The 70,908-nt window shown below is 49.7% G+C and overlaps 1 protein-coding gene across 1 annotated transcript; it reads left to right on the top strand.

Annotated features, from left to right (window-relative positions):
• Nucleotides 1-33,302: 33,302 nt before the first annotated feature.
• Nucleotides 33,303-56,776, top strand: Loxl1 (lysyl oxidase like 1). Its single transcript, XM_021647696.2, has 7 exons — nt 33,303-34,818; nt 48,383-48,491; nt 51,476-51,613; nt 52,041-52,197; nt 52,921-53,016; nt 54,624-54,739; nt 56,455-56,776. The coding sequence occupies exons 1-7, from the start codon at nt 33,639-33,641 to the stop codon at nt 56,459-56,461; spliced, it is 1,803 nt and encodes a 600-aa protein (XP_021503371.1). The 5' UTR covers nt 33,303-33,638; the 3' UTR covers nt 56,462-56,776.
• The last annotated feature ends 14,132 nt before the right edge of the window (nt 56,777-70,908 follow it).

Below are 70,908 nucleotides of genomic sequence, written 5' to 3'. Positions count from 1 at the left end.
GGGAACCAATATGCTGGCTCTAGGCCCCTAGGTCACAGCGGGGTATAGTCCTGCAGCAGCTTCATCTTAAATTCTGTCCAAGCTCAGTCCTAAGTGCCATCTAAGATGCTAATCTGAAGCCCCAGAGCTCTTGTCCTGCACCACACCCCTCCTGACTGGCAGAGAAGTCCTCAGACCCTATAAGAGGCTAAAAGGAAGTTAGGCGATACCAGGAAGAAGGTAAGAAAGAGATTGAGAGCAGGACCATATGGCAAAGGTATAGATGTGGGATGTAGGAAACAGGAGACGACAGAGGGACAGAGGCGAGCCTGGAAAGAGAAAAGAAGGAACCATTGGGTGTGTGTATGCGCACAATTCCCAACAACCACATGGTGGCTCACAACAATCTGGAATGGAATCTGATCCTCACTTCTGCTGTATGTGAGAACAGTGTTCATATACATAAAAATAAATAAATCTTTTTTAAAAAAAAATGTGGGCAGCAACCTTCTGAAGATGAGGGAGCTCATCTTTTTTTAATTTTTATTTTTTTAATATTAGTTACAGTTTGTTAACTTTATATCCCTGCTGTATCCCACTCCCTCTTTCCCTCCCAATCCCACCCTCCCACCCTCATCTCTTCCCTGTCCCTTTCCAAGTCCACTGATAAGGGAGAACCTCTTCCCCTTACATCTGATACTGGTTTATCAGGTGTCTTCAGGACAGGCTGCAAAGTCCTCCTCTATGGCCTAGCAGGGCTGCTCCTCCCTGGGGGGGGGGGGGAGTCAAGTCAAAGAGCCCACCATTGAGTTCATGTCAGAAACAGTCCCTGTTCCCCTTATTAGGGTACCCACTTGGATACTGAGCTACCAAGGGCTACATCTGAGCAGGGGCTCTAGGTTGCATCCATACACGGTCCTTGTTTGGAGAAATAAAAGACCCCCGTGCCCAGATATCCCCTGAGGGAGCTCATCTTAAGACCTCTGTGTCAGAGATCTACGAAGAGAAGAGAGCCAAGGACTCTAAGGAGGAACATCTAGAAGGCACAGAACCCCTCTGTGCAGGGATGCCCAGGCAGCTTCCCTGGAAAGATTTGCTCAGTTAGTTGCTTCTGGATGGACTCAAGTCAGATGAGGACCTGCTTGTTGTGCCCATACACTCTTTACTGTCCTTCTGTGCTTGGTGTGACAAGGTCTGAGGGGCGAGCTGTAAGCCCTTGACTCCTGCAAAGACAGCTTGGAATTCACACACCCCTGTGAACCAACACAAGGCTTGTGCAAGAACTAAACCAGGCTGCCCCCCTCTGGGCACAAGCAGCCCTTGGCAGGCAGTGTCTTGTGCCAAGCAGAAAGTGCCCAGTGTGGACCAGATGTCCACCGTCACTTCCTCTCAGGGGCAGCTGCTCCGTCTACCAGGGTTGAGGGAGACTGTACACTGGGTACAAGTCAAAGCCACAAGCCATCTGCATTTCTTCCTGTTTCTCCCTCTTCTCCCGTACCCAAGGCCCAGAGCTGTGGAGCCAAATGAGATGAGGCACGGGTGGGAGAGCACAGGTGCTGAGCCAAGGGGTACCTCTTCCTGCCATTCTCATACCTCTTGAGTTCTCGATCCACCTACTTGCCAACTTCTGGTGAGAATTCCTGTGATTACATTCAGAACCCACTTAACTCACCCAAGATTTTCCACTACCCCTCTCTAAGATCTTTAACAACTGAATCTGAGGAGTCCTTTTGCCATGTAAGAGAACAAGTTCTGGGATAAGAAAAGATTTGAGATCCTACGATGGCCTTTCTCATCACCTGCTAACCATCCTGTTAATACTGCCCCTCCAGGGTGATCTCATCCTATCCAAGGACAGAGGGAAGGGTTTGGCCGTGAATGCCTGCCTCAATACCCGATAATGCCTGAGTCCCGATGGCATGTGGCTGCCTTCTACTAGGAAGGAATAAGCAGCCTGTCTCCTTTTTTTTCTCTGCCTCTAAATATAGTGGCTTTTCAAGACCTTGCTGCTTCAGGAAACCTTCCCCAACACAGGCAAAACAGCTGCCTTCCCTCTGGCATTGCTCGCTGGTACCTCTGCTGGGCACACCCACAGCCTGCCGCGTTCATGCATCTATCAGCCTTTGCAGGCCATCGTCTCCTCTCTGCTTTAGGTTAGGTCTTTCTCGTCCTTCCCCCCACCCCCTCCTTCTTTCCACCTCTGCAGCGGCGATGCCTAGTACGGGGTCTGCTTCCCTGGAGAGCAGGGACCTTGTCTGTGTCCAATCAATCAAATAAATGTTTACAGAACTGGGTCATGCTGAGCCATTCCAAGATTCCCAAGGAAGAGGACAAAAGTGCAAGGTGGCAGCTGAGCGCTTTGACTGCTCGGTCTGACTCGGCGGAGGCTGTGGTACTCTGGGGGCCAGCGATCCAGGCTGGTAGCTGGTCGCAGGTAGCTGGTAACGGGTGGAGTGGCATGAGGTTGCTCCTGCAAGGCCACCTACTCACACCCCCTGGCTCAAAGCTCCCAGCTCCCAGCTCCCTCCCAGCTCATTTTTTTCAATACCAGGTTGCTTCAAGAAGTTTTCTGTTTTTTACATTCTTCATAATGGCACACAGTCTCTGGGTAGCCTTCCCTCTTATCCTCTTGATATCACATTGCTTTCTGCCTTTGTCCTTTTTCCCAGATCACCAAACAACAACTCCGTGATGCTCAGTCCAAGAGACTCCACTGGGTCCTAATGGTAACAGGCTCTCTGCTGTTCCCACCTCTGCACACTGTACTTTCCCGCCAGCCTCCCAGCCTCCCTTTTGGAGGGCATTCTCTGGTCTCAGCCTGAACCTGGCCCACAGGTAAGGTTGACTGGAAAGTCAGGGAGATGTCTATGCCGGGAGCATTACCTGGATGGATGATAGGAACTGGGGGGAGGGGGAGGACACTCCCAGCTGCTCCTCCCCGGGTGCTATGGTTCTCAGGCCTGTTCTCACTGAAACTGAGTCCCAGAAGCCCTCAGTGTGGCCTGCTCATCAGCACACCCCATCCACCTTTCTCCTGCCTCACTTCCTTGCTCCCTCATGTTTCCTGGGACCATCTCCCAAGCCTATGTGGTCACCTCTGAGCTCTGGGATTGCGGGAATGAGCTATGACACCCACCTTACAGTCCTTTCATAAGACAACCTGGGAAAGGAGCCCAGGCTGTTCGGGTCCTGCTTGGCAGTTCTGCCTCCTGACCTCATTAAATACTTGAGGGGATCTGAGGTTGAGGCACCTCCCCATTGTGTAAGGTGTGCACATACCAGTTTGTCTTGGCTTGAAAAGAAATGAAATGTGTGCATCTTTTCCCAATTCAACACTCAGCTGTGTCATGGTGAGAGGCTGAGGTTCATTGTGGTGGGACTATCATGCCACAGGAATCGGCAATAGCTACAACCTCTCTTGACGGTGTGCTACCACAGCCTTTACTTACCTTCCACATGCTAAAACCTTTGGTCCCTCCACCTTTTTGAGGCTTTCTAACATTTGCTCCAGGTCCTACCTGTGAGGATGCTTCAAGGGACAGAGCAGAATGATGTGCCTGGGGGAAATGGATGTCCCAGGAGTCCCGTGCCTTGCCACCCAGGCAGTATGACTGGAAAGCAGCACACCTGCCCAAATGCCAGGGCGGAGTCAGACATCCTGGACTCAGGGAGGGAACTGACTGGTTCCTGGGTTCTAGCACTGCAGATCTGTGATCTGGGCAGCCTCCTGCCCTCTGATGCTGCGGCTTCATGGCTTAGGTGGCCTCCTGGCCTCTAATGTTGTGGATTGGCGGTCTATGCAGCCTCCCAGGATCTGGCCCGGCCTTTCTCTCATGTTCCTGCAGAGCTCCAGTCTAAGCCACTCAGATGCAAAGAGCCAGGGGTTTATGGCACTGCATCTGTAGATAGGAAAATTTTATTGTAAATTTATAATTCTCCACCACTTTCTCTGGGAAGCAGAGTCCCAGCAGCCCTCAGCTCTGTCACTTTGAAGGATGACAAGGCAAAGAGAGAGTGAGGCTGGAGAATAGGGAATTAGGTGGAAGAGTTTTCACAGATTAACATTTGACAGGTGGCAACACCGACATCAAAAGACTGGAAGCTCCTAGCCCACCTGGGCTTCATTCAACCAAAGGAGCACATTCACCAACTCCAGGTACTTTCTATAAACTTGAGAGAGGCGAGTACTATGTAAATGACACATTAAAGGTTATGCTGTGCCGTTCCACATCTCTCCCTCCCTCTCTTGGAGCTGGGCCACTGCCCGGGTCTGGTGCACTTCCAAGCTTGTCTGTATTTCTCCTTTAATAAACTCTCTCCTTTGCTGCAAGTATCCGTGTGTCTCTGGGCAATTCATTGTAAAGAGACATTAGAGCTTGGCGTCTGGGAAGGGGAAGGAAGAAAAAAGGACTGGGAGATATCAGGGACATACAAATGAATGCCAGCCGCACAGGAAATTCTAGGGTGTGTGATCCCCTGGGACTCAGTGACATTGGGGAAGCTGTGTGAGCACCGCCACTTGGTCTAGTCCCCTGAGTCGCCCAGACTCAAACTGATGCATGTAACATCTTCGAAAGCCAGCCATGAGAGAATGGCAAGGTGTTCCTGGACCTGGCCCTTTTCTTTGAGTACTTGGAAATGAGAGACAGATTTCTGAAGGTGAGTTAACCATGGCCGGTGGAAATCAGATTCAGTTTCTCTCTTGTTACTTTGCTCCTCCTCACGTGATGTTACTCCATGAATGGGGCCCAAGAGAGTCCCTAGATCCTCTGAAAAATGTATGCTTTGACCGACTTAAGAGTGGGAGGCAGCTACCAGGTGATTGTCCATATAGAATCTGGGAGATGCTTGGATTCCACAGGGACTCATGCCTTGGTGGTAGACGGCTCATATTATCCTGGGGGCTGACTTCACCACAGGCTTCAGGAAGTAACCATGTGCCTTTGTCACAAAGTAACCATGTGCCTTTGGCTAGTGACATCACTAGGACGGCAATGATCATGTAAACTAGGACTGCAACCATCGTGTGACTGGACAAAATGGCAGTGCTCACACACTGCTTACGTTCCCCAATGACCCTGAATCCCAGGAGATGACCAGGCCACCCTGTGCAACTGGAATCCGTTTGCACACCCCCGCCCCCATCTTCTTCTAGTTTCTTTCTTCCTTTTACCTTCCTGGATGCCTTCCAGAATTGCAGACACAGCTGATCCAGACAGTACTCCAACACAGGCACCACAGCAGCTCTTTCCTGTTTCCTCCTCACACCCGAGACAACCTCCCCAGAGACCTGCCCCTGCCTAAAGGCTCTGGAGATGGGGAAAAGGACGTTTTTGAAGTGAATACTGATCATTCTCTGCATGACCTTGCTGGCCCCCGGCTTTGAACACTAACAGCTCCTGGTGCCCCAGGCTTGCATTTCTCTTCTTCATAGGGATAATTCCTTGTGGGACAAGGGCTTGGAATCTGCGGCCCCAGCGCAGTGGACCTAAGTGTTAACTAGTAAGACACTTCACCAGGACAGCCAAAAATCCAGACTGAGTGCTGTCCTGCTTCTCTGCCTGAAGACTAACCTCCCTCCCTGAGGAAAAAAGAGCTCAAGTCAGGCTAACCCAATAGGCTCTTTGCTGTCTCAAGTCTCATAACTACAGTCCATGATTATTTCCTTCTGTTGTTATATCCTAGCTGATCTAAATTCCTTGCTGTTTATTTACTGTACACAATCCTATTCCCATGAGGACAGAGATAATTCTTCAGGACATAAGCATTAGAGTCAAAGCCGGAACTCCCCACTTCATCTGCCTTTTTTAAAATTGAAATTTAATTTTACGTGTCTGAGTAGTTTGCCTGCATGTATTTCTGTACACTCTGTGTGTGACCGGTGCCCTTGGCAGTCAGAAGAGGGCATTCGATCCCCTGGAAGTGGAGTAACAGATGGTTGTGAGCTACCCTGTGGGTGCTGGGAACCAAACTCAAGTCCTCTGGAAGAGCAGCCAGTGCTCTTCAAAGCAAGCCCCTTTTTTAAACACGATTAATCTGTGTGGCAATTTTAAACAAAAGGGCCAAGGCAATTCATACAAGCAAGTTGTCTCCAGTCCAAAACTAACAGCCTCATAGCTCAGGATAATGGGATAATGTTTTGTTTTATGCTATTACTCTTTTGGGGTGAGGTGTTTTGTTTTGTTTTGTTCTGTTTTTTTTCTTCCCAGAGCATCTTATATAGAGATGTTATTCTACTCAGATGAAGGAAATAGTCGGAGGTTCTGAGAGCAGGAACTTTGACCCAGTGTTTCAGGACCCAGATTGGGGTGGGAGGGTGTGAACCCTGGTTTGAGGAAGAGTAAGCCCAAGAGCCTACAGAGCACAAACCAGTATGTAGAATCTGTTTGCAGCTATGCTCAGGGACAGCCTCAAGGACGTTTGCCTATAGATTCTGATGACAGGAAGGAGGGCTCTCTAGCAGTTTGGTCTTGGGCTGTCCATTTCCACTCTAGAAGCTCTGGTCCTTGTCTCATTCTCCTTAGGATCATGATGGAAAATTCCTCTTCAGTTTTCTTGGATTCTCCACTGTGTTGTGTGTTGTGTCCTCAAGAGTTGCTTCAAGTTTAATACTGGGAACCCAAAGAAAAAGAGGCTAATATTTTACTATACTACTACTCTCTGGCCTCAATACAGCTTGGATAATGGGGGAAGTGTGGCCAAAGGATGGGAGCCTTTTAAATTATAATAGCATCGTACAGCTGACTCTATCTGCAAGAATCAAGGGCAACAGCCTGGGGTGTCTTATGACCAGGCTTTCATGGCTCTCCACTGGGAAAGGAAACCATGCAAAGAAAACCCTAAGGGGAAAACCAAACTTGTGTTATCTTCGATAATCCCTGGCTATGTCTAAAAAACAAATAACAGGCAATAGGGCTGGGTGTCTCCACCCTCTCTAAAGAGCTCTATCCTCCATCCACATTCCTCCACTTACCCCAAGTCCCCAGACAAAAGGGAATCTGACCCTGTACAGCACTCTAGGCCTCCTCTCAGCCAGCCTCTCCTATGCCTGTAACACTCCTATAAGGGAATTTCCTGGTCCAATGAAGCCAACACAACCCCATGCCTCCTTTTCAGTCACAGACCTCCAACAATGTAACAAGGCCTGAGGCTTCTCTGAGGACCCATCCAGACTTATCAGTAATGTATAGGCCTTTGCTTTAGCTTGTGAACTTAAACAGAAAGATCTATACCCAGTCTTGACTTCCTGCTGTGCTCCTTAAGGGACACAGAAGTTCTGAGTGGAAGCTAAAGAGCATGCAGATGAGTTACTTATTCAAAATCCTAATGTTCCTCATCCCAGGACACAGGTCATTCTAGATCAAGAACCCACTGGTTGGAAATCAGTCATACAATGATGACAGAAAGCTTACTGCAAGAATGAAAAATTGCACTAAGGTCTGTTAATTATAATGAGATTAGGGAAGTCAATCAAAGAAGGGAACAGAATCCTGCTTTATTTCTCAACAGGGTATCCGAGGCCTTCACTAAATTGGCCAACTGAGACTCCTCACCCCACAAAGGACAAGCCCTTTGAGGTCAGCCTTTTATTAGCCAGTCAGCCTCTGACATCCACAGCTAGTTTCAGAGCTCAGCTGCTGGATGTTGCCTTCTCAATGTCAGCAGCCAACATCTTAAAGAAGACTAATGGGAAATGAGGAGAGAAGAGAAAGGGACCTAAATGATTGTGCTTATCTCTGACGGAGCTATTGGCCAGATCTGTCTGCCAAGGGATCCCCATATTAATACTCAGAGACCAGAAGGTCACACTCAGGCTTGCTTCAAGTACAAAAGCCCAGGCCACTGAGCATGTGACTGCCTGTCCTCTCCATGACCATATCCAGTGAGTAAGAACTTGGGGCCTGGCACTGGAAGGCATATCACACTCATTCAAAAAGTAAACAGGATCCAACCCCCAATGTCATGGCCACCTTACAGAACTGAGGGTTCAGGGAGCTGGCTGGCTGGTTCTGATAATTTGATCTCTGTTGAAGAACCTCAAGTTACACTAGACACGGTAGCTAAGAAAAATTAATCTGTTTATAGATACTTGGGCCACTTACTGATTTCTTGCCTTTTTCCACGGAACTCTTCCCTCCTGGTTTGTCGGTATGGTGGAGGTACAGGGAATCCCCCACAGACATGTCTTAGGGACCTAGTGTTGCCAAAAGGAGCCATTCTGAATATGTGGATGATATTTTGATATATATTGATCTATGGCTGTACCGAGGCAAATTCAGACCAAACTGCCACCAGAATCCTAGGCTTCCTATCCACTCAAGACTACCGAGTCTCCCAGAAAGCAAGGCTGAGATAAGTCATCTGCAAGTGCAATACTTGGGATATATTTTGACTCTGGGGACATGACGGTTATCCCCATCTTGAGTCATAGCTGAACTAGGTCCATAAAGATAAAACATCTTTTAACAGAAACAATCCTTTAACAGGTAAGTGGGTTCTCATGGAGGCCTCAGCACTGCATATGCCCAGTCTCCAAAAGCCTTTCTTGTTATTTGTGGCAGAAAACTAGGCCTTGCCTCGGGATGTTAACTCAATAATTAGAAGCAGAGCTGAGGCATGCAGCATATTTAAGAAAAAAGAAATTGGACGCTGTAGCATCAGAGTGATCCCTGCCTCTAAGAGTTGTGGCGGCCACAGCTCTGCTAGTTAAAAAAAAAATCTGAGCTATCTTTAAGGCAAACATTAGAAGCCTTCATACTCGATTAAGTAAAGGCCATATTAGAATTAAAGGGACAAGTATGGTTAATGGAAGTAAGCCAGCAAATTGTCAGGCCATTCTTCTAGACAACACAAAGGTAACTAACAAAATTTGTGGCACCCTAAATCCTGCCTCACTTGAGCCCATGGAAACTTCAGATCTGTCAGACTTCTGTACTGAGACCATCCTCACCCATCCCTGACATAGACAACTAGCTGCTGGATAATCTAAAGGAACTGTACTTACTGGTAGGAGCAATTATGTTCTTAAAGGACAACATAAAGCAGGATATTCAGTGGTCACGAAGAGAAGAATGCTTGAGGCTTCCCCAACCCCATTCTACCCTAGCACAAGAGAATGGACTTATTCTGGGGAAAAGGAAAAAATTCACACTGGTTTGAAGTATGCCTTTATGGTCTTACATGTCCACGCGCCATCTACAAAGAATGAGGAGTGAGTTTTAAAATTACACTTATTTATCTGTTGTGTGTGTGCACACACCATGGCGTACACACAGAGGCATGAGGCTAACCTATGGGAGAGTTGGTTCCTCCTTCCTCCATGTTAGTTCCTGAAATTGAACTCTGGTCGTAAGACTTGGCAGCAAATGCCTTTACCTGCTGAGCCATCTTTCCAGCTCTCAGAGTGAGGACTATTAACAGCCAACAGCTCACCCATAAAACCTGAACAAGAAATTCTAGATCTATTAGAAGCTACCCAGCTCTCCAAACAAGTGGCAGTCTTCATTGCAAGGGCTACCAGGAGAACATTGTCCAAGAAAATAGGCTGGCAGACAAAGAGACAAAAAAGACAGTCTTACAGATCCCCTGAGAGCTATCACTGTCCCTCCAAAGAAGTATTATATAAATCTAAACTATACTCCTGGGAGAGACAATGGGCTCTAAAACAAGGGGGCAACCAAAGGGGATCATGGATCTGTGTAGAGAATTAAACACTACTCCCCCGCCTCTCCAGTGGAAAAATAATTAAGGGAATACATGACTCAGTTCGACTGGGGAGGAGTGCCATGCTAGAAATGGTAACTCGATTGATCCTAGGCAGGGAGAAGAGGAAAGAGTGTGTGTCAAGCCTGCGCTATCTCCAGCCATTCTTGTCCTCTACATCTTAAAGAGATCCCAAGGAGGCACTAAACCAGGTGAGGCTGGGCACACAGACTTTACTCTCATGCCTTTTCCTGCCAGCTTCAAGCATGTGTTGGTGTTTGTAGACATCTTCACTTCAGAGGCTTTCCCTACTAGGTCTGAAAAATCCAGAGATGACAAAGCCTCTCCTCCCCAAAGGAAATAATCCCAAAGTTTTGTCTCTTCTCATTACACAGCAATAATGGACCATCCTTTAAATCCCAGGTGACTCAGTCTATACCTAGGGCTCTAGGGATAAAGAATTTGTCGACACTCTGCTTAGAGAACACAATCCTTAGGCAAAGTTGAAAGGACTAACTGAGCTATTAACCTAGTCCTAGCAAAACTTTGTCAGGAAACCACAGTGCCTGAAACTATTGGCCATTGCCCTCATGAGCATTAGAACAGCACCAAACTCAGACACCAAGCTCAGTTATTATAAGCTGTGGGTTATTATATGGAAGACCTTCCTTGCGGTAGATCTGGTGTTTGACTGAGCTCAACCAGAGGCCTCAATACATTAGGAACAAGGTGATTCTCAATGCAACAAATGGGATCACAAAGTCTGTACATCTGGAGATGGGATCCACCTTAAAACTGGGAGAGAAAGACCCGTAGAACAATAGGGTCCTCAGTGGAAGGAACCTTGCTAAGTGGTCTTTAGCTCCGGTGGCTGTGGGGCTTTGGGGAGTCAAAGGCTGGGTTCATAAATCTCCAAGATAAAAGCAGCGATGTCAAAATAGAAGATCCCACTGGAACATTGGGGAGAAGGCCTGCTCCTGTGAGCCAGTAGATCTCAAAGGTTTTCATCAAAATTCAAAATGAAGCAACACCTTGATGGCCATTGACTTGGATGTTCTGAAGCACTCCTTCTTGGGCTCCTCTTGCTTCCCTGTGAACCCTAACCCTAAACCACCGCATGAGAGAGAGCTTGCCTTCTTTGGACAAGATAAACTCGTTTGTCCTGGTTTTAATTTTTCTTCCTCATTCCACAAAAACAAGACATCTGCTGGTTCCTGCTTTAAACAAGATGGTTGGCTTCACTGATTCCTCTGACTGCCGGCTGTTCCCTAAGATGCCAGCGCTATACAGAGAACAACTATCTCTCGAGACCTCCTAATCAGTACGGAGGACATAGCCCGTGTCAGGCCTAATACTCATTTAAAATTCACCCTATAAAATGAAAACGTCATCCATGGAGGAGGAGGCAGCCCAAGTCCCAGGTATCCACATGGGGACGCTGCCTCTTTGGGATATATCTTTGAGCCAAAGAGACACATAAATACTCTCAAAAAAGAGCAAGCTTCTGTTTTTCTCACTCTGGTAGAACTGGCCATTCATAGGGATGCTAACTGTATCCCTGTTCAATTTCAGTGTATGCAAAGGCAAAGGACTGTACAGGAAAGCAGAGAATGATGAGCGCTCAGCCTGTGACCTAATCTTCTCTGTGTCCTGGAGCAAGAGATGCTTAGCTATTCTCTAGTAACCATGCTGAATCAGCCATGCCTCCATCAAAACAATGGGTTTTTGTTACCATCCAGTCATAGCCGGGGCTACCCAAGCTATTCTCCACCATTCAACCTTCTGACCTTTGGGACTTGGCTTGTGGCTGAAAAGTTCACCATGGGAGCACCTCTTCTCCTCCACTATGCACAAGTGACAGTTTCCTTGGAAACTATCCTTTTTTTGTTGGCCTTGGGAAGCATAAGACCCTTCTATCTCTTATCTCGTTTTAGACCTTTTCTATATCTACAGCCAGGGGACAAGTATTGCTTTAAGTTTACAGGACACTAAATGTGTCTTACGTCGAACAAGAATATTTTCTGTCCTTCCTCAGAGATGGCAAGGTTGATGTACCACTGTATTCAGTTCCCCAGAACTAATAAAATATACTAGAGAGAATTTTCTAACTTCCATATATGCTAGCAACTTCGGGTATTTTCTCAAAATATGCCTGTTATGTCCTCTTTATAGAAAAAGGAGAAATGCAGCTCCATAGGTCCCAAACATTCCTGAATTCAGTGGCTTAAAATCGATAGTTCGCTATTGTAATAATCAAGACTGGGTTGAAGTATACTGAGAGGCTTATTATCACCCACGGGAGTTTTAAATTTCAAGAGGTCAGTTCAAAACCTGTCCTTTGCATTAGAAGAAACACGGGAGGCCACTGTAGTTGCTATTGAGGCACAACAAGAAAGTCTTGGCTCTCCCACAAACAGCCCTGGGTCTTACATGTTTTGGCAGCCCAGGTAAAGCCTGTGAAAAGCTTAACAAAGCATGTGACTTTGGATTAATAACACAAACAGTTGAACAAAACCCTATAAAACTGAAGAAGATGATTCAGGTATACTTAAACCTAAACTCTAATATCTATCAAGAATCAAAATTAGGCTCTCTTTCTGGACCCATGAGGAGCCAACTATGGGTAATAAGAGCCCTGGAGCCTCGTGCTTTTGTTTTTAGGCTTTTAGTCCTTGTATTTTAAACTCAATAAGTTGATTTGTATTTTCTAAAATGCAGCAATGATTATGAGCAAAAGTAATGACACTTTGAAGATACCAGTCAGTTGTTAACCTGAAAAGAGCAAAGTTTGAAATGGAGCCTCCTCTCCAAGCCACGGACAGGAAAGGGAGAGAATTCTGTGATCCCCTTTAGGCAGCATCTACATCCATGATTGACATGTATCTATGGAAGGAGGATCACCACTCTTTTGTACCCAAAAGTTTCTGAGAGTACACAGGAGACTAGGGATGGGGTGAAGGAGTGAGGCAACGCAGTAACTATGACAATATCTCTTACATTCTAAGAGACTGGGGGGGGGTGGTTTGCTGGACCTCACAGCCAAAGTACACCCTGAGGTCACTTAAGACTCAAGACTGCTACTCTACTGGATCCTCAACCTGTTTGTTTAACCTGTCTTTAAGAAAAGAATGTAGCAAACAACCTTCCTTGCCTTGGATTTCCCGTTACAGCCTAAGTCAATGCATAGCTAAAGCTTTAATCTTAAGTTATGTACTCTTCCATGCCATGACCCAAGAGTAAAGCATATGTGTTTGCATATGTGTTATAACATCATTTGCTGGAACCAGAGAGCAAGCTGAAAATGAATATTAACCATAAATGTTGGAAGCAGCATATTATTGATATTGCTTGATAGTGTGTGTTTGTATCTAGGTCATTTGGGGTCAGTTGGAGTCAGTGAGTCAATTTCTTGTATAACTCTGTTGGAGCTTTCTGTAAACTATCCCTCATTCCTTCCCCATGTGATGCTTTCTGTGTTGTTCAGTAAGAGAAAGAGCAAAGCTGTTTGTGAAGGACAGACACACAGGGACACACAAACACGGACACAGGGACAGACTCACAGGACAGCCTGCAGGCAGGTAGAGATTCACGAGTCAGACACACAGAGGAGGACAGAAGACATGGGAAGATAATTAGTAAATTCTTAGTTAAATGACACCAGGGAAAGCATCTTGATTTCTTTCCTCAATGCGACACTGTCTTAAGTTACTGTTCTATCGCTGGGAAGAGACACCATGATCAAGGCAACTCTTATAAAAGAAAGCATTTAATTGGAGGCTGGCTTACAGTTTTAGAGGGTTAGTGAATGATCATCTTAGTGGGAACTGTGGCAGCAGGCAGGAATGGTGCTGGATAAGCAGCTAAGAGCTTACATCCTGATCAGCTGTCGGGGGCCGAGGGGATGAGGCGAGAGTGACACACAGACAAACAGAGAAAGAGAGACAGAGACTAGGCCTGGCAAGCCCACCATGGGCTTCCAACAAAGCCACATCTACTCCAACAAGGCCATAGCCCTAATTCTTCCCAAACAGTTCCACTAACTGGAGACCAAATGTTTAAATATGTGAGCTTATCAGGGCTATTTTCGCTCAAGCCATCACACACACTGATGCATTATTGGTGACTCTGGGTGTGTTATTAGTGCTTTCAAACTGCTGCAGAGGAGGATACTCTAGAGGTAACATGTAAGAGGAGAAACAGCAAACAACTGAGAGCCCTTAGCCTACCTGAGCTTGATTCAGCCAAGGGACCAACGTTCAGAAAGCCCTCATGAACTTACTGGGTGGGCACTATGTAAATGAGCCTCAGAAAGTTATGCAGCTCCTCCCCTGGCCTTCTCTCTATGGGCACAGCCAGGTCTCACACACCTCCAAGCTCCTCTCTGTATTTCTCCCTTAGACACCACCTCCTTTCCTGTAACCATCCGTGTGTCCCTCCACACTCCAGCAGCTGCCCTCTGCACTCAAATCCCCTTTAACAAGAGGAGGAGCCAGGAGAGGGGTAGAGAGAAATGTTAGAGAAAAATGTCTGAGAAGGATTTCAGGTCCTCCAGAACCACTGCCCAAGTTGCTGTCCTCCTTCATTTCTTCAAGCAGAGATGGCATGCGGAAGGAAGAGATGTGACAGGTTGAGAAGGATGAGGGACCAGCTCCAAAAGTCACATGAAGAGAGACAAAGCCTGGTGAAAAGGAAATGAGTGGGAGTTGGGGGACCACAAAGCTCAATGGGAGAGAAGACTGTCCTTGACTTGTTCCCAGGTAAGTGCAGGATTGGGCCAACCAACCCCAGTTCATGTAGAACAAATGTCTTGCCCTCCACTTGCAAGGTAGGATATTCTGGCCCACGAGGAGGGGAAGCTGAGATGAGATGAATCAGAGGGCAGATCTAACCCTGAGTCCCTTTGAGGGAATCTTTGTAGTGCCGAGAAATTGTTCCTTGTGTCCTAGCTGTGTTAGCCTACAGGGTCACTGGGCTCCCCATGCTTAGAATGAATCATAGCATGATATCAGACATGAGGAGAAGAGACCTGGAAGAGTCTTACCTGTTTCACTGGCCTGGTGACATGATCAGGTATGTCCCTCATCAAGAGGTCCCTGCCCATTATTGTTCCATGCAGAGCTGGCTGCAGAGACAGCCAGAGACAACTGGATCTCATTCTCTCTTCTCTCTCCTGTCTGTCTGTCTGCCTGCCTATGTATCTGTCTATCTATCTATCTATCTATCTATCTATCTATCTATCTATCTATCTCCTATCTATCTATCTATCTATCTATCTATCTATCTCCTCCTTCTTATTCCTCCCTTTCTCTGTTCCTCTCTCTCCCTACCAGCTAACTAGCCCACAGCAAACAGCTAAATATAGTCCCTTATTCTTTCACTCCTAGGAACTGTCCATCAACATTAATTTCTCAGCTCAGTCATTCCAGCCACGAGCAGCTGCTGCTCCTGGAATGCTCTAAGCTGAACTCAGGCCATCTTTGCGGGGGTAGAGAAAGCACATCTTGAAAGGGCAGCTTTTGGGAATGTGAAACCCACATGGACTTTAGAACCAGAGACTAGAGTTTGAGGTTTGGCTTTGCCATCTCCTGGCTGGTCAACCTTAGGCAAGCCACAAGATCTCTCTGAGCCCTGTTGTCTTCGTCTATATGGTGGGGCTAACACCACATCACTCGCGAGACTGTCAAGATGGTCGATCAGAATAACAGATCTAGAGCTTCTAGCCGAGGCTTGGCACAGGGGCAGAGATGGACAGCTGTTTGTTCCCTTGCCTTTATGGAAAGCCATTCTTACCTGGCCCACAATAGAACAGAATCTAGAGTTAGGGTGTCTAATTCATTGAGATCTGAGATCAGTTTGAACGCATAGTATCTGCCCCTGACTTTCCTGTTTGACACTATGTAGCCGTCATATGTGCTTTCTAAGGCGCCAGATTACTCCCTCCTCCAGCCCTGTCCCCACCACTCACACACAGATGAAGCGGAGCAAACTCAGAGCTGATACATGCAATGTACAAAATCCTCCATGCCAATTCATATACAAGCATTCCCAGATATTTACCAACACAAAGACCCAGGTACAGCCAGCCACACAAAACAGGACACACAGCCTCACACCAGAACCGATACAAATGGGGCGAATGCTACACAAGCTATGTGGATTCATAGGGACACAAACAAGTGCCAAATCCCACAGGTAACCACGCACACGTGCAAGAATATATGCACATTGGCTGGCTTTGTGCACAGGTAGCTGCCCCATTGAAACCGAAGGCATGGCGGCATAGGTGCGCGGAACACAGAACCCCAGCATGGATTCCTGAAGCACAGACCCCTGGGTCCCACTCTCCTGCCCTGAGCCAGCCTTCGGCTCTGGAATGTGGAGAGGCTTTGGCGCCCTCTGCTGACTACAGTGTTGTTTGCAGCCTACAGCAGCTTCGGGAGAAAGAATTGAGACTGCAAGCCCAGCATGCCTAGGGCAAGAAGAAAGAAAACAGGAAGGAGGTGAGGAATGAAAGAAGAGAATCCAACCTGGTAACATTCTGCTCCCAAAGCCACCAGGATTAAGATCCACTCACAGCTATCAACTCTTTAGGATCTCATAATGACCTTCTGGAAACTTCCAGGTGGCACTGACAGACCCAGGCCTCAGGAAACATCTCTGGCTGCACTGCCTGCATATCCGCAAACACATATCCGCTGTGCCCTGGGCCGGGCACCTTCTTACTTCTTAACCGGTGTCCTCTTCTGCAGTGATCAGGAAGCATACAATTGCCATGAGCATGAAATAAGTCACAATGCTGTTCTACCTTATGTGGGGCTACCACTGTGGTCGCATTGCCTTGGCCAGGGGCTTCACATGAGGCCCTGCAGGTGGCATGACACTCTGGGAGGTGTGCAACAGGGAGTTGGACAGTGTCACATCTCTGCAGAAGGCCACAGTGTCACACTTCCAGAATTCTGCTGGGAGCGCCGGCGCGGCTGGCTAGCCTGGCTCCTCTGCGGGGCTGCCCTCTCACTGTTAGCCGAGGTTGCTGCCTGGACTGTGCTGCCCACCTGGGCTCCACCTGGAGGTACTCATGAAGAGGCACTTCTTCCCCTTGGCAGGAGCTAAAAATTACCTGGAAACAGCCGGTGCTTGGTCCCATGGACTAACTCAGTCTGTGAAGAGAGGCAGCAAGAAGCAAAGTCAAGAAGCTGGGAGGATGTGCTCAGTTCCCCCTCTTGCTGGGTGATGGTGGTCCTCACGACATCTGACTTTGAGACTGCATCCCACAACGCTGCTGTCACCTTCAGCTAATGCAACGGTTCCTCGTCCTTCCCCAAGTCTCCTGCTCATCTTCTCCTCCCATTGTCACCTGTACTGTCCTAGTCACTATCTGTGAAGAGACACCAGGACCAAGGCAACTCTTACAGAAGAAAACATTTACCTGAGGGCTTACAGCTTCAGAGGTTTAGTTCATTATCATCAAGGCAGGAGATGTCAGCATGCACGGTTCTGGAGTGATAGCTGAGAGCCACATCCTGATCTGAAGGCAGACATAGAGAGAGAGTCAGACAGACATACAGATGCTGTGAGCTTTTGAAACTTCAAAGCTTACCCCTCCAGTGACATATTTCCTCCAGCAAGGCCACACCTCCTAGTCCTTCTAATCCTTCTCAAATAGTACCATTCACTGATGACTAAGTGATCAAATATATGAGCCTGTGGGGACCATTCCCATTCAAATCACCCCCCCACCTTTGCTCACACTGGAGCTGGTAACCCCTTCCCTCCACCCCAAAACCACTGCCTCACAGGCACTGCCCGAAGCCGTGGCATCTTGATCTAGATCATCCTTCCTCTCCTTCTTCTAGGCCTGAGACTGGGGAGGAAACAAGTCACATGACTGTGTTGTCTCTGGTAGACGGTCCCTGCTTCTCTAGCTGCTTTCCTCTCTGCTCTCTGCGCTGTGACTTGCCAACTACTTCACACAGTAATCTCTTTCCACTGACCATCTGTCCTGTTTCCTCTTTCCCCTGCTCAGCAAGCTCATAGGTATAGCAGCACCAAGCCCCCAATCTAGAAGCCCCAGCCAAGGAATGAGAAACTTGTCTCTCCCTATAGGAAATGCTCCATGACTGCAGGGAACCACTTACTCACTCAGCAAGGGGAGCAAGTGGTCACTGCCCAAGCCCTGTTCTGCACTCTCCATCTGTAAATACTCAACACTGCTAACTAACTGCTAAGCAAGGTTAAGTACTGTGAAATGCTATTAGGCTGTTTCCCACGCCTGCTTCCTCCTTGTCCTTTCAGAAGTGGTACTAGGGGACCCTCTAGTAGCCTACAGGCAACTCTTAATGCTCAGTACACAGTACCTCATGTTTTTGTTTGTTTGTTTGTTTGTTGCAGCTTTGATCCTCAGCTTTGGGTTCCAGCTGCAGTTCTAGGACAGGAGGAAAAGTCCAGCACAGCACAGAGACCCTCCTAATGCCATAGTCCAAACCCTCAAAGCCTCTCCTGATCTGCAGAGATACCTCCTCCTGATCCCAGTGGTGCTGGTGAGACGCCTGCGCCAGGAGGGGGAGCCAGTGGGCTTGGAAGCCAAGGAGTGAGCATCCCTATGCTAGGACTGCTAAGATTCCGTAAGATGTGCAGGGTCTGGACTGGAGTATGTCTTCCATTGTCCTCCAGGATGGAATCATGGTACCAGTTCCAGAGACAGAAGAACTGTGCCATGAGTCGTAGGTGAGATCCTAGTAGATTACCTGTCCCCGAGGCAGGAGGCCAGGTGGTAGGACACTGGGCTTGCCGAGGATGCGGCATCTGGCAATCCCTTCTGAAGGAGCTGACTGGGAAGTCTGAGAGTGGGACCCACACAGCTGATACATCACTTTAACTGTGGCTGAAGACATCCTTCATGTCTCCATGGAGCTCCCAATTAAATATTTTCTTCTATCAGAGGTGCCTTGGTCCTGGTGTCTCTTCATAGCAATAGAACAGAGACTAAGACAGTACAGATGGCAACGGTAGGAGAAGATGGACAGGAGACTTGGGGATTGAGAGGGGAACTGTTGTAATGGCTGAAGCTGACACCAGAGTTGTAGGGTGTAGTCTCAGTGTCAGATGCCAGTGATGGCCACTCCGGGCCATTCCAGAGACACGGTTCTTCAGGATACCACGTCCTTCCTGCCCTGAAAGGGAGGGCCCAGTTCTAGAAGGACCGTGCCTGGAGGAACAGCCTGGCACCCTGGGACACTGGGCACGCTGAAGTGACCCTGCTAACAGGCAAGGGGCCTTTGCTGAGCTGACCCCTGCCACCTTCCACCCCTAGTTCCAAGCTTAAGCCCTTACCTGTTGGTGGTACTTGGAAATCCTAACGTGAAGTGAAAAGACACAGGGGACATGTTCATGTGTGTGTGTGCACACACACCCCTCCAAACAGATTTATAGGTTAGTGCTGATGAGGAGATTCACTCCCTCCTCACAGCCCTAAACAACCCATTCCTCCTGGTTCTGCGCGGCCCTTGTGTTCTGGGGGAGGCGTGCCTGATGCCCTTGAAGGTCAGAAGAGGGCGTTGGATCCTCTGGAACTGAAGTCGAAGACAGTCTATGTGGGTGCTGGGAACCGAACCTGGGTCCTCTGCAAGAGCAGCAAGTGCTCTTAACTGCTGACCCACCTCTCCATCACCAAAAAAAACAAAATCATAAAATGTTATAAGTCCTTATCTTTAAAGGAGGATTGTCTAGGAGACAAACATACACCTACCTGCACATATACCTCTCCATATACTCACACCTACACAAGCTTTGAAAAGAGTCTGCGTCATGAAAGGAGACAGGTGTGTCTTTTTTTTTGGGGGGGGGCGCAGGTCAAGACAGGGTTTCTCTGTGTAGCCTTGGCGGTCCTGGAACACTGTAGACCAGACTGGCCTCAAACTCACAGAGATCTGCCTGCCTCTGCCTCCCTAGTGCTGGGATCAAAGTCATTCGCCACCACCACCTGGATGTCTTTCACAGGGACCCCCCTCTCCTCCCTGGCCAGGGAGTTAATTGAGTGCTGTTAGGCACTGCTAAATACTATGAAGTACTGTGACATACTTTCAGAATGTTAGTTCTGGGTTGACTTTCCATTAAGTCTTCGTTGTAACATTCTTTTAATGTTTTCTGTGGACCACTCATCTTGTCAAAAGCCGACATTTGACAGGGCCTTCCATTTTGCCTGGTAGCCTTGAGTGGGGAGCTGTCAGTCAAGGCGTTCCTTTACTGGAGACCAGCCAGACTACCGTAAAGGCAGCCTAGTGGCTTGGGGGCAATTACAGTAACTCTGAGGTTGCTCTAACAGCTGCAGAGGACCACTGAAGACATGCTCCAGTCATGACCATTCCAGACAGTTTCTGTAGGCTTAAAAGGCAGCGCTCTAAGCATAAGCCAGTGTGAACTCTAACTAACCCTGCAGCCATCTTCACCTAAGCCTGAGGGGGGATAATCTCGCTGATGGCCAGCAAGAAGGCCTGTGGTTGGTACACATTATAATCCTTTATTTTCATTTGCCATGATTGGTACAGAAATCATTGCCACGCTCTCTGTTTTTTGCTATGTTTTTTCAATTCATTTTAAGTTTTTTTTTTCATCTATTCTTGTGTGTGTGTGTGTGTGTGTGTGTGTGTGTGTGTGTGTGTGTTTCTGTGTCCGAGTGTGCATATCCATATATGTGGAGGTGCCAGCTAAGGTCAGAAGAAAGCATCAGGTCGCCTGCAGCTAGAATTACAGACAGAAAGAAGTCTCCCAACATGAGTGCTGGGAACCAAACTCAGGTCCCCTGTAAGAGCAGCAAGTCTCTTAACCAAGAACCGTTTCTCCAGCCGTTAGCTTAGCTGGAGACATCTTCCCATGCTGTCCCAGGATGCAACACTAGGCCCATTAAAGAAGGCTTCTCTGGAAGGTTTTTTTTTTTTCCTTTGCCTATTTTTATCTTTGTTGTTAGTAAAGCAGGCTAAGCTAGGCCACAAAGAAGAGCACTGGCAGCGGCAACTGTGGGGGAGGGGAGGGGCAGCAGCAGTGGAGGTGGCAGTAACTGCCCTGGAAACAGCAGTAGTGTTGAAAAGAGAGCAAAAGAGCTCCAGAGAGAGGCTGTGATAGAAAGAATGGGGTGGGGGAGAAGAGATAAGGGATCACAGAAGCACAGAGATGGAATTAAAGGGCTGGCAAGAGGGCTCAGTGGGTAAAGGTGCTTGCTGCCAAGGCTGCCAACCTGAGTCCAATCTTTGGGTCCACATGGTGGAAGGAGAGCACTGACTCCAATAGTTTGTCCTCTGACCTTCAATTCTGTGTGTGCCACTGCTCACTCCATATCCAATAAATATTTTCTAATTATGAGAGAAAGCATGAGAGGCAAAGAGCCAGGGAGAGAGAGAGAGAAGTCTGTGAAGGTTTAGAGAAATAGTGATGTGTACTCCGGTCACTGGAAGAGTTCCCAGTAGCTGCCCAAGCCTTAAGGCCCAAGGACCCCAACACTGTAGGCCTGAATACTCTATTAGAGGCTGTGGGAGCCAAGGGTCTCAACACCCAAGGCCCACCAGCAGCCGGAACAGGAGCAGGGTCTACCCAGATACTGCAGCTCACATTACAATAGTTGCTAACAGTTAACGCCTGGAGCAATAAGCCTCCAGCCTGAGTAGAGAGGGCCCTGACCAAAGCCTGGAGCTGCCGGCCTGAAGCTCTCAGCCCACAGACACTACTCCAGAGCCAGAGGTGGACAGAGTGGAGGAGATTCTCCTTGCCTATCCACAATTTCTATCTGGAGCAGACAGGGCCCGTGCTAGCTGACTGCTGACTGGAGAACCAACAATTTCAAATGATTTATCATGAAAATATAAAAACCTTCAGATGACATCTACTTTGTACTCAGTTTGTTCTGTGAAATCATGAGCCCCAAGGACTGAGTGCTGAATACAAGATGAGGAGGCTGCTGGCTGAGAGATGGTAGAAAGCCAAGGCCTGGGGAGGGACAGACAGGAAGGCTGTAAGGAAGCTGAGGAGGCGGCGGTGAGATTTAAAATTCTGTCCCAAAGGCAAAGAGCAGAACTGAGAGGACAGAAAATTGAATCTGGGAATGTGGAGCACCGATATGAGAAATTCGCTGAAAAAACAAAAGAGAAGCCCAAAGGGATAAAGAGCAAAGAGAAAAATTTGATAAACAAAGCAAGAACCAGGAAGAAGACAGAGAGATGGGGGGTGGGGAAGAAGAAAAAGAAAAAGACAAAAAACATTCCTGAGCTGCTGGTAAAAGCCTGTGCATTGAAAAGTTCCTTCTTATCCTAACCAAACTGATTAAAAGCTGTGAACACTAGCTTTGCGCAGTGGCCTATGATTATAATCTCAGCACTCGGGAAGCAGAGGCAGGAGGATTGCCATAAATTCCACGGAGGTCAGCATAGTGAGTTTGGGACCAGTAAGGATTTCATACTAAGAACCTTCAAAAAGGAGGAGGAAGAGGACGAATTTACCAGAGGAATTAATTTTAATGACAGTAATTCCGATAGCACCTGGGGTGGGGGTGGGGGAGCATGCATTCACACCGGTGTAACAGGTAACGGGGGAAATGCCTACACAATTTCTTTTCTTTGGGGGGTATCTCTTACTCTGTAGCCCCGGTTGACCTGAAATTGGGTAAGTAGACTAGGCTGGCCTCAGTCTCACAGAAATGCACCTACCACTCGGCCTCCAAGTGCTGGGATTAAAAGCGAGCCCACCACGCCTGGTTGTATAACATCTCTTAAAATGTATGGGTGGAAGAGAGATTCCACAGAATGAATTTAGGAAGTGCTAACTTAAGCAAACAAGACCAAACTCTACGTTGAAGCTCTCTTGGGGTTTTTAAACCCTGGTCTAAACATTACTAAATTGCCAGTGTAAAAGAATAGTCTTCGAGACTGAGTTAACTATAAAACCCTGTTTTACAGTTTAGGCAATAGGACCAGAGCCCAGGGCAGTGCACGCTGATAACCGATCTACAGAATTTTGAGAATTTACTGTTGGAATGTAGAATGTTAACAGTTTGCCAGATGTATTGATGAATGAAGACAAAGCAGGCCTTTCCTATATGCCAGAATGTAAGGTATATGCCATAGACTGTTCTACCTTTAATGGAGGAGAGGCGGGAATACAGCTTTGTTCTTAGTAAACAAGCAAGAGTCCAAAAAACAAAAACCATTGTGGTGGGGAAATTGCCATATAGAAAAGATCAGGAAATAAATGTTACAAAGCTGTTAAAAAATTTCTCAGGAGACTGAATCACGCCAGTCTGTTCCCTGGGGCCTTGGATGAGTTTGGCATGGAGGAGAGAAGGTTGGTACTTTCCGCCTGCCTCCTTGGGTATTGTGCCTTTGAGGCAGTCATTAGCATTGTCCCTTTACAGCATTAGCCCTTCCTTGAGCCCAGTTCCAGTTCGTTTTCCTGGACTCTTGTCACACTGGCTCCTTCTCTGGTCCCTGAAGCCTTCAACACTGGAACGTGCCCTGTTATTGTTATCTCTTCTTTGCTCCCAGAGCCTGAAACAGACTGGTATAGCCTGACCCTTTGTTAAGGTCTTGTTAAACCATTTTTGGTGGGTATTTCTTGACCAGACCCTGATTCAAAGAGTTCCTAGTTCTTTCTATAACGTCTGAATAAGCCTGACACTAAAACCCGACAAACTGGCACAAAACACAGAAGGAATGAATGAGTCATACAGCGATCTCGTACACCAGCCTCATTTACTGGGATGCCAAGTTCTAGTATGAACACAGTCAGATTAGGTCCAACCTGTATCCAGCAATATGTGAAGCAAACACACTTAGCAAGCATTGCTGTGAGCTTAATGATTCCATAGGGGACTGCAGCAAACCAATTCATCTCTGCCATAGGTCAAAAGAGGAAAGATGAGCTCGCATGCTGAAGAGAAGTTAGGCAAACTTAACTATTTCTTTTCAGTAAGTCAAAGTATACTTATCTTATAAAACGCGGACTATAATAAATCTCTGGCTGGAGAGACGTCTGTCTCAGTCGGTAGCAGGCTTAGCTGTGCAGGTGTGAGGATCTGAATTTGATCCGTTGGAACTCATACGAAAAGCCAGCCACAGGAGCGTGAGCCTGTAATCCCAACACTGAGAGACAGGAGGATTCCCAGCGCAGGGCTCGCTGGCTGGCCAGCCTACCCAGATTTGTGAGGCAGGTGGATCTCTGTGAGTTCAAGGACAACTTGATCCTATATTGTGAGTTTTAGGACAGAGAGAGCTGCATAATGAGGCCCTGTCTAGAGAGATAGATAGAGAGAGAGATAGAGAGAGAGAGAGAGAGAGAGAGATGGCTAGAGAGAAGGCAGTTAAGAACACTGACTGCTCTTGAAGAAGACCATGGTTCAATTCCCAGCACCCCCTGGTGGCTTACAACTGTGTGTAACTCCAGTTCGAGGGGATCTGATACCCTCTTCTGGCCTTCACAGGCACTGAAGACACATGGCACTCAGACATACAAGCATGCAAAACCACTCATATATATAAAATGAAAATACATAAATCTTAGCAAAAACTAAAGTGAAAAGTGACCGAGGAGGATGCTGGACGTAGAACTTGCCTCCACGTACACTCACATACATGTTCGTGCACACGAACATCTACACACAAAGAAATACAGTGAATTTCAAGCTGGTTGCTGACAGCAACCGCACGGGAAGCAGGAAGGGCTTGATTAAATACGAGGTGCTTTCCGCTGTCTCGTTATGTAACGCTGTTCTGCAGGTCCTACTTAATGCAATTAGGACAGAAATGAAGAGACAGGGAAGCAATTATCAGCAAATATGGTATTGTGAAGGACCTACTTAGCCATGCTCCCTGTTTCCTGCCTCAGCACCCCTAAGCCCCTTGGGGTCTCCCAGGTGATATGTTTTTGGTGCGGTAATGAGTTGCTGATGGCTGAGCCCTTAGGTATCTTTAAGACAAGCACTGATCACTGCAAAGACCCAGCATGATGAGCTGTGACCTTTAGCCCCACCTGCCAATCTCCTGGAGAGGAGCTCATCACTGATGCGCCCACATCATTAAACCTCCAAGAACTGCCCAAATGTTTTGGGAGGCTTTCAGGTAGCTGAACATGTAGATGTTCCAGAGGGAGGTGCGAGAACAGGTCAGGGAAACGTGTTCCAGAGCCTGGTCAGTGAGAAGTTCCAGAACTGGACTTTGAAGCAGGAGACAGTCTTATACAGCTGAGCCTCCAACCATGGGACCTAACACTACCTTCCAGGTGACAGCCTCCAAATTAAGTAGACTTAGAGGACAGCTGGCCTCTCTGCAGAATTGCTGGCTCTACACTAAGAGAAACTGATTTTGTTTTTCTTCTATATCCTCAAATTTGCCTTTGCAGAATAAACGAATAAAGTAAAGGCAAAGGAATAAAAGCACAGAGTTGGGTAAAGTGGCCAGTTTGAAACAGCTATAAAATGGCTACTAGCTTTTTCATTTTCTACTGCTTGTCAAAAAGCATATTGAACAAAACGGGTTGTTTTATTCATTACTGTATACCAAGTTACCTCAAAACCCAGCAGTTTAAAACCATAATACCAGTGATCTCAAAGATGCTGTGTGTTAGGGAACTACAGCTGGGCCTCTGGCTCAGGATCTTTCACCAGACTATTATATTCAAGGTATCAGCTGGCATGGCTGTCATCTAGCAACTCGGCTGGAAGAAGACTGGCTCCCGCCTGCACTGCCATGCACCTAGTGCCAAACTAGCCAATCATTGGCTGGAGGTGCCTCAGTTCCTAGCCACAAGGGTTTTCTATAAGGCAGCCCACACAAAGTGGCGGCTGGTTTCACAGATCAGTCAAATGAGCAGGCCAGAGAGAGGGCCTGACACCCTTTGGAATCTAATCTGTGAAGCCAGTCAGCATGTGTAGGCCCTACACAAGGGAGTGATGAGAGGCTGGGTTCCTTTGGCGCCATAAAGGAATTGCAACATGTCATGAGGGGAAGCTCAAGTACAAACATTCGTCACAAAATGCTTCACCAAATAGCCACAAAAAAGAAAATCTCAATAGTGGGAGATGCATTGTGCTCCTGGGGGGAAGCATGGTTTTGAAGACACCAATTAGCACTAAATTAATCTACAAATTAACCCAACTGCAATTCCCGGAGGTACTTGTGTCTGCTCGTGTGCATAGAAAAAAAAAACAAAAAACATCTAAGCCAGGTATTGTGGCGTACAGGCATAATTCCAGTACCTCAGAAGCTGAGGACTGTGTGTTATCACACTATTTCAAAAACAAAACAAATAAGCCCACCTCATCTAGGGGCTGGAGAGATGGCTCAGCAGTTAAGAGCACTGGCTTCTCTTGCAGAAGGCCTCAGTTTGCTTCCCAGCCTCCCCTCTGGCAGCTACAAACAGCTATACCTCCAGTTCCAGGAGATCTGACACCCTCTTCTCGCCTCTTCAGGCACCATGCATGTAGTGAGTGCACTTACATACTTGCAGGCAAGACACCCATAGACATATAAAATAATTTTAAAAATTAAGATTAGCAATAAATGAATATTTTCTTTAAAAACAAAAACTCATCTAAAAAAGCTTGTTTGAGATGTACCCAGGTGCAGAGAACAGCTTGGACCATCTCCCTAAAAGCTGCTAGCTGAGGGCCAGGGAAATAACTCAGCTGGTGAAGAGCCTGTCCTGGAAGCTTGAGGACTTAATCTCAGAAGCAGTAACGTGCTTACCGCGCAAGTGTGACGACCCAAGTTTGATCCCCGAGAACTCACATAAAAAAGCCAACCATAGAGATCTGTGCCAGTATCTGTGGTTATAAAGCATGATTTAGGGGTCTTTTCCAATTACTCGTTCTCCCAAATACCAACACAGAGTACAAGTTTATTCAACAAGCTTTAAAGCACTAGAGCTGGGCAGATATTCATCTATTCTAACCTTCAATGCTAGTCTGGCTACTTCCTAATCACAGACCCCGAATTTCTTGCCATATTGGTTCTGCCTGGGCTGCTTCTGCTCCATCAGGTCAGTTCTCATGGCCACCTCCCCATGGCTACCACCTATCTCTCTCTCTCTTCTTCCTTTTTCTACCTTCTTCTTCCTTCTCCCCCTACTTCATGATCCCTACCTGAGACCCCCAGACTAGGCACAGAAGTCCAGCATCCCTGTCCTCTCTGCCCATCTATAGGCTGCTCAACTTGTTTATTGACCAACCAGAGATAGATGGGGAGCAGTGTTTACACAACATTGATGACAATGTCCATCTGGACTGCAACCAGATCTCGAGGCAGAATGCACAGTGCACCAGCTCAACATGTATCAGCATTTGGTGATGCAGAGAGGGGAGAAGCCTGGGTTCACTGACCAGTCAGTTTAGGCAAATCTGCCAGTTCTGAGTCCAGTGAGCAATCCTGTCATATATATATGTGTGTGTGTGTGTGTGTGTGTGTGTGTGTATGTATAATGCATATGTATGTATGCATATATGGCATGACCATAAAGGGAAATGTGACAGAGAAGAATGGATCTAAAGGGTGGAGAGTAGAAAGAACAAGAGACAAGTTTCCTCTCATACGCAGGGTGAGGCATGGAAGCAGAAAGGAGCCTATTTCGAGAGGAGAAAGCCAGTAAATGGCTGCTCTGGGGAAGGGGGTTAAAGCATGAGCAAAGTTTAATGATACATGTATGGAAATGTCATAATGAAACTCATTATTTCTTGTGCCATCAGAAAGAAAGGAATGAAGAAGACACCTGTCTTCCCTCACTCCCTTCATGCACCCACAGCTTAGTTAGAGCCATGTGCAGACAGCTGCCTCTGAGCAACTTGGCAATCAGCCTGCAGGGTCTGGTTCTGATGACCAAGTTAAGGCTGACTTGAGCTCCCCAACCCCATGGCCCCCAATGGGGGGCATCTGGGTGAACAATGGCTCAACCTCCCCCTTATCTGGGCAGCCCTGAGCCCCAGTGATGCTGACAGGAGAAATGTTCCTTGGCGATTGCTACACAGGCTATAAATAACGTATGGTCCCGATGGCTATTTGAGTGAGTAAGAGACAGGACCTAGAACAGTGGCTTTCTGTCATGTACAGAGGGAAGGTTGGGGTGTTTTATCTTGTTTTCCTTACTTCTTACTTGGGATTTGGGTTTCTTTTCTGATTAGAAATAAAAATTTAATTTAAAAAAGAAATGAAGGGAAAGGGGCTGGGGAGACGGCCCAGCAAAAGTGTCTACTGCACAGCATGAGGAGCTTTGTTCAGATCCCCAGCATGCAGAAAGCTGGGAGTAGTGAAGTGTGTCTGTAACCCCAGTGCTGTGAAGCCAGGGCTTTCTGGCCAGCTAGTCTAGCCAATCGATGAGCTCCGGGTTCACTGAGAGACTTTGCCTCAAAAACTAAAGAGGGGCCAGCAAGATGACTCAGTGGGTAAAGATGTTTGCTGCTAAGCCTGAGTTCCATTCCTGAGACCCTCATGATGGAAGGAGAGAACTGATTCCAGCAAGTTGCCCTTTGACCTTCAAAAACATACTGTGGTACACACAAACACAGACACACACATTAAATAAATGAATTAAAACAATAAGATAGAAAGTGACTGACTGGTGAAGCTCCTGGTCTCTACACACACACACACACACACACACACACACACACACAGTGCAATGCCCGACTTCACCTCCACCCAGGACTGTTTCTTGCATCTCCCTCACTAGGCTAGGGGTTCTTTTGGGGACTTGGTGGCCCTGCCCTGTTTCTGTGCCAGCACAAAAGCCTGGCACTAGGCAGCCACCCAGGGAACATACTAAACAAATGGACTAAGGCAGACATGGGAGAAACATGGGCACAAGGGGAGGAAGACATGGGAGAAACATGGGCACAAGGGGGGCAGCGAGAGTACGGTAGTGAGAACAAGTGGAAACAGATGGAGACCACAAGACACAAAGAGAGCTGGAGAGGACAGTGCCAGCAGGTGGATGGATGAATCTGGAGATGAAGGCTTAAAGATGGAGAAGCCCAGAGAGCTCCAAGGGAAAGTTAAAGACACAAGGCCAACATCAAAGGGAGGCCAAAAGAGAGGAAGAGAGGGAGAGGAGGGAGAGAAGGACAGGAGAGGAGGGAGAGGACGAAGAAGGAGAGAGAAGGGAGAGAAAGAGGAGGGAGAAAGGGAGAGAGAGAGGAAGAAGGAGAAAGGGAGAGGAGAGAAAGGAGGAGAGTAGGGAGAGAGGGAGAGGAGGAGAGGAGGGAGTGGAGGGAGAGGAGAAAAAGGGAAGACAGAGAGGAGGGAGAGGAAAGAGACAGGGAGAGGAGGAAAAGGAAGGAGACAGAGAGAGCAGGAAGAGAAGGAGAGGAGGGAGAGAGGGAGAGGAGGGAGAGAGAGAAGGGGGAGACAGAGGGAGCCTGAGTCTTAATTTTTCTGCTTCCCCAATAGTTCTGCCTAAGGGCCTGGCATCTTGTTTGATTTTGCCAGCTCCTTTGGACGGGGAGCTCTCTGGCCTCCTTCATTCCACCCTAGCTGGTTCATGTCCATCCCTAGAATTTTGACAGATGGGACTCTCCCACCCAGCAGGCTCCAGCAATCACACAAAGTCCCTCCACCAGTACCAGCTTCCTGGAGGTGAACCCCCTCCTCACCAGCTTCCTTTTTGCAATTCTGGGTGGGGTCAGAGGTGAGCAACATTACCATCCTGACCTGATTCACCAGGGCAGAATGCCTCAAGGGAGAATTATGAGCACAACCAAAAGGACTTCCTGCCTCCACGGAGTCTGGCCTTGATGCCTACACTATACTGTTCCAAGAACCCTCAGGAGGAGTCTAAGGAGACTGGGATGGAAAACTGAGAGGGAAGTGGCCAGAGTCACAGAATTCTCTTGGTTCCTAGAGAAGGGTGGGTCTCCCTCACTCCATCAGCCCCTTGAAAAGTCTCTGCTGTCACCTCCCCCACTTCTGCTCTGAAGTTCCAGACCTAAAGAGAGACATTTCCAAACCAAAGGGCCTTAGCCCCCTCCCTGGGTCCCCTCCTTGACTGCCTTGGCTCTGGGGACCAACCAAAGTCCCCCCCCATTCCCCCCCATTGCGCCAGATGTGGCTGCAGGGGATGGGTGGGCGCAGGGCCCAGCTGGCAGTGGTCACTTGGTGGTCCTCTCCCTGCAGAGTCAGCGTTTCCTGTGCCAGCTCGCCTGGCCTCCTCAGCACTTCCTCCAGCCCTCTTTCCAAAGGCAGCAGATGGGGCAACGCAGTCCCCAGCCACCAGCTTCAGCTTGGAATCCCAGTTCAGTACAAACTCTATCAGTGGTCTTTTCTGAGCTGCCTAACCTGGGCCGCCAGTGACAGGGAGGTCAGGAGACTGAGCCAGGCTGGTGTGAGTGACAGAGATCAGTTGGCTCCTCCTGGGGCTTGCCCTCAACTGTTCAACCACAGAAAATTCTGATGCACAGTTCGCCCCCTGATCCCCTCTTTTACAAAGCAAGTAGGACACCTCATGGCTTCTACCCCTTCTCTGTTCTCAGCAAGCCTGCTACTGCTTTCATGTTTCCCCCATGGATTTTCCAGTACCTCGAGGGGTTTTTGGTTTTGTGGGTGTGTACATGTGTGTGTGTGTGTGGGGAAGCATGTATGTGTACTGCGCATACACATATGTGCAAGTATTCAATGACTAGACATGTTGTCCTCCTTTTTTAGGGTTAGTGTCCCTTTCTAGCCTGGAATTGGCCAGCTAGGCCAGACTGGCAAGCCATGAAGCCCCATATCCTCCTCCCTATCATTAGGACTACAAGCAAGCACTCTCGTGCCCAACTCTTTTCACATGGGTTCTGGGGATTGAACTTAGGACCTCACGATTGCAAGACAGACAGTACTGACTCATCCCCTCAGCCCAAAGTCCTGGAGTTTCAACTCAGGGTTATAGGGCAATGGTGTTCTATGGGAGTACTGACCTCTGTTGGCCTTGCCTCAGCCCTCCAGGGGTCCCTTGAGACCAGTTCCTACTGCCAGGAACTCTCAGTATGCCCCACTCACCCAGTCACATGTCCTAAAATCATGGATGGGAACTGCAGTAGGTCCAGGCTGGCCAAGGAGCTACCTCTCCGTAAGACAGCTCTGTCCCCGGCTAGCCTGGTGGGTCCGACCCCTGATCTAACCTGCGCTCTGCACCCTCCAAACCTGGCCTACGTGTCCTTTAGATCCCCATGCTGCCTGCATGGGATCAAACTAGGAGCCCTGAGACACTGCCGGCTTTGGAGGCAAGGTGGCGAGGTAGAGGCAAACTGGTGTCCTGGATTCCAGGAAAGGGAAGAAGGGGAGAGGACGGGCCCAGCTATGCCCAAAATGGTATGAGAGGATCCCTGGGCTCTCCCTAGGCTGGCCTAACAGGCATGTTCCATGCCAGGGATCTTGTCCTTAAGACAGACAGACAACAACCTTCCCTGGGTAAGGAAAGATGAAGATGGACAACAACAAGAAAGGGATGGAGAAAATGAGGTGTGGGCCACCCTCCAGAGATAAATCCCTCCCTTCTCTCACGAGTCAAAAGGAAGAAACCAGTGGCCATATGTCTGGCGCTGTTCTGGATACTTTTCATAATCCCTCATTTCTTCTTCCCCAAACTGCTACAACAAAGGTTTTATCTGCCCCCTCCCCAGGTCAGAGGCAAGACTGTGTGGATGCAAGAGAGCTTACAGATTCCCTGGGGGGTGGCCAGCTGGGTCAAGCCCCTGGCTCAAGCCATCTTGTGGACCCCAGGGCTCTGGACAGAGCCAAGGTGGCTGGCAGGCCCACAGCCCTGGCCCAGGGATTCTGTGCAGAGGCCCAAGCTCTGTTCAGAGCAGTATATTCAAACACAGCCTAACAGGAAACTTGGCTCTTCTGACTCACTCGGATTCGACCTTATTAAGAAAAAAGAAAAAAAGAACCAGAGCCAACTTCAGCTAGGGTTTCATGCCAAGTGCTGGCTCCCAGCAGTGCGCTGAGCACCATGGCCTGTGCCCTGATCTCCCCACCCCAAAACCCCGAGGCAGCGCCTATTCCCTGCTCCCCCAACCCCACCCTGTCAGCAAAAGAGGGTCTTGTTAACCCCCTTCCCACCTCGAAACCATCCCATATCCTCCCTCAATTCTTGCTTCCTTCCCCTCCAAGCCCAAGGTACCCTAAGGCCTGTTTCCACTTCTCCTCCCCTGCTGCCCATCTGGCTGGCTGGAAGGCCCTACAGGACCCCAGGGATTCTAAGCAGCTGAGGCCAACACTGCAGGGGGCAAGCAGGAGGGAGGAAAGGCTTAACCCTCCAGGTCCCAGGCTTCACTTGAGCCAAGACTTGCTTGTCTTTAGATTAATCAGTCCCTGTTGTAGGAATCCGGGATTTTATACTGGAGCTAGGGGGATGTTGGCAGGAGTGTGATTGCAAGCCCCCAGTTCTCTAGCTAGATGATAAATATCTACTGTCCCAAAACAAAAAATTAACCTTCAGTCCTGAAAAAGTTTGGTGGGTCAATGCATGCTTCCTGGTAAGGATGGAGGGCAGAGGGGTCCTTGTTCCCAAAGAGTACCATTCTGGCTTGTTCTTCCTTAGATGGGTTCCGGGAGTTTCTGAGACAGAGTCATCAGGCATCAGGGACAAACCCTTCCTACCTTGTTTATAAGTCTCAGGGGGGTAATTTTTGCCGTCCAGCTCCCAAGGCCACAGCTGGAGGAGACAGCCTCGGGGAAGCGTTTAGAGTGTGGCTTCTTGAGTATCAAGCAAAAGTGAAAACTTACTTCGGTACCAAGTTGAAACTCCTGGGACTTTTGTTATTATTCCTGCCATCCCCAGAGGGAACAGAGAATTGGCCAGAACAAATGCAGCTATGCAGAATAATCTTCCATTGATCAGAGTTGGGAAGGAACTTCAGATTCCTAAGTCCTCCCTCTCTGCTGTTTTATGCTAAAAGTTTCTCTGCCTCACAAAGACTCTATCCCATAACCAGGGCAGCCAGCTGCTGGGTTCATCTTCTCCATGTGCACACTGGAATATTTCTGGCTAGCTACTCACAAAACACAGGACAGAAACCACTGGGATGCATGAAGTCAGTATCTACCTGAGCTTCCAAGTCTTGCTCAGGCCAGAGACACCCTAGTTTCCACGCCTGTGGACTGAGACCCGGTAGAAGAGTTGAAGGTCCAGCGTCTTTGTCCACTCAGGACCAAGTGCCAAGTGTCCTCCGAATGCAGAATTACAGTGTGGCCCCAGCTAGAGTTAGGCATCTCCCCAGGGAGGCTCTCCAGAGAAGATGTCTGTTTGGAGAAGGGAGAAGGGAGAAGGCACCCCAAGAGCCCTAGGAAGGGGTGAGGTCAATGAGGACAGTGAAATTCAGGAAAACTGTATCCAGAGATGAATGGAACCAGTAGGGCAGTGCCCACATCTTAATCCCACTGTGTTTGCCTGAAACCCCACTCACCAGGCCTCGCCAGGGATTCCCTCCTATTCCCTGCCTCATTCCCTTCCTGAGAGGCAGATCTATGGCTTGGCTGGAAGCTACTAGGACTAAGGGAGCACTGCTCTGCGGGACAGGCCACATAGCTAAAACCCGGCGGGCCATAGGGCCCCGCGGAGGAGGCCCCGGCAGGCAGACCAGGTTTCGGCAACCTCCAGACACTTCCAGCCTGTTGCTTATTCATTCAGAGTGGGAAAGCGCCAGCCTAGCGTGCAGCCAGCCAGTGTGGGGCTGGCCATGTAAGGGCCCCAGGAGGTCCTGCCCGTCCCGTGCCCTGCGGAAAGCCTCGTGGAGCCCTGGGCACCGCCCCTGCCCTGCCCTGACCCCTTGGCCTCGAAATGCTGTCATCGGAGGAGCCGTCCCGCTCGGGACAAGGCCAGGATGGACAAAGCTAGGGCTTGGGCAGGCGAGGAGCCTTCCTGTCCTCGAGGCCGTGGAAAAAGAAGCACGCATCGGGGTCCACTCCTGAGAGCCTCTCTGCCCACCCGGCCTCTGCAGAAGAGCCACGATGGCTCTGGCCGGAGCCGGCAGCCAGCTGGGGAGCCTGGTGTGGGGCGCCTGCCTGTGCGTCCTGGTGTCCGGGCAGCAGCCGCAGCCAGGACAGGGCTCAGACCCAGGACGCTGGCGGCAGCTGATCCAGTGGGAGAACAACGGGCAGGTGTACAGCCTGCTCAACTCGGGCTCTGAGTACGTGCCCGCGGGCCCGCAGCGAGGGGAGAGTAGCTCCAGGGTGCTGCTAGCTGGCGCGCCCCAAACGTCGCAGCGGCGCAGCTCGGGGGGACCGCGGCGTCGGCAGGCGCCGTCCCTGCCCCTGCCCGGGCGCGTGGGTTCGGACACTGTGCGCGGCCAGACGCGGCACCCATTCGGCTTCGGCCAGGTGCCTGACAACTGGAGAGAGGTGGCCGTCGGGGACAGTACGGGCATGGCTCGGGCCCGCACCTCCGTCTCCCAGCAACGGCACGGGGGCTCCGCCTCCTCCTCGGTCTCGGCCTCGGCCTTCGCCACCACCTACCGCCAGCCAGCCTCCTACCCGCAGCAGTTCCCCTACCCCCAGGGGCCCTTCGTGAGCCAGTATGAGAACTACGACCCCGCGTCGCGGACCTACGACCAGGGCTACGTGTACTACCGCGGCGCGGGCGGCGGCGTGGCTGCGGGGGCAGCTGCTGTAGCTTCGGCTGGGGTCATCTATCCTTTCCAGCCCCGGCCACGCTACGAGGAGTACGGCGGCGGCGGCGAGGAGCAGCCCGAGTACCCGGCTCAGGGCTTCTACCCAGCCCCGGAGAGACCCTACGTGCCGCAGCCGCAGCCGCAGCCCCAACCCCAGCCCTCCGACGGCCTCGACCGTCGCTACTCGCACAGCCTGTACAATGAAGGCACGCCGGGCTTCGAGCAGGCCTACCCTGATCCCAGCACCGACGTGGCGCAGGCCCCCACCGGGGCCGGTGGCACCTACGCTGGCGCTGGCGATCCCCGCCTCGGCTGGTACCCGCCCTATGCAGCCAATGTGCCGCCCGAGGCCTACGTCCCTCCGCGTGCAGTGGAGCCGCAGCCCCCTTTCCGCGTGCTGGAGCCGCCTTACCTGCCTGTGCGCAACTCTGATGCGCCCTCGTCGGGTGGGGAGCGGAACGGCGCCCAGCAGGGCCGTCTCAGCGTGGGTAGTGTGTACAGACCCAACCAGAACGGTCGCGGTGAGTACCTTCCACAGGGCGCCGTAGCTGGCCACTCTGGCCACTGGAGAGTGCAGCCTCAGGGGTGCAGACCCCTTCCTCTTACCAAAAGCCTCCCGTGGCTGAGCAAGGACCCGTGTAGCCAACAGCCCGGATGGGCCTCTCCTCCCAGCCTTCCCTGAATCCACCCATATCTATCAGGGTCAAAGGCCTACCTGGCAGGTCTGCGTTCTGAGTCTGGCCTTGGGGTAATCGTGGAAGGACTAGCCATGTTTTAAGAATAAGTACTCTCCAGATCTGGCTGGGGTCATCTAGGGACAAGTGGGGAAAGCCCTTCTCCTCACTTCTCCCTCTTCTAGTCAAGGAATCTCCTACACTCTTAGAAAGTATTGTATGCCCATGCATACAGTGAGTGGGGCAAGGGTCATGGGAACCTTGGACCTTCAGGGTCAAGTGGCCTGAATGATGCTTCTGGAGGCACAGCGGTATCCTCGTGCCGGGACCCCTGTGAGCTAGCTAGCCCTTAGTGAGGTAAGTAGGAGGTGAGAGAGGAGCGCTTGAACAGACATGATTTGCAGGGAGCCACAAAGCTGGAATGCCAGAGCCCACTGGCCAGGACGTAAAACTCAACTGAGCGCTAAAAAAAACCTGAGTAATGGAGATAAGTAATATTCCAGTGTATTAAAAATCTGTTATGAACAAATACGTCCAAGTTTTAAGTAGGCTCAGTAATGTTTCCATAACCTGAGGCAAACTGAAAAACAAAACAAAACAAACAAACAAACAAAAACATTGAGTCCTTTCTTTATTTGAAATGGGATATTTGTGCATTGCAGATTTTCTGCATTAATTTTGCTTTTTGAAAATATCGTATTAAATATCACTTATCTTGGATACTGTGCTTTATGATGCTCCCTAAAACATAGCCCAGACCAGTGCTCCACTGCCTCACTTTCATCTTGGCTCTGAGGGAGAGTCCCAGGAAATGTCTGGAGAGAGGCCACCCTCTGGCTCTCCCCAGGGATGAAGATGCGACCTATTCTTGGGAAGGCCAGGTCATCCGCACACAAGGGTCAGGGTGGAGCAGGCTTCCTCTGCCAGATGGGCAGCTTCCACATGTGCTGTTGCTGTGACAGGGGCCAACTGTTGCGTCTGGCCAGTGCTGGATGGCCATCAGCCCATCCTCGGCTGTCCTAGAATCCCCTTGCTGATGCTCTGCATACAGGGCTGTCTGCTTTCTGGTCAAGGTTTTTGCTGAGTTCTCACACACACAGTACTCTGTGGCCCTGCTCCGCCCACCATTCTCTTCTCTACACCGGGGCTCTCAGATGAAGATGTGCCAGCCCAGCCTTGGCTCCTCAGTGTCCAGCAGCATTGGCTAATGTTGTCTGCAGCCAGAATGGCCTGATCGAAGGGCAGCTGCTTGGGGACTCCTGGAGCTGAAGGCTGGAGGAAGGAGAATCTGGAGGGCAGGGAGGCACCTCCTGTGTCACACCCACTGCACAGCCTCGAGTCTAACTCTGAATCCCACTTTGAACCCACTGGGGGTGAATCAGAATGGGGGTGTCTAGGATGCAATGGCAAACACCTCCATTGAGCCCTGTCACCAGCCTGCAGCCGGCTAGTATGGCTTTGTTCTGACTTGCCTTGGGAGCTCCTGGGAGAAGGGTGGTGTTTTACCTGTCAAGTGCTTGACTTTTGTGGCTACTTTTCTTAGAATGCAAGACCTCAGCTCGCCGAAGCACAGCCAGGAGGGCCCTACCCCCTACCTCTGGGCTGAAGGGAAAAAAAACAAAAAACAAAAAACAAAAAAACAAGACCTCAAATGCCACAAGGCCGGAAGAGACAGGCCAGGGAATGCACGTCTGGGCCTTGAGCCAGTGGGTTTTTTAGGGCTCCTCTGTGGCCTGTGAATTTTCAAGGAAGTCCTTTGGTCCAGAGGAGGATAGAATAGGGCAAGGTCCATGTCTGGAGTGGCCTGTTTGATGTCAGCAGGCTCTGGCGACTGCCCCTGAGCCCCATAGTACATTTTGGATCAAATATGCTTCTCCCCTGACGGCAGTATTCTTGGTACCCCAGTGGCCAGTTTGGCATGCATCAAATTCAGGCCCTGAGAGAAGCATAGCAGAAAGGACACTTTGGTGCTGTGATTAGGTCAGTATTGGAAACAAGGGCTGTGGAGGTATAAAGGAGGGTCTCCCAGTTCATCCCTGAGTGGGGTTCTGGATTCAACTTCAAAAATCAAAGGAGCTGGGCCAGGTAGTGGTGGCAACAAGCACCTTTAATTTCAACACTTGGGGGACAGAGGCAGGCAGATCTTTATGAGTTCGAGGCCAGCCTGGTGTACAGAAATAGGTCTAAGGCAGCCAGGGCCAAACAAGAGAAGCCCTGTCTCAAAACAAAACGAAACAAACAAACAAATCGCTGGAGTTGGGAGTGAATCAGATTCGGGAGGGGAACAAGGACTTCTCAGAGGATGAAGTGGCCAAGCATTGAACAGGGGATGGCAACCAGCATCTTCTAAGTTTCCTCTCTCTTGATAGTGGAAGAGGTAGGGGCTGGGGACGGAGTTGGGGCAGAGAAGCAGAGAAGGGGCACTAGACTCCCTTCTATTGCTTTCTCCCTCTCCGCCCTGCGAGGCTAGGACCATGGAAAAACCCCAGCCCAGTGAGGTCTGAGCTTTGTACTTAAGATCAGCCCCCCAGGCCTGGTGTGGGAGCCTAGGGTGGATTCTCTGAGGCTGACCTCATCTCTCCTGGCCACATACCCAGGGGTCTGAGGCCCAGTGCTGGCAGCTTGTGCTTGTGTGTGGGTGTGCATCTGTCCTTACAACTCCAAACACATGTGAGCACCGCCCACACGCCCCGTTCCTGAGCTCAGTTTTCCTCTTTCTTGTAATGTTGGGTGCTGGGCTGCCCAGGGCTTCTGCAGTGTGGTTGCCTCTAACTGTGGAATGGGTCACAAAGGTAAAGGAGTGTTTACAGAGACCCAGAGAGGCTCACGTCCCTCATTCTTCTCTTACAGCACATCCACTCAAAGGAGCCTGAATAGTGACTGGCTGCCTCCCAGGGCTGCTAGATCCAAGCCCCTGTGCCAACCCCCATGTCACCTATCCTTGAGGCCGCTGCCAGACCCCCCTCTCCCGGCATCCTTTCTCCAGCTCCTGCTCACCACAGCCTCATATTTTTTGGCATGATGGTCTCAATGCTGATATGTCCTCAGCTCCAGAAGACCTGTTTTCCTCCCAGGGCCTCCTTTCTACTTTTACCTGGCTCATGGGCCCAGACAACCAAATCTGGATCAGGTCCCAAAGATGGCTGTGATCCCTGGTGGCTGTGTCAGTCTTGCCTGGCATGTGTCATCTATCCCTGTCTTGACAAGGCCAATCGGACCTGACTCTTCCGCCTGGCACCTCAGAATCTAAGGTTCTTCCTTTATTTTCCCTTCCTTTCCTCCTCCTTTCTTAGGCATTCACAGCCGCCACTGTGCTGCTTCAGGAACCACGAGTACCCCTAACGCCTAAGGGCATTTCTAGAGCAGTACCACCTCTAACCAGCCTGAGGCCCTGCAGAGGCCCTCAGTCCCTGGGAGCAGCCCTGCTTTCCTGCCCTCACCCCTAGCGGCTATACCCCTCACTTATCTGAGCCTGATTCTGTTTCCCCTCCAGGACCTGTGCTCTCCTCCACAGTACTTTGAGTAGAGGCAGAGAGGCAAAGGCCTCCACCCAGCAAGCTTTCTGAACCAGAGCCTTAAGGCAGGGATGAAGTAGCAGCTTGCCGAACTTTGTGCACCTTCTGGGCCTCGTGACCTACATATGGGATTTCATGGTTACATTTGTTCCCATAAGTGACACAGGTCACAGGCACTAGGAAGATGAGAAGGGGAGTCTAGTAAGATGGCTCAGGGACACCATTCACCAGCTTTCTACCAAGATAGGCCTCTCTGCCAGCTGGACCTCCCTCTGTATTCACAAATGAGAGTGACTTCCCATTTATCTCCTTCAGTCCTCGGGTCTCAGGCAGGTGCTGTTAACTGTCCCATTTCATAGGATGAAGGGCTCACTCGCTGACTTTGTGTAGTGAGAATTCTGGAATTTTGGCTTCTTTAAGAAACACAGAAATATTGTAAGAATTTGTTTTTGTTTTAATCCCAGGTGTGGGGAATATGGGGCCTGCTTCGAAGCAGCTGATTATGATTTGCTTCGTTTTCTAGCAGAGGCGTGGTTTTTCCAGATGCAGATGGTTTCTGCGATTGTGTGACATTTGGAATTCTGGGAATTTTCCAGAGGCTATATAAATACTAGAGCCCCAATAGGTGGGATCAGTGGTTGGTGGTCGGATGTTTGGTTGTTGGTCTGACGTTTGGTTGTTGATAGACATTGTATGTTAAGTAGTCATGCACAAAGAAGGAACAGGAAGAAGAAATTTGATATCCTGACAGTGAAGATCAAACTTTCCCCAGGGAATTTGCCGCCCCCCTAACCAGCAGGAAGAAGTCCAATGATAATGTTGCCCCCTTTCTGACCCCTGATTTTATTCAGGGATCTCTTTCTATCCTTTTTTCTCTCTTGTCTAGTGTTAGGGAGTTGAAAGGGTAGAAGAAAGAACCCACAAAGTAGCCAACTCCAGCTACACTTTTGATAGTGAAGCCAGGACTTGAGTCCATGTGAACTCACTGTGTGTTCACAGCTATGCATTAAATTTTTTCTGTATTTATTGCATATCATGGACACTTCATTTATTTTCTCATTCATTTGTTCATGTATTCAATCACTCAATGGCTGTTTAGGTTGTGACAATATAGCCCTGTCGTCATAGTACTTGCCAAGTCCCTCATACTCTTAGAGCGTCGCCATTAAAGACACTTCATCCTTATAATTTCTGTATAAGATGGCACCTCTGTAGGTGAGGAAACTGAGGCCCAGAGGGGTTCGATGACATGCCTAAAGTCAGAAGCACAGCTCAGCATCCCTCTTCTTCCTGTGAAGTCTCAGTTGCTCCTTCAGTGAGCAATGGAGTCTCCAGGCTGAGAAGGTTGTAGAGGGTCACACAGGTGCGTGGCAGCAAGAGAGGTTGTTCTGAGGGAACAAGCACAGTTCTCAGCAGCTTCCTTCTAGGCAGACTTCCCGTCTCCTGGCTCACCATCCTCTCATAGGGCCTCCACTCCCCTGCCCTCAACCTGACCGTCTCTGCGGAGCCCTCCCTCGTTTAAACAGGCGTCCAGACGGTAGCTGCCACCGCTTACAAATGAGTTTTGCTCTACCAGCACTTTCTTCCCAGTTTTCATTTACAGTATAGGATAGCACTGTCACCCACTTTATACACGAGAAGACTGAGACTCCGGGAAGCCAGGGCCACAGAGTCACAGGCGGCCAACCTGGAAAGGATTCTAAGCCCCTCTGCCTCACCCTCGCTCTTCTATGCTGTTCAGTGATATCTGACTCAGAGTTCAGTGACTCTTTTGCCTGAACCTCCCGGGGGGGGGGGGGTCAGGGGGAACGTCAGTGTTTTGTTGTTGTTGTTTTTTGTTTTGCTTTTGCCTTGAGGTTCCAGACACTGTTCCCTCCCCCAAGCTGTTTGGCTTGGTAGCAAATCTAGAAGTGGGGGGAGGGAGGGTTGTTGGTGCCTTTGCTGGCAGCAGGGAGAGTTCTGTCCTTTTTCCTTTCTCCTGATGCCCCTGGGGCTATCTTTGTAGTCTTCTAGTCTCACAAGGGGCACCTCTCCCTAGGAGCACCCTGCCGAAGTCCACCCCACTTCTTTTCCAAGCCAAGAACACATGGAAAACTCCCCAGGCGGTGGCTAGAACAAGCAGAAGAGGAAGGGAACAGGAGGCTGCCAGAAGTCCAGCCAGGCAGCCCCACCTGCTTCCAATTCCTGTGCCCGGTGCATTCCTGTGGAGCAGCGGGGGTGGGGTGGGGGCTGGGCCTTGTTCCCACCCATGGCCTGACCTAACTGCCTCCTCCCCACTGCAGCTGGACCCAGGGCCTTTTATGTGAGTTCAGGATTCTTTGGCTGGGCCTGGGTCCCTTGTCCCTCCCCCTTGTGATAGGCCCCTAGAAACCAGGCATCTAACTATTCTCCAGGAAGTGGGGGCAATGTCAGAATGCTGGAAGAAAGGAGAGCTCTTGAGGGCCAGTTCTGTCAGAGTGTCAAACCCTGGGAGACAGCCCACCGTTTAGGCCCATGGGCCAACTGAAACCATGTTTCCCAGGGCCACAGTAAAAGGGTTTAGGGAGCTAATACCAACTTTGCGTAACAATGAAAGGCTTACATAGGCAGGCGATCTCAGGGTCTTTATAGATGCTGGTTTTCACACACTTGCACACTGAGCACCCGGGCAGGTAGGTTGACAATGCCCGGGACTCACTCCTGTCCTCTCTAACTCTCAGCCAACCAGTAAGAACTCAGATGCCTGGCTTATGCTGTCCACTCCCAGCTTCCTGCCCAGGCTGGCAGCTCAGGGCAGGCAAATAAACCCGACTGCTCCCGGGAGCTCCTGTCCAGTCAAGGATTGCGGATAACACCTCTTGAGGAAGGATAGTCATCTGAAGAGTACGTGTTAGCACCTTGCTGTGTGCTAAGCACTTACAACTGTGTGTTAGTGAAAAGGAACATGAAATGTTTGCCTTTTTGAATCTTCTGGTGTCATCTACATACATAATTCACAGGTAAAGCAGTGCTGTGGATAACACAGAGATAGCTAAGGAAATCAGGAGTAAGGGGAAGGGGACAGTTCACAAGAGGTGACCACTGCAAGCCTCAAGAAAGTGACATCTGAACCATGACTTAAGGGGGCATGTGAGTGAGCCATTCAGCCGTCTGCAGGAAGAGCATTACAGACATGGGGATTGCCCAGTGCAGAGACCTGAAGGCAGGAGTTCCCAAGTGTGCTCCAGTGTGCTTAGGTCGAGTAAAGTGGAAATAGAGATGGGACAGGAGAGTGGGCAGAATGATTAGCAGAGTTCAGACTACAGAGAATTTCGGGGCCGCTGTGAAGTTTCTGTGTTCTAGGGAGCCACTGCAGGAGCCTAAGGGCTGCAGCTGGGAAGTTAGGTAGGGATGCGAGTGCCGTAAGAGGAAGTCAGGCTTGACAGGTGGGCTCTGGGGGCTCCTGATGGTGTGGCCCCATCAACCATGAGACTGCGCATGGGCAGAATCAACCATGAGCATGCGGGAAGTGTTCATGCGCAGAAGGCGCGGTGAGCTCGGAGGTTAGAGGTGGAGAGGTCAGGCTGCTCTGCTACGGAGCTGCTTGCTGATGCTTGTACTTCGGAGAGCCAGAGTGGCAGGGTAGGGACAGACCACAGAAGGCCTTTGATGCCACCCTGAAATGTCCACCTTTTATGAGAGCCACTGAAGGTTCTAGACCTGCCTCTGTAGCCATAATAGCCTCCTTTCCCAGTCTGGAATTGCCCCCTCCCCACGGGTCAGAGTGGCTTCTGCAGCAAGCTTGCCTGGGAGCTAGCAAAAACAGGTGGAGCACCTCTGGGCCTGTGCTGACAACTTAATGTTCCAATTATTAGCTAATAATTTCCTGGGTTTGGGAGCTGCCAGCTCTGCCCCACTCCGGCTCATCTCTATTCAAGTCCAAGCCGGGCAGAGCTTTCTGCTTTCCTCACCTAGGGGCTCTTCTGGAGTCTGGCTGTGTTCATTTGCCAAAACATCCCGCTCAGCACATATTTCACAACCGAGTGATGGGTTTCTGCTGGACTGTGTTTATCCTCCAGTCCTGGGCTCAAGAGATTAGGGCTTTGTTGAATTCCACTGCCATCCTTCGAGTGCCCCGGCAGTAGGGGCTTAGGGGACACAGATGCCAGGGGAGGGCTACGGAACCCACAGAACCTGCAGAGCGAGAGGAAAACAGGTGAGGTGTAGACCCGTGCAGATGCTCGTGCTGGGCAGGAGGGAACAGATCTCTAATGAGGCAAGAAGGATTTGGGTCAGCCTGTGGGATAATTTCCCGACTGTTGAAGCATAGGCTGCTGAGGTCATGAGAGGGCTCAGGCTCTTGCCCAAGGCTAGAAAATGGATTGAGTAGCTCTGGGGAAAAAAAAAAAAAGTATTTTTATCTCCAAGTGTTTATGGATCCACCCAACCTGTGCTCAGGAGCCAGTTAGCCTTTCCTGCATCTTTAGACAGGGAAACTGCGCCTCAGATAGGGGAATGGGCCCGAAGAGTGGGGAGAGCAACAGTAATGAGCTGACTTCTGGAGTCTTGCCCACCAGAAGAACCCACTTGGACTGTGCTCAGGAAGATGCTCATGATCATTGTCCTCATGTCCACAGAGGCCATCATGGGAGGGGCCCAGCAGTATTAGACCTAGCTTAGGGCAGGAGAGGACAGGGTGGGCTTGTGCTGAGGCCATTGGTTGCAAGAGTCAGTGTGGCTGGTCTTTGCATGGAGCCCTGACTGCCACAGAGAACTGCCTGAGGACAGAGCTGAGATGCAATGTTTGGCCTTTTCCTGGGCTGCATCTTCACTACATTGGCCCAGGGGCCCAGTGTGGCAGGAGGCTCTTTGCCTGCCTACAAAATGGCTTGGGACCTGGTTCACTCACACTCAGGCCCTCTCCAGCCGAGCCCTAGCTTTAGTCACCCCAAGGGTCTTTGATGTCCTCTGATTCAGTGTTCCCAGCACACTGGCCCAGGCTGTGGACAGCACAGCCTTCCTAGGGAAGAATGAACTCAGGGGCTTGGCCCAGGGCTCCAAGCCGTGGAGATGAAGGGATCAGTGCAGATATATGGAGGCAGAGAGGCCTGGAGAGGACCTCATCCAAGTCTACGACAGGAGGGCAGAGCCCAGGCAGCACAGAGATAGGACCCAGGCCCTTCAGAGGGGACAGTGGAGTAAAGTCCACACAGCCTTTGGGCTCTAACCCACTTTCAACCTGTGACACTGTGACGAGGGAGGAAGCTGAGCAGGGCTGCTGGTCCCCTGTGGGTTCAAAAGGGATCTGGTTATGTGTGCTCAGCAAGCCCGAGCTCGTGTCAAGTCAGGTGTGTGGAACAGTGCTCAGAGGCCACTCTTTCCCAGGAGACTGTCAGATGGGATGCTGGGGGGGCGACTCTACAGCATCCTCTTTAGCAGTGCCAAGCCATGCAAAATGTCCTGAAGGTTTGCAGTGACTGAAAAACAATGAAGACACAGTCAGGTCCTGTAGGACTATCATTTATGGTTTTATATATATGAATGTTTTATCTGTGTGTATGTACGCGCACCGTATTCATGCCTGATCCCCAAAGACATCAGAAGAGGGCGTCAAATTCCTTGGCTCTGGAGGTACAAATGGTTTTGAGCTGCCTTGTGGGTGCTGGGAACTGAAGCTAGGTCCTCTGTAAGAGCAACAAGTGACCCATCTTTCCAGTCCCCTAATTTATGGTTCAGGGTTCTTCTCCTCCTCCTGTTCCTTCTTCTTCTTTTGAGATTGGGTGAGACTGGGTTTCTCTGTGTGGCTGCTGTCCCAGAACTTGATTTGTAGACGAGGCTGGCCTAGAACTCAGAGATCAGCCTGTCTCTGCCTCCCAAGTGGTGGGATTAAAGCCTGCACGCCTGCCTCTCATTTGTTTTTAAATCACAGACCCATCTGACATGAACTGCTGAGTCTGTATAGATGTGCAGTCACCTAACAGGACTGGAGGTGAGGGCTGAAGGGAAAAATGAGAGAAGCTGTACACAGACTGAAGACCAGTTTTAGCTGAACTAATCAAACATGAAGTTTATCCTAGTCTTCATAGTTACAAAAACATCACGAAAAGCTCTTATCAGAACCCATGATTTTAGTCTCCAGGTCCAGGCCTGAGGGTCGAGTGACAGGCTCCATGTTTGTTGGAAGATATTTCCCAACCCCCACCCCACCTCAGAATTACACCCTATAACTGATGGTGCCCCTAAATTTGGCCCATCTTGGAACAAGGGTGACCACACTGATGATACCCGGACTTCATTCCACATTGACCACCCTGCCTGTGCTCTACCAGCCAACAGCAGCCAGCCAGACTCCCCTAGACCTATGCCTGCCAACCTCCACGCAATGCTTCCTTCATCTCCCTTCATCATGCAATCTTTCCCCATACTCGTACAAAGGGAATGAGAGCCTAGCTGCTGACTGAATGTCCCCTGGGATCACAGCCCAGAGAAGGAGGCTTTGTTCCTTCCTGGAAAAACATACCAGCTAAGGGAGGAGCCTGAGCACCCTGGGTCCTCAGCAAGGGGTCCTGAGGCTGAGGTGGAAGACCAGGCTGAACTTCCAGGACAGCCAGGGCAGGATAGGATGGGGCACAGTTGGGTGGGAGGAGTTAGCTGAGTCACCAAGATGCTGATAGAGGTCAGAATCAAAGACAATGCTAATCATGACAGCAGTGATTTCATGTAACTACTAAAACAAAAAACAAAAACAAAACAACAACAACAAAACAATCTACAGCGATTCAGAACCCTATCAGTATGTGCCACAGCTGGGGACATTTCCCTAGCTCTGGCCCTGTTGTGGTGGTTAATAACAGTGTACATCTGTCAGAAACTTGCCAAACTGCACTGAAAAATCTGTGTCTCTCTGTGTAGAGCAGACTTCAAACAGAAGTTCAATTTTATTTATTTATTTGACTTGTATGAGTGTTTCGTGTACCATTTACATGCCTAGTGCCAATGGAGGTCAGAGATAGTTTCAGATCCCCTGGAACTAGAGTTAAAATTGGGCCACTTCATGGGTGCTAGGAACTGAACCCTGATCTTCTGCAAGAACAATTGCTCTAAACTGCCTGAGCCATGGTTTCAGCCCAGAAATTAATTTTTATGAAAAGAAGAATGACAGGAGGGAGCTGAAACTTGGGATCCCCAAGACTTCCTCGACTCACTGTGTGAATATAAAAATGTTCGTTGCCCTCTCTAGATGTGCTTCCTTACACTTCCAAAGGTATAGTGTGCCCCGTGGTCTTAAAGAGGTACGTACATACACACTTATGGATGTGGACAGCCGTGAATTAAGTCACCAACTGTTAAAAGAAGCAGAGGCTACGGCTTGCTAGTGATGACTCAGAGGTAGGTCCTGCCCTCAGAGAGCCCCTGCCTGAGCAGAAGGACCCCACATAGGAATATGAGGAAGTCCAACTGCAGAGAAATCCTCTTGGGTAGTGAGGTGGGAATGGAATGTGTGCGTCCAGGATGTCAGTGCTTATCAGGAAAGGCTTCCCAAATCAAGAGCTGAGGACCATTGCTTGGACTGGCCACAGCCTGTCCCTATTCTCTCCGTGTACGCTCAGATACCTCCTCCCACAGCTCCTGGACTTACACCAAAGCCACTCCTCCATCAGAGAGGATGGATGATGTCAAACAATTCCTTTTGAAGGGTCTTTTCTCTTAGCACATTGCTTTAGTTTACTATGTAGAGAAAGAAACTAAGGACAACATACTAAGATTCAGAGTTGTTGATAGAACAGAGCTCAATGGTCAGGTCTCAATATGACCAGGATCAGGGCTCAGTATGTGAATAGGATCAGGGTTCTACATGTGACCACAATCAGAGGTCAGTGTAACCAGGATCAGGGCTCAGTGAGTGATCATGGTCAAGTCAAAGTGTGACCAGGATCCATGCTCACTATATAACCTCAGCCAGGGCTTCTTGTGTGGTCACTAGGTTCAGTCTGTGGCCAGGGTCAAGCTCAACCACGGAGCAAGAGCAGTGTAACTAGCCCTAAGGGCCCCTAGCCTAGGACTCTGGCTCTTGTAACTGTCCAGGATTGCACAGCCAGATCATGAAACAGCCCAGAGAGGAAGGGTCGGGCCAGGAAAGCTCTGTGGAGCCATCTGTGTAGTATTTATTGAAACAGGGCCTGGGGTGGGAGCGGCAGACTGTCTGGTGCTGAACACTGGGCCCATGAGGCTGAAGCCCAGCTGCCACACCCACCTATTGCTGAGCTGCTAGAGGGTGGGGAAAGGGACCCCTCCTCCCTTCCTTACCCCTCTTCCAGAAACTTCTGGGAACCAGTGGGTGAGAACCGTCTCCCAGCTGGTTTGAGGTCCTGAGGGTCCCTTGGGAAATTACTGCAAACATTCCAGGGGGCTCATGTCATAGAGCCTAGGCCAGCCAAGAAGTCCCCCGTTTGCCAGGAGCCACCTCATCCTCACCCACCCTGTACTCTGAGCTTCTTCTCCATTCCAAGTAGGTGAGATCATCCTTGCTGCCTGGACCAAGCTGTCCCTGAGGTCCAGGCCCCAGGGAGAGCAGGTCCACAGGGGCCCAAGAAATATATGTAAGTGTGAGTGTGTCTCTGTGTGTATATATGTATGTGTATGTGTGAATGTGTGAGTCTGTGTGTGTGTATGTGTGTGTGTGTGTGTGTGTCAAGAGTGTAATTATGTAAGTGTGTGTGTGTGTGTGTGTGTGTGTGAGAGAGAGAGAGAGAGAGACAGAGACAGAGAAGTGAATGCAGGCACATACCTCTGTCAAAGGCGGTGAAGCCAGACTTCTCTTTGTCTGCCTCATTGTCAGGACCCTTAAGTTGATGGAAGGATTGGAAGACAGGGGTCTAGAAGCCCTTTTCCATGACTCAAGGACCCCACCATTCCTGCCTTTACCCCCCCTCCCCAAGAGAGGAGGCCTAAGATGCTAGGAGGGACTTACAGTCTCTTTTTATCATTTACCGGACAGGATCTCCAAGGCCTGAGAGAAGGGAGACTTTAAAAGCCCCAGGCACTGCCCTATAGGGTAGCTGTGGGGCAAGGATCAGCCTCCACCCTCAGCCCACCCTCCACCTGTACCCTCACTCCCAACCTCAAATTCATCCTGTCCTTAGTCCATCATGAGATACCTGCCTGTGCTTTCTGTTATTCCTGATAACTTACCTGGACTTACTAGTGGAAGCAAAAAGGGGAGGCCCCTGACCCTAGAGAACAAGTGGTCCAAAGGGTGGAGCAGGCCTAAGACTTCCCCTGGACCCTGCAGGGGTGGGAGCCAGGCCCTCCCTCCCTTATGATGGACGCCAGAGGTTGCCCACAGGGGACAACTGTGTGTCAGTCTAGAGTCTGATGACCAGAAGTGGCAGGAGGTGCCAAGAAGATATCCGGAGCAGCTCAGCTGGCACCTGGCACCAGCAGCCTAAGACTTCTGCTGGCTCAGGGAAAGTGTTTTCTTCCTGCCCACCCCCTCCTACCAGTTAACACCCACCTACTCTGTCACTGAATCTTCAGGGGCCCACCCTAGGCCATAAGCCCAGGCTGTCCTGGTGGTCCTTGAAGGAGGCTGGCTTTAGAGGTAAGAGGAGTGTCTTGGCTGGTGTGCAAAAGCCTGGGGAGGGAGGACAGGGGGAGTGGCTCTTCAGGAAATCCCTTGGTCTCCTTGGTCCTGTCTCTAAGCCTTACTCATGGCATGCCATTCCACCTTCCAGACACCTTTCCCTTCTGGGTCTTCTTCTCACTCCAAATCTTCTAGGATGTGTCAGTGGTTCCCATACTATCTAACTGTGGAGGCAGTTAACTGCTGCTGACCTCCTCAAACCCAGGAGCCACTGACCAGGGAGAACGGCCCACAGGCCAGCAGTCACCAGACTAACCTTCCTAGTGCTGTGCTCTTCCTCTCCCACTCTCTCCAGGCCTCCCTGACTTGGTCCCGGACCCCAACTATGTGCAGGCCTCCACGTATGTGCAGCGAGCCCACCTGTACTCCTTGCGCTGTGCGGCAGAGGAGAAGTGCCTGGCCAGGTAAGGAGCTGGGGACGAAGCACAAAACAGGGCCTTGGGATAGTCTGAGGGAGTCACCCAGAGCCTGGCAAAGTAGCCAAGCCTCTCAGAGCCATGCCCTCCACCTTACCTGACTTGGGGGGGGGGAGAAAAGAGAAGGGGTGGGTTCCCGTCAACCTACATTCATTACCTACAAGGACCTTTACTATACTGTGACATTAATCTTAACACCAGCCCTGGCAGAATGGGCTGCCCCATTAGGAAACTAAGTCTGTATTTCCAGTGGTCAGTGTGGGTATCAGGGAAGTCCTGGAGGGCAGAGAGCTGCAGGGTGGGGAGGATAGGTGTGGCTTGAGGTAGGCCCAGGCAGCCTGACTGATCAAGGCAGGGAATGAGTAGGCATGGGTAACAATGTGGGCTTAGTTCCAGACTGCTGTGTTCTGCAGAGATGAGGAGACCATTGCCCTGCTCCTGCAGAGCTCACTTCTGGCTTAGCAATAGTTAATATTCTGCTCAGCTTCTGTCCTTTGGGGTGCCCTCTCTGTGCTAAAAGACCTGGCTAAAGGGGACATCGATTTGCTGCTCTCTGGATATCGATGCACAAAGCACATTTCCCTCTTAATTATCACTCTAAAAACTTTTTTTAAACATATGAACTCTCTTAGCTTTTACTCTCTAGGAAACCATTTGGAATGCCAACATTTACTCATTTCTAGACCTTTAGCCCTGTCCTCCTCAGAGTAGCTGACCATAAGCTCTTATGTTAAGATAAAGAACTTTCATCAGCATATAACTCAATTGACTATTTCTTTCATACGGTCATCTGTTTTTAAAATGCTGCTAATCAGAGTGATGGGTAGAGCAGTTGATTCACACTCCGGTGAAAGTTCCTTATATTATCACAGATGGGCAAAGTGTCGAAACTGACTTTTCAGGCCTTATCCTTTGTCCCTTGTCCTTGGGAGGAGAACATACCATTTCTGCTGACATTCCTCAGTGATAAGGGTTCAGTCTCCTAGTGGCTTGCACCGGTCTAGATCATTTTAATCAAAGCCAAATTCTCACCACATCCTTTTGGAGTGTTTCAAGTGCCCAGCCCTGAGCTCCCAGTCGGGCGAGGAGAAGGCAGCCTGCCCTCTGTCCTGGGTGACTTGTTCATCAGGCCAGAGGGAGCCCTCATTCTAGGCTGTGGTGACAGAGCTAAGCAGGCAGGAGTGGAGTGAGAGCCAGGATGCACAGCTCTAGGGCTGAGTGAGGTCAAAGAAGGAGGGGCCTGCAGGGATGTGGCCTCCAAGAAGGCTGGGGACAGGATTACAGACTCAGAAAAGCCTGCGGAGCTGGGGCCCTGCACTGGGAGGATTCTCCACAAGCAGTCCAAGTGTGGGCTGGAGCCCTGAGCCAGGTCTCACATTGCTGAACTCAGAGAAGGCAGAGGATTTGCTTCAAGTCTTGCCACAAGCCTGTGGCCAAGTTAGGCCTAGAAGCTAGATCCTGCTGGTTTCCCACGATGTTCTGAGATGAACAGCAGGGCAGGATTTCACCAAACAGGCAAGGAGGATGTTTTGTTTCAACCCAGACACAGACAGATTCCAAACCTCCCCCAGACAGGGCCAAGGGCCTTATGTCCTGGCAGACGGGCGTCTGAGTCCCCTGCTGTCCAGACATATTCTCAGAGAGAGCTAATCCCCACCTCTCGCCTCTGGCCTTACAACCCCAAATGAGGCCAGCCAGGACAGCTGTCATCAGTCAGCTGCAAAGAGGAGAGCCGGCAGCCGGGCTTCCTGGTGTGTGTGTGTGTGTGTGTGTGTGTGTGTGTGTGTGTCCTTCTCTCAGAAAAGATATCCCTCTTTTCTCATTCTTTCCTGCTTCTTCTGGGAATTTAAAGCCATATATGGATGGAAAGGAGGCTTCCGGAAGGCAAAGTGCACATGGCTGGTCCTGAAGCCAGCATCAAGGGAGAGGTGGTCTGATCACACCTGCACCAGCCCAGGGTGACGTGACGTCAGGGTGAGCCATAGGAAGAACTGCAGGAGCTCACAGGCAAACCAGGGTGCTTCTAAGTACAGCAACCATGAACCATGGAGGAAGGGACTTGAATTGGGTCTAGGGAGCTTAAGTAATGAGCTCTAGAGCTATGGGCATGCAAACAGCATGGAAGGAAGGGGAAAGATAGAAGTCTCATGGGAGAACAAGTCTTTGGGACCTGAACTCATTCTGTAGAGGAGCAGAAGGGCCCATGGGACTAGGAACATGAAGACTTAGCCCAAGATGCTCAGGCCTGGGTTTTGGTCACATATGCAAGACATGCGCACTTTTTTCACAGTTAAACTCTGTCCAGAAGAAGGAAGAGTTGAGAAGCTCCTGGGTGCGGCTGTTAGGGCTAATTCTTACTTATGTGTGTGTGTGTGTGTGTGTGTGTGTGTGTGTGTGTGTAGGTGATGTGTGTTCATGTGCAAGTGAAGGCCACAGGATAATTTTCAGGTCATCTTCCAGGATGTGGCCCACCTTCTTTGAGACAGGGTCTCTCATTGCCACGGAGGCCATCTAGTCTAGGCTGGCTGGCCAGCAAGCTCCAAGGATTCCCCTGTCTCTGCCTCCCTAGGGCTGGCATTAGAAACACACAACTCCACAACCAGGTTTGGACTGGGTTCTGAGATTTGGACAGACTTCAAGGCAAGCTGCCAGCTCTGCTGCCCTCATAGGCCCAGAACTGCTTGTTGTTAAATTATCCTCTCAAGATTTTTACATGACCCTAACCTCTCCCAGGGTAGTGGTGGGGGCACTGTCCCAGGCTGAGTGGCCTGGAAGCTTGTGGTCAGAATCTATTAACAGCTCCCGGTCACACACAGAAGGTCAGAGAGGAGAGGAGGCCCAGTCCGGTGGTGTCAGGAGAAAAGAGGCCCGGCCTCACTGTCATGCAAGGGTCAAATGTCAGGAACTTTGAAGAGCATACGCTGACTGCTGGTGTCGCAGGACCATTCCAGTCCCCTTACCTGTTTCCACAGCACAGCTTATGCCCCTGAGGCTACTGACTATGACCTCCGAGTGCTGCTGCGCTTCCCCCAGCGCGTGAAGAACCAGGGCACAGCGGACTTCCTCCCCAACCGGCCACGGCACACCTGGGAGTGGCACAGCTGCCACCAGTAAGACTCTGACTGGCCTTTGCTTATTCCTCTCCTGGGTCAGGGCCCTCAGTGCCTGAGTCCCTCCCCATTCACACTCTGGGAGATGTGGGTACTTGTTCCTGCCCTAGGGAAGTGTTGCTGGTCAAGGGCCCTCAGCAAAACTGGGTTGAAAGATGGGCCGTAATCAGTGTTGGAAAGGGATGGACATGTCTAAAATACAGGATTTTGCCCATGAGAGAACAGGAAGGAGTCCAGAAAAGAAGTGAGGAGCCTGAGGAGGTGGTGTTCTGAGGTGACCTAGCACCAAGATGCTAGCCTGTGGGACTCAGAATAGAAGGGCTCAGGGGCTAGGAAGCTATCATATCAGATCACCTGGGTCACCTCAGGAGGGGGACATGAAGAGAAGCCCCAGGGGAACCAGGCCTTCTTCTCTCTCCTCCCCCAGACATTACCACAGCATGGACGAGTTCAGCCACTATGACCTGCTTGATGCAGCCACAGGCAAGAAAGTGGCTGAGGGACACAAGGCCAGCTTCTGCCTGGAAGACAGCACCTGTGACTTTGGCAACCTCAAGCGCTATGCGTGCACCTCTCACACACAGGTTGTACTGTGTGGCAGGGTGGACACGGGAATATGGATGGGGAGTGGGCCAGCCAAGCGAAGAATGGACAGCTGCCGAGGCGGCGCCCACTTAGTTCTGGTTGAGGATCTTCTTGCTAATGCTGAGACCATCAAAGGGCCCTGCACAAGTCCCTTCCTCCCTCATTTCAAGGGGTGTCTGTCTTGGAGATAAAAGAACATTGACACACTGGGCAGTGGGGGCCCACGCCTTTCATCCTGGCACTCAGGAGGCAGAGGCAGGCAGACCTCTGAGTTCAAGGCCATCCTGGTCTATAGAGTGAGTTCTAGGACAGCCATAGCCACACAGAGAGGCCCTATCTCAAAAAACAAACAAACAAACAAAGCCATACGGTCTAGGCAACACCAAGCCTCATTTGCCTGAAGAGGGACAAAGGTCTATCCCAATCCATCTTTCCATCCACAAAACATCCATATGCCCATCTGTCTTTTCATCCCTTCCTCAGGCCATCTCTGTCAAGCATCTTGCAGCATCTGCCCCATCCACTTCAGCCTCCTTCAGCCTATGGCATCTCCACCTTCTTCTTGGCTCATTCATCCAGTGGCTCAGCAAGAGCTTGAGTCGATATGGGCCCAGGTCAGGGAGGAAGCACAGAAACAGAACACCCCAGACTGCCTCAAGTGCGCGTGGAGTGGCTCTGAGATACAACTTTTCTGAGCTGCAACTTTTCATTCCTTTCCCCAGGGCCTGAGTCCAGGCTGCTACGACACATACAATGCGGACATTGACTGCCAGTGGATCGATATCACTGATGTGCAGCCTGGGAATTACATCCTCAAGGTGAGCCTCTGGGCCTGGACATTCTCGCCAACTTCATGCCCACACTCATTGTCTCCTGCCTCTGAAAGATGCTCCCTTCTCTGACTGGACCCCTACACCCACAGTTGCTCAGCTGAGCTGACATCTGCAATGTTCTCTCTCTGGTGGTTTCTTTCTCAAGCAGACATTGTTTCTCTGTTCCTAAAGACCCCAAAGAATCTTCAGCCCTGCTGCAGTGACAGGGGAAGTGATGATGACACCATCCTGTCTAAGTGACAAAGACCCACAGAGATAGTTAGCCAGTCCTCCCATGTGTGGGATGTCAGGCTCTCAACTCCTCTCAGGACATGTGCTGAGTTTCTTCCGGCAAGAACCCCTCTTGCCACATGGAATGGCGTGAGCTTACCCTATCACACGTTCCCTTTGGTACTGGGAAAAATAGAAAATCCTGCTGCTGACACACAGCTTAGCTTGGCATACCCAAAAACACAGTGTCGGGCCATGTCCCTGTGGCCTGATCCCGGGCTATTTAAAGCTTCTCCATAAAAGCACCTGCAGGAAGAGTTCCAGGACAGCCAGGGATGCTGGGAGAAATGAGAAATGACCCTCAAATTAGAAGAGAGAGGAGAGATGGCCCTCAAAACACAAAACAGAAGCAACTCATTGCTGCACAGCCTGACCTCTGCTCCACAGGTTGTATGTGTGTGAGTCGTGCCTGATGAGCTACTCATCAAAGACTAATGAAGGCCCATCTGAGTTCCAGGCAGCAGGCAAATTAACTCATAAACAGTTCATAGTTTAAGCTTGAAGAATACACTAGGAGTTCAAGTAACATCTATGTCTCTCTATTTATCTATCTATCTGTCTATCTATCTATGTATTTTTTAATTTCTTTTTTCTGTCTGGGTGTTTTGCCTGTATGAATATCTGTGCACTGTGCATGTACAGTAACTCTGGGACTGCAATACAAAAGGTTGTGAACTGTGATGTGGGTGCTGGGAACCAAACCTGAGTCCTCTGAAAGAGCTAGGCAGGTGCTCTTTTACAGAGTTGCACACCGCCTCCAATGCATCCAGGCTTAAATGTCCTTCAGTGACTGGTCCCCACCCCTGCTAATCCAAACTGGCATGGCTTGTCTTTGTAGCTCTTTCAGACAGAGGGTGCAGGGCATGCTTGGGCCATCTTCTCAAAAAATGGTGGCTTCAGGGTGTGGGAAGTACCCTGGCAACAGCCGGGCCCTCAGCAGGTCACCTGGACAGGGACCTGTGGCTATCATGTGGTTAATAGCTTTGAGTGCTAGAGTCAAGTAGACCAGGTGTTGACTGCCTGTTTCTACCCCTCACTGCAGTATTCTCTGGGGCGGAAAATGGCAACAGTGCCCCATGCAGGGGCCTCCTGAAGTGGGCTCTGGCTCGGGGATGTTTCCAGTCTCTGCTGAGGACACAGATTATGCTTTCTTGAACCACAACTGCCCATTCTTCCCGCCCTTGTCTCTGTTCCCGATCTCTGTCCCCCACATCTGTGTCCAGCTCCTCGTCTCCCTCCCTGTCACCCCTGTGTCTGTCTCCCTCTCCACTAGCAAGCGGGGGAGGCGCAGCTTCCCAACAGGCCCCTTCTCTCTTCTCCAGGTGCACGTGAACCCCAAGTACATCGTTTTGGAGTCTGACTTCACCAACAACGTGGTGAGATGCAACATCCACTACACGGGTCGCTACGTTTCTACGACAAATTGCAAAATTGTCCAGTACGTGTTTGCCCACCCCTTGACTCCTGCCTCAAGCACATTCCCACCGGGGAGCATGCAGGGCTCCCTGAAATACCTGAGACTCCTGCATTTTGGGGAGGAGTCATTAATGGTCAAACATAGCCACGCACCAGTCCCGAGCTGAATGCTCATGATAGAGTTCAGGCTATGCGGTATTGACATCCATCCAATCCTATGGCCCCCTAGGATTTTCAAATAGAAGCTGGCAGAAGGCAGGGTGGTTTGGTTAAATGTGTGCGTCCTTGCTCTGACAACACCTTTGCTTTCAGAGCTACTTTCTTCACTTCCCACATAAGCTAGGGATGAGGACCTCAGGCCCAATGCCAGCATGTTCATGTCCCCAGCTCGTGGCGGAACAAAACAGAAGCCATGACTATTGGTGTCATTAGCAGTTGGGCTGGGTTAAATAACCCCAGCTTAGAAGTAATTCTGGTTGGAATAAACCAACTTCTGTCCCTGGGCCTCCATGCAGAAAGTTAATAGGCCTGGGCTTTTGGCATATGGTTCTAAGCAGGGTTCTTAGCACCTGCTGCCCCAGGCCAGCTGAACTCAGTCTCCTTAATCTCTCCTTCCAGGAAGGAAGACAATCCTCTGCTAAATGTTTTTGCTTAGGCCAAAGCGATACTCTTCTACTAAAAGTCTCCTAGCACTTTAAGCTTATTTCGTCCACTGCAGTTGAGCTGTAGAAACTGCAACTCCTGGAGAGATGTTTTTACCCCAGATTGTGTGCTTGTCAAAGGATGGCAAGTGTAAGGTTTAATCCTGTGGGGTCAGGGCTCAGTGTGTGAGCAGGATCAGGGCTCAGTATGTGAGCAGGATAAAGGTTAAGAGCACATTTAAAGATAGCTCTTTCATCTATTAGCCTATGTCATCTATTAACCCACTCATATGCTTACGTCTGAAAGAAAGGGTCCTGTCATGTCCACTTCAATACAGAGGTCAGGTTACTTGGGAGTAGAATCAGGCTTCCATCACCCAGGACATGGCCAGTGGGAGAAATGACTGACTCTTGCTCCTCACTGGCAGTTTAGCGTTCATAAGCCCGAGTTTCCAATGCCTGCTTACCCTTCAGTGTGTCTCAGGTCACAGGGACCCCATAAGTACTGTAAGGGCCCTCAGAGGGTAGACAGAGGAGCATCTGGGCTGCCCTTGTGCTTCCCTGAGGCCTATGGCTGTGGAGGCCAAGGCCCTTCCTCCTAAGGCCTCTTTACATAAATGCTTGGAAAGGCCCCGGTCTCATTAATGTCCCTGTGACCCTGACCACAGGCAGGCTGCTGGGCTAGCATGCACAGGAAGCAGCACAGAGCGTTCCCAGAAAGGCCACAGGACTGGCAAATGTGGGTTTCCATCATGATTCTGAAGAGGGGAGAGGAGAATTTCTTTTTCTCCTTTTTAAGAAAAAAAAAAGGGGGGCATCAGAATTAGAAAATGAAGCAGAGAAGTATTTCCTGACAGTGGCTGCTAGAACCTGGGCCTTGGGGGCAGCCAGCAGGAGGCATGCTGAGGCTGGGCCCTGAGAGCTGGGAGGCCCTAAAGGAGCTCTTTGGAAGCCGAGTATCCAGGCCTTTTGCCCTGAGCCCACATTCCTGGGGAGATGGAGCCGCCACCATCCCTGACAGGGAACCTTATCAGTTGGGGAGATGGAGCCACCACGCAGATATCACACCATTGACCAACTCTCTTTCTTTCCTTAGGTCCTGATCTCTGAGTGGACAGAGCCCCCTTGTCTCTCCTTAAAAAGTAGGCCCTGCTTCCAGGCAGCCTCCCTCAAGAAGCCCAGCTGCCTAGCCCAAGGGTGAGGGCAGCTGGCTGCTGGGGCATCCCTCCCTGCCAGCCTCAGGGAGTGAACACGGACCCAAACCACAGGGATTCTGAATGCCAGGCCCTATTATGTTCCTAGTTCTCCTCTACAACATCAATGTTGTCTGTTGCTGGTTTTTAAATTTTTATATTTTGGCCATCCCACACAGCAAGATTGCCCGGGTGCTGAATAAAACAAGGGTTTTCTAGTCTGGACTCGTGCTGTGGCCTCATGGCTCGGTGGACCACAGCCGGTCAGGTCCAAGAGGTGTTCTGGGGTTTCAGCCTTTGTGTAGGAAAATGTGGAAAGGGTGGCTGCCGGCCTGCCAGGACTTCAGCAGCCTCCAGGACACCAGGCTTATCCATCGGGGAAGTGCTGTGGGGTGAGGTCCAAGGCTAGGCTGTCTTCCAGGACAGAGGACCCCATCTCATGGAGTGAGGGCAGAGGTGATAGGCGGCTCCAGCTCCCAGCCTCTCTCCCGCCCTCACTCTTCCACCCTTTACTGGCCCTCCTTTCCTTCTCAGACTGTAGCTCACTGCCACTGCCACCCCCCCACCCCACCCCCACCCCGGCCCCAGCCCTGGGAGCTAACCACAGCTCTCACAATGCTGGGCATCCTCAGCACAACCCCAGCCCCCACCCCATATAATAACGGTATACTCTGTGCCTAGGGAGGGGCAGAGAAACCTTAATGTGGGAAAGGGCCACCTTCCCAGAGGGAGAGGACACGCGCATTCTCGGCAGAGGGGATGTCAGGAACACGGTAGTGCGGCGGGCCTGGAGGCTGAAGGGAGTGCAGGATGGAGGGAGAGCCACGGTCCTTCCCTGGATGTGGTAGTCTAGAACTCCTCAACACCAGTCTGGACCGGGAAGAAGTGGAAAGAAAATGTCAGCTCCTTTCCTCCTCTCCCACCAGCCCTCAAGATTTCATTCCACCCACCTGCCTCTGCCAGTCTAGAGGAAAAGAGGAAAGGGAAAGAGACTTGGCTCAAGGGGCTAGTTCCAGCTATTTGATGCTGGGCCAGGCATGCTATCCCTCTCACCTCAGATCTCATCATTAATAAAATGGCACTGCTCTCCCGCCTGGCAACGCTACTGTCATGGAGAACCAACAGTCCTTGCTGCAGGGGAGGCACTAGGTGAGCTACAGCATCAGCGCCTGCCCCTCACCCCATTTAGACTCCGCTCGTAAGGCCGTCACCTCCCCCCGACAAGTCCCCCCAACCGAAGTCTTCTGGTAGGTGCATAGAAAGACCTCCCAGAAGGTTCCTGGCTCCAGCCTGCTGGAGTGGTTGGGCCAGGCATCAGCCCAGACAGCAGGACCCAACTCTCCTGGTGGGAGGAGGTGTCCTGGCCAACCATTCTGCATCTGGGCTGGACCAGGAGGCAGAGAAGAGCCTCAAAGATGCTACCTCACACCCGCCCATGTCATTCCTCTCTAGATGCCCCAGAGTGAGCCAGAACCCAAAGTCAGAAGGACCCTAGAAGTTTGGGCCAAGGGTCCTCAATTCCAGATCTGTATGGGAGCCCATGTTAGGCCACAGGCGAGCAGGACTGGAACCCAGATCTCTGAGCCCCAGCTAGGCTAGATGGCCGGTGTGTGCAGTTTTCTGGGGAGAAGACCCTCCACACACACTACCATCAGTGATGCTAAAGCAGACTCAGGCCAGAACACTGGACAGGGTGAAAGGAGAGATGGGGGTGGTGTTTCCCAAAGGAGGCACATTTCAAACCATGGGGAAGGGACTCAGAATCTAGACAGGGTTCCTCGGTGCACATGAACCCTAGCCCTGGAGCTCAGGCCCCAGAGGCTGGACGGATGACTGCAGCTCTGCCCTGAAGGTGGAATGGGTCAGTCCCCACTTTCTGGCAGGACCTTCTGAGCTGTCTGGCAGGACCTTCTGACCAGTCTGGAGTGGAGGCAAAAAGGAAAGGAAGCGTCCACCTCACAGGAGATAAGACAGCAAGGATACACAGGGACCCTGGGTGGCCACTGTTCTTTCTGAAGAGCTGCTGTGGTCTGGGGGTTCGTCAGGACTGCTCCTCTCTCTGGAAGAAGAGGTGGGCTCCAACCAACTCAGAGAAGTGGCTCATGGGGCATTTGTCTGTGTACAGAGTGGCAGGGTCTGTGGCCACTCTTCTCCTGAGGAGAAAAGTCCTCAGTGGCTGGGCAAGGATGTTGTAGTCAGGAGGTGCAGAGCTGGGAGGGAGCCAGGAGAGGGGGTCCCTCTTGAGGTTTGTCTCACTGTGTCACTTTGGGGAAGAACAGCCATCACTGCCCTTGTCTCCCTTCACCTGACTCTGACCTTCCCCAGGGCTCACCTGGCAGAAGATGACCTGGACCACTCCCCAAGCCTCACACAGACAGAGTTATGACAGACCCGTAGATAGCACAGGCCCCAGGGCTCATGGCTTGGTCCACCTACCACCTCAGTCTCCCTCATGTCCCTTCAAAGGCCAGCCTAAATCCTGTTTCGTGAAGTCTGGGCCTTTCCTCCTTCCCTTTGAGTATGGGGACCACTGCATGTCCTCAACCACACCCTTGCTGTATGGACAGATGTGGAGGTGGGGGGCCTCTATGGCCTCCCTCAGAAACAACTACCAAGGACATACAGGGTCCATCCGTGCTTCATTGACTGGGAGGGCATGCACTGTCCACCCCTGGCTCAGCCCTCGTACTGAGGGCCTCACTGCCTCTCCCAAGGCCTGCTGGAACAGTGTGGCTTGCATTGGGCCTGCAGCCTCTCTTTGGTCTGACCTACAGGATCCCTTATTTGGTACCATGGGCATGAGTGTGGAAGGAATTCAGGAAAAATTGACAGAGCAGAGGCCTTAACTACCCTGTGGTGGGCCTCCGCCCCTCCACCTGTATCTGACGGTCTGGCTTTTTGGGCCCCAGTGCTGTTCCTTGTCTGGCACAGAAGAGAGAACAGGGAAGAAAAGAGAGAAGGAGGAGGAGGAAGGTTATGATAAAAGGGAGGAACTGAGAGCAGAGTCCAGCGCAGTGGGGAAGAGCAGACCACTTGTTGGACTTGGGTCAGGACAGTAACTGGAGAGACTGCTGGGCTTGTAGCCTGCACAGGCTGTGACATTGCCTGGCTTAGAAGACACCACAACAGAGACCTGCCATGGGGGCATTAGAGCCCCAAGCCAGGACCCGAAAGCCTCCAACTGAGACCAAGGTGTTCAGGGCCACTCAGCAAGGTAGACAGGCTACAAAAGCCAACATGATGATGCCAGAGCTTGATGCCTCTACTGTTAACCATGATGATCACACCCTGACCTTACCCTGCCCCATGCCCCAGGATGCTGATAGTTCCAGCATCCAGCTACCCAAGAGTGTAGTGCCCTTTCCACAAGACCCTGGGCTGATTTCCTAAAGCATTTCCTTTCCTGTCTTTACCCACTCAACAGCAATCCCTGTAAGGGCCACAGTGAGACCTGGAGCAGAAGGTGGCTGTCAATGGCTGTGAATGGGGACGCTGACCTTTTTCCTACCTGACTGTTGGATGAAGGGCCGTGTCACCTGAGTGTCTCCAAGGGGGCTTTACTGGACTGCTTGGCCAGGGCCTGGGGGCTTTGATGTTTACAGATTCCATGCAAACAAAGCCTCTGAAATTAAACCCTAAAGGAAGAGGGGGCCAGGTCCCTCCATGCAAATAAATATATATATTTTTAAAGTTAAGATTCACACATGCTTAGAAGCTAGAGTGTTTCAATATTCAATACTTCCCTAGGAATATATGTTTTAAATTGCCAAAATCAATACAGAGGAGTACAAAGCACAAAAATGACCAATTATCCACCAAATGATTTTTAGACATTGTCATCTCTAAAAAGGATGCCAGACTTAAGAGAATTCTAGAATGAGTTTTTGTGAAGTGGAAAAATATCTGTTAGTTAAACCCTTCCAGAGTACTGTGCAAACACTGGGTTGATTTTAGGCTCCTTAGCCAATTTTATGAGGTAAATATAACTCTGACAGCAACACTCTGAGGGAGATAGCCTTCCTGCCCACCCATGCTCACATGAGAGCCACAGACCTATTTACTCCCTCCCAGTGGTGGGCAGCAGAGTCCTGGCTAAAATGCTGGCAGATAGAGGTCAGAGCCATTGTGCAGTCTGACACGATCGGCATTTGGCTTGCTCCCCTGAACCTCAGATGTGTGCTATGGCAATGCAGGGAGCCAAGGTCTGAGTCCAAGCAATTTGGACACAGTGTCAACTTTGTGTGGTCCTAAATGCCCCTCCAGGAAGCAGAGGAAGCCAGCAGAGCCAGTGTGCACAGCTTGTAAAAATACCACACAAAAGGGCTGCCACTTGGAGTCCTGCTGTTTGCTGGCAACTTGTGGTTAGCTGGAAGAGCCCATTGGCTTGATAATTTGACATCTCTCTACCTTTGGAGACTTTCTGTTTGTTTTGGTTTTATGTCGCCTCAGCTACACAGAGAGCCTCTGTCTCTCCATCTTCCTGCTTCAGCCTCCTAAATACTGGATTTAAAGGGTTGTGGCTACCACACTAAATTGAAGAAGCTCTTGGGTGTTTTGTGGTACTTAGGATGGACCTAATGTCTTGGGCATGCTCTACTACTGAGCTATCTTCTTGGCTCCTTTAATTTCACTTTTTAAAAGATGAGAACGAGGCTTTATTAAGTTTCCCAGTCTGACCATAAGCCCACATGCAGCCCAAGCAGGTCTGGAACTTGTCATCTTCCTGCCTCAGCCTCCTGAATAGCTCGGATGACAGGCATATGTCACCTGGCTTGTTTTGTGTTTTTAAATAGTTTGCCCTTTCTGCCTACTTCTTACAAGGCTTGCCGTTGATTTTAACATTCAGAATCTTTGCTGTGTCAACATGCACAGCCCCGCTTGGTTAGTATTCTGTCAGCTTGGCATAGATGAGAATCCCTTTAGAAAAGGGAATCTCAGTTGAGAAGGTTCCCCCATGAGACTGGCCAGTGGGCAAGCCTGTGGGGACAGTTCCTTGATTGATGATTGATGGGGGAAGGCCAGCTCACTGCCAAGCCTGGGCAAGCCATCCTGAGTTGTACAAGAAAGCAGACTGAGAAAGCCATGGGGCGTGAGCAAGCCAGTAAGGAGCGTCCATCCATGGTCTGTGCTGAAGTTCCTGCCTCTAGGTTTCTGCTTGAGTTTCTGTCCTGACTTCCCTCAGTGATGGACTGTGGCCTGAGAGCTGTGACCGGAGATAAACCCTTTCCTCCCTAAGTTGCTTTTGGTTGTTGCGTTGTATCACAGCAATAGAGAAGGAATTAAGGCAGCCCAAAACTTTAGAACAGTTCCTATGGTACATTGACATCTACTTTATGGCCTCAAGTTGCTCCAAACCTGGCTGGGGTCCCAGCAGCCTGTCAGGGAACAGACTGCCATTGCATATGGAGGCCACCAGGGGGAGCAGTACTTTGTTTCCTCAGGGCTATTTGAGAGATGAGATTTTCTTGGATATATGACATCATTTCTGAGTCGCAGCCATTGTCTCTTTTGGTTTTTCAGTATAACAACGAAATGTTAAGGAATAATTTATACATAGTCACATTTATCCCCTTTATGTGTAGCGTCTGATAAGTTTTGAAAAAATATAAGTATATAAATACCCTGACAATTAAAATATGGAAAAAGTCCATTGCCCTCAAAGTTCCCTCTTGGGGCTGGAGGCATGGCTCACCAACTACAAACACCTGTTCTTCCAGAGGACCCAGGCTCAATTCTCAGCACCCACGTGGTGGATCACACTATTTGTAACACCAGTTCTAGGGGACCAAGGCCCGTCTGTGTGAACACGGCACATGAAAAAGAAACAAACAAACAGAAAATCCCACTCCTCCTTTGCTTCTGTTGTGGGGAACGTTTGGACTAAGCACACCAGCGAGAGAAGAGACCAAGCCAGGACTGCTCCTGAAAGGCCTCATGTCGGCCCAGTCTGCACTCCCATTTTTACTCTAAAACCACAGGTGGGGAGCAGGTGGGCAGGATTTTGCAAACACTTACATGGCAGCCAGCAAAAAGCCTACGTGTCAGTCAGCAAGTTGTTATGGGCAACGATCCATTGTTTCGGCTACTTCCCCAGGCCATTCTCCAGGTATCGAGCAAAGCCATGCTTGGCAACAGGCATTTTATCAGTGCTTTAAGTGAACCACAAAATGAACCAATAAATCAGTATCTAAAAATTGTTTTTTTCTATCTTTTTTTGTCGTTTGTTTTTTGAGACAGGGTTTCTCTGTGTAGCCTTGGCTGTCCTGGACTTGCTTTGTAGGCCAGGCTGGCCTCAAACTCACAGAGATCCATCTGCCTCTGCCTCCCTGAGTGCTGGGATTACAGGTGATCATAACTGCATCTGGCTCTCACTATAATTCTTGAAGAGCAGTGGTTTATTTATTTATTTTATGTATATGAGTGCTCTATCTGCATGTACCCCTGAATGCCAGAAGAGGCCATCAGATGGTTGTGAGTCACCATGTGGTTGCTTAGAATTGAACTCAGCACCTCTGGAAGAGCAGTCAGTGCTCTTAACCATCTCTCCAGCCCAAATGCCCAAATGATTTTTTTTTATTTAATGTGCGTTGTGTTCTGCTTGCATGTGTGTCTATGGGTCAGTGCCAGGGAGTTACAGACAGTTGTGAGGTGTCATGTGGGTGCTGGGAATTGAACCTGTGTCCTCTGGAACAACAGCCATGGTTCTTAACCACTCAGCCATCTCTCCAGCCCAGAGAGTAGTGTTTTAACTTTAGTGAGAGGCAATGTATCAGCATTTTTTTTTCTGCTATGAACTGTGCTTTTCTTTTTATCCTATCAAAAAATATTTATTTAAACAAAATCACATGTTTTTTTCTTTTCTTTATAGATTTATTTTAAGTGTACAGGTTTCTTGCCTGAATGGAATGTCTGTGCACTGTGTGTGTGCAGTGCCTGAGAAAGCCAGAGGAGGGGATCAGAGCCTCTGGAACTAGATTGGAGACGGTTGTGAGCAGTCGTGTGGGGGCTGGGAACCAAACCCAGGTCCTCTAGAAGAGTAACAAGTGCTCTTAAATGCTGAGTCCTCTCTCCAGCACTCTGTCCTTTCTATTTTGAAGACATTTTTCTTAAATACTGCTTTAAACTGTGCTCTGCACATTTTGATAAATTGTGTTTTTATTTTCACTTAATTAAAATATTTCTAATACCCTCCTAATTTCTTCTTAGAACCATCACTTATTCTAGAAGCCTGTTGTTTGCTTTCTAAATACTTGGGGATTTTCCAGATATTTTTTTGTTATTGATTTATAGCTTACGCTATCACGATAGAACATATTTTTGAATGATTCCAATTATTTTTAAGTCATCACAATTTGATTTGTGGGTCAGAACATGGTCTTAGTGAGGTTACACATTGACTTGGAAAGAATGCGGATTTTGCTGTTGGGTGGAACATCTCATAAATACATGTCTATCAGATTAAATTGGTCAGCGTTCTTCAAATTACCCATAACCACTCTAATTTTGTGTGCTTGCTTTTCACTGGAGACTTTCTCCAGCTCTTCTTTTAGCTCCATAGCTTTAATTGTCTGTATCTCGAGACCCTGTTCTCCAGCGTATTCCCTTGGGAGCTGTTATCTCCTCTTGATGAGGCCACCCCTTTAAGTTCTGCCCTTCTTCACTCCAAAGTCTACTTCTTCTCACTACTTTTGAACTACTTTTCTTTTGACTATTGTTTACATAACCTTATCTTTCAAGACAGGATCTCACCACAACCCAAAGAGACCTCAAACTTCCAACCCTCCTGCTGGAAGTTTGAAGTTAATTTGGGTTAAACTAACTTTCTCCCCTCCCCTCTCTCCCCTTCCTCTCTCTCCCCTCTCTCCTCTCTTCTTCCTCCCTCTCCCCCCTCTCTTGCCCCTCTCTTCTCTCTCCCCTTCTCTCTCTCCTCTCTCTCCCCCTCCCTCTCCTCTCTCTCTCCTGTCTCTCCTCTTTCCCTTCTCTCTCCTTTCTCCTCTCTCTCTTCTCTCTCTTTTCTCTTTCTTCTCTTTCATCTCTCTCTCTTTCCTCTTGCTCTTGCACTAGTGGTAAGCGATACTGTTATTCTCTGCAGAGATCGTAGAAGCTGAGTGGGAATGTGGATCAGTGTGTTGTGGCCAGCAGGGTGCTGCTGGGTTCTTCGGGCCCACCCTCCTCGGAGCCTGTGTCCTTGGTCTCAGAAGGTGGGGTCCTCAGCGTTCCTGCCTCATCTACAGGGCAAAGGTGTCAAACATTTTTGTCTTGCCTCAAGAGCAGAGAGTCCTGGTTCCTGCTTCCTCTGCAGCCGCCCTGGGGCTGGAGAGCCCACTTGGAGCTATGCTAGGGAAGCAATGGTGTGTGCTGCCTGTACTGCGCACGCGCGCGCACCAGGTATAGGGTGTGTGTGCTAGCACCAAGCAGTGCTGCCCGCCTCCAGCCTTTCCCCTGCACACCCAGGAAAGGCCCTCTCGAGCTCATGGGGAGGGCACAGCCCTGCCCACCCCCACATTTCCTGCCCAGCAGAACAGCTGGTCCTGTCTTTCTCAGGAAGTTTGTCACTGGAATTCAGTTTCTTACTTGCCTCTGACCTCAACTCTGACAGCTTTAGTAAATTATGGTTTCATAGGTTATCTGGCTCTTCCTGTTAGAACATAACTGACAATTCTCCTGTGGCTTTCTACAGACTAAGAACGACTTTTCACATATGCAAACAATCAAAGGGTTTCCACATACCACATGCCCTCTGAGGCAATGTCCTTAGCTAAAAGTGTCTTTGAGGCTTTTTCACTTCTCTGTAGCCTGAGCCACAGCTGCTTCTGGCGTGGCTGGCTGCCACCACCTCCACGCACGGTTCCACTACCATCCAGGTATGTTCCTTATTCTCAGTCAGCATCCCCCTACTCTTTTCTTTCCTATCACATTTTCGTCCCATCTACCATGGTCAACCTGAGCTTCAAAACATAACCAGTTCTTTTTAAAACTAAAAAATGGACTTTCCAGAAGGCCCAGTGTCTTGCGTTTATGACGAGAAAATGACCTGTACACACATGCTCATAGCAGCCTTATCTGTAACAGCCCCCAATAAATAAATAAATAAAATACTCAGATATCTCCCCAAGTGTGAGTACTTAAACACAGTAGTCCTTCCACATCCCACACTGTTACTCGGCAATGAAGCATGAGCTGTAGCTATATCCAGCAACTCAACTATAGTGCGTGGACCTCCTGAGAAAATGCTGAATGAAACTGCCTATCTCCAAAAGTAGATTCCATGGGCAGGAATCTATTTATACTCCCATGGGGTGAAATGACAGATTCACAGACACAGGTGAGTTGCTCACAGGGCTAGGAATGGAAGAGGGTAGTAACCCTAAAGGGGACAGCCTGAGGGAGCCAGCAATTGTGTGTTGGTAGCTCCTGGCTACACAGGCAGCCTGACCGCCACAGGCCAAATGGCCATTGTCATTTCCAACAAACGACTCTCGGGCAGCTTGTCTTCCCACAGCTCAGTTCCATTCTATGCTAACTACCTGGAGTTAGCTTCCAGCTTCAAGGTCTTAAGGGCTTGGCCCCACCAGACAACAGACAACCTGTTTCAAATGCCAGTCGCAAGTACTACCCTTGCATTTCTGCCTAGCCATCTCCAAGCCTGGTTCTCAGAACTGGCAATTTGCTAGAACGGTTCAAAGAAAACAAAACATGCTCTTTACTGGTTACTGGCTTGTGTACAGGATAGGACTCTGGACAGCCAAGTGGGGGACATGTGCTGGAGAAGGCGTCCTTGCCTGTTGTGATGGCGCGGGGTGGGGTGTTTCTGTTGCTGCGATAAAAATGATGGCCTAAAGCAGTGTCGGAAGGAAAGGGTTTATAGTTTATTCAGCTTACACTGCCACATCGCTGTTTGCCACTGAAGGAAGTGAGGGCAGGAACTCCAACAGGGCTCAAGGCCACTCAGGAGTGCCGCTTACTACCTTGCTCCTTGTGGCTTGCTCAGCCTGCTTTCTCCTAGCGCCAAGACTATCGGTCATCCATCCACAGTGGGCTGGGCTCTCCCACGTCAAGCACTAGTTAAGAAAATGCCCTACAGGCTTACCTACAGACTGATATTATGGAGAGAATTTCTCGTTAAGTTTTTTCTTCCTCAGATGACTCTAGCTTACTTAGTTGGTATAAAACTAGCCAGCACACCTGTTCAAGGAACAACCTCTCCCAGCATCACTGTGTGTCTACTGACCTGAAAGTGTTCTAGACTGCATTCTTCAGAGGTATTTTTATTATTATTATTTTATGTACATTGCTGTTTTGCCTGCATGTGTCTCTGTGAGAATGACAGTTGTGAGCTGCCATGTAGATGCTGGAAATTGAACCCAGGTCTTCTGGAAGAGCAGGTAGAGCTTCTAACCACTGAGCCATCTTTCCAGCCCCCTATTTAGAGTTTTTTTTTTTAATGGAGCAATTTCTATGCCGTTTGCATAGATCACATAAAACATCTGTCATTGGCTAGTGAGCTCATTCCCTGTTCCCCTCCCTTCCCTAGAAGTCAAGTGAAAGTTCTAACTCTAAATACTTCCTTTTCCTGGTGAGCACCCTGCATCCTGTCACTAGATTCCCTAAAATAGATTCCCTAGATAGCCATCTTGCTAGGTTAACTCCAGTGTGAAGAGGCTTCTTATGAATAACCAAAGACGGTCCTGGGTTTGAAGAGCTCTGCCCCAGGATGTGGGAACAAAGGCCATACTTAGAGAAGCTTCTCAACTTGCCAAAGGAATGTAACTGTTGAGCCCTCTCTCTGGCCCACTGCATCATCAGCTCTTTGCTTCCAACTTGAGGACAATTTCTATTACTCTGCAGCCTTTTCCAGCCCATTCTTTGCCATTCTGTAAACTGTGCATTTGTGTATTGCTGTGCAAAGTGTTGTTGTGTGATCTGAAAGTTAGCATTAGTGACAAAGAGGCTGGGCAGCTGGCTCAGTGGGTAAAGGTGATTGCTACCATCACCTGGGTTTGGTACCCAGACCCCGTATGCTAGAAGGAGAGAAAGGACTCCCACAAGTGGTCTTCCAGCCTCTACACACGCAGTGTAGCATATCATGTGCTCACACAGAGAGTAAATAAATAAAGTAGGTTAATGTAGCTTAATAACTAAGTTTGGAATCAAAACACCCCTGCTTGCCAGTGGCTAACTAGAGAGAGCAACTGGGACTATTTTTGTTTATCATAACCCATAAAACCATGTAGCTTGTGAATGTATTGGTTAGTCAGTAAATCCTGACATTGTGGAAAGGCAAACATACCTATGTTTCTGACATCACGTAATCACAGCAGGGCCATATTTGTCTTTCTCTGGTTGGCCCTAACCTGGAGGCAAGGACAGACCTTTCGGTCACAACACAGCCCCAGCCGTTGGGCTCATACTGTAGAGGCTGTCTTGCTTCTTGGGTGGTTGCTTGGGCTCCCAATCTGGTTTCCTAAAGCGTGGCTTAGCGCAAGCTGGCTTCTTGGACGTTGACTGTGATAAGGGAGTGGTTTCCTGCAGATGGCTCAGGCTGTGGGTAAGTGAGTTCTACTTTACATACTGTTGTATTCTTTGTTCAGTCTCCCAGAGCATCTGCTCAGAATCTCCCAGTGCACACTGAGGCCTTGCAATGGCCTGCTGTGCCCCACCTGATCTGGTCCATTCACCCTCTGGCCTCATCTGCCACTTTCTGCCTTTTTCTGTTCCAGCCACACAGACTCTCGGTGCTCCAGAATGTGCCAAGCCTTCTAAGACACGCTCGGCCTTTAACACTATTGATCTAGTTCCCACCTAGAATGAGAATCCCACAGGACTCACACCTTAGTTGAGTTGGTTCACTGTTTTAACAGTGCTTCCTTGAACACTGCCTTATCCAGCACAAAGTCAGTGCCCAGCAAAATGTTTAGTTTTAAAGCATGTATCAGTTATACATAGTGGGTTACACTGTGACACTTTCATACATATAAATAATACATTTCAATCAGTCACCCTCCATTATCTTCTTGTCCTGCTTCTACTCCTGTTAACCTTCGTGTGTGTGTGCGCGTGTGTGAAAGACAGAGAGAGAGAGAGAGAGAGAGAGAGAGAGCCTGGGTTACATCAGAGCTATTTACAAGAATGTGAATAAAAAGTAGAGCTTCCATGAGTCTCTTCCCCTTCCATGACAGGGTGCCGACAGACCCAGTTTCGCACAGGTCTTGTGCAGGTGGTCACAGCTGCGGTGTGCTCAAGCATGCGACAGCCATGTCACACCTACAAGTGATCACTCCACACCTCACTTTACCCTTCCTCTAGCACTCTCACTCTTCCCACCCTTCTTCACGATGTTCCCTGAGCATTGAAGGGTGACACTAATGTTCCGTTTATGGCTGGGTACTCAAGGGTCGCTTATTCTCCGTACTTTGACCAGTCATGAGTCTCTGCACTCACTGCTGACCACTACACAGAAAAGATTTTCTAACAAAAGTTGACAGCAGCACCATTCTGTGGGCATAAGCGGAAATATTTAGAAGGGCATTTGACAGGTTTGCCGTGTCCGTCCAGCAAAACAGCAGTGGTTTTTCCAGCCACTGGCATTCCCAACACAGTTTATGCATTAATTAATTAATTAATAAGCACTGGATATGTTTAATAACATCAACTGCTTTTTATGGGGTACTTAAGAGCACAGCGAGCTCTGTGCTGTCCTCTCATCCATCAGCCATTTTTATTCTTTTTAATTTTTACCTTTTAAAGATTTATTTATTTTCATTTAATGTTTATGTGTGTGAGAGATGTGTGGCCGTCGTGTGTGGGCAGGAGTGCAAGAGGCCAAAAGACAGCGTCAGATCCCCTGAAAGAGGAGGTAATAGGCAGTTCCGTGTTGCCATGGGGGTGATGGGAACAAAACCCAGGTCCTCTACAAAAGCAGTAAGCACTCTTAACTGCTAGGCCACTTTTATTCCAGCCTTTTATTTAGACAGGGTCTCACTATATAGCTCTGCTTGGCCTGGAACTTCCTACAGAGCAAGTTCCAGGCCAGCCAGAGCTATATCGGACACTCACAGAGAGTCAGCTCCCTCTGCCTCCGGAGTACTGGAATCAAAGGCGTGCACCACCATAACCTGCCTCACGTTTAATTTTCCGGCTTTCCAAAGGGAGCTACCATCAAGACCACTCACTTACCCAGCAGGTAAGGAGGGGCCCTCCCCAGAGGCAGGCACAGAGCCCTGGAGGGTCTCAGGGGCCCACATAAATGGTTAGAACCTAAGACAAAGACTCGATTGTAAAGTGGAAAAACTAAAGATTATACAAATTAATTAATATTTAATTGTTTATAAGCTGTCATCCATTGTTAATGTGCATCATCAATTTCATGTCAGCTTTATTAATAAATGTAGCAATCACACGAGTTGCATTATATTTGAAAATGATTTGCAGAGTTAGGAGATTTTTTTAACTCTGTGGGCACATCAGGAATGAAAGGCGTCATCGAGGAGGCTGAGAACTGCTCTTAGCTGGGTCATCCCCGTGGAAAAACACAAAACTGGCACCGTATTATCTTACAAGGTGATATATTTTATGTAGGATCCTCAGTTTTAATGTTCATAACATGTGTGGAAATGAGCTTTGATATAAATAGCCCACCACCAAACCTGCAGTTTCTGGATTGTACTAGCCAACGTTGGCCAATTTCTCCTGGCTAGCCTGCTCCTCACTTCCCTTTCGACCCTCAGTCCCACCAAACCCAACCGGGCCCAGGTATAGCAGGGATGTTTGCTTGATGTTAAGATGGGTAGTAATCAGGCCGCGTGAACTCTCCTGGGTCCCCACATTTTCCCTCCCCGGAAGCTTCACTGCCCTTAAAACCTTTCCCGGATCCTTGAAAGCCTCACTGGAAGAAAAGCTGTTGTCCCCCAGGCACCACTAGATGGCGCCACACTCCAGGCTGGTCACTTCAGGTTTCCTTTGGCAGTCAGACTAGGAGGCGGGAGGCTGGGAGACCTCTGGGAGTCCCTCCCTAGTTTTTTCTCTTCTAGGTGACTCTGGCTCCTTGTGGTGAGTGGCAGGACTTATTTTCATCTTGGTAGCAAGCCTAGTGGTTTGGGTACCCACGGGTCTAAAGCCAGCTAGACGCTACAAGGCCAATTTTCTTATGCTCAGCCCCAAGGTCAAAGTTAGGGAACAGTCTGAGTGGGCACAGAGACCTGAGAGCAACTCTAAGTGGGCACCGTGATCGTTTAAAAAGCCTTCTGGAAGAACGGCCAAGAAACTGAGGGAGGACGAAGCTGTGTGGAGGGAGGTGTCAGTCACTCTTTACAGCATTTCTCTTTAACCTAACTTTAAGTGATTATTAGCTTAAGTGT

This window comes from Meriones unguiculatus, chromosome 1 (assembly GCF_030254825.1).
Source record: "Meriones unguiculatus strain TT.TT164.6M chromosome 1, Bangor_MerUng_6.1, whole genome shotgun sequence".
NCBI lineage: Eukaryota > Metazoa > Chordata > Mammalia > Rodentia > Muridae > Meriones > Meriones unguiculatus.
This window is presented reverse-complemented; position numbering and strand designations above follow the sequence as displayed.

What these genes read in the sequence shown, in the direction of transcription:
- Loxl1 (XM_021647696.2), top strand. Translation starts at nt 33,639, where the DNA reads ATGGCTCTGGCCGGAGCCGGCAGCCAGCTGGGGAGCCTGGTGTGGGGC. An exon ending in GAGTGGCACAGCTGCCACCA is followed by an intron (nt 51,614 to 52,040) that starts GTAAGACTCTGA and finishes CTCCTCCCCCAG; the next exon opens with ACATTACCACAGCATGGACG. An exon ending in CGTGCACCTCTCACACACAG is followed by an intron (nt 52,198 to 52,920) that starts GTTGTACTGTGT and finishes TCCTTTCCCCAG; the next exon opens with GGCCTGAGTCCAGGCTGCTA.